The sequence below is a fragment of the Budorcas taxicolor genome, chromosome 14 (assembly GCF_023091745.1).
Source record: "Budorcas taxicolor isolate Tak-1 chromosome 14, Takin1.1, whole genome shotgun sequence".
Classification (NCBI taxonomy): Eukaryota; Metazoa; Chordata; class Mammalia; order Artiodactyla; family Bovidae; genus Budorcas; species Budorcas taxicolor.
The window spans coordinates 58,436,259-58,508,347 of NC_068923.1; the positions used below are offsets into that span (position 1 = coordinate 58,436,259).

The following is a 72,089-nucleotide window of genomic DNA, read 5'->3' on the forward strand; positions in this document are numbered from 1 at the left end:
AAACCACTGACCTCTTAATAGCCTCCTCCCTTGGGCTTTAACCCTGTCCACCACATACCTTCTCCTAAACTGGGTTGGCCAAGAAGCTCATTCAGGGTTTTTGTAACATCTTACAGAAAAACCCAAAAGAACTATTTAGCCAGTTCAATAAATAGATTGTTTATAATTGAAATGCTCACATGATTTTGAATCTCAGTTCTACTGTTTATCTGTGCCTCTAATGCCTCACCAACAAAATCTAAATTCACTGAGTGTAGGGCATAACATCTAGGTTTAGAGAAATGTGCAAAGCTTGATATTCACCTTAGTAACCACTGCCACAGTGAGCAGTTCTCCTGCCCTGATTTGCATTTTCATTAAGAGCCTGCCCTAGCTTGTCTCAGGGCCAGGCCTTTCAGAGTTGTAAACAGCAGAAAGACAGATGGACATCAGAGGGAAGTATTTTAGTTCACTGTAAGAAAAAGAATTCAAATGGGGTTAGCAAATTACTAAAACCCTTCGGATATGGACTTTATGGCCATCTGTTGGGGGATAGTAAATGAAAGTCTCATATAAAAAATGTATGTATACCGTAAGTGCGGCAACTGCAGTGGGTACTGCTACTTTGTTAACTTTTCTTATTCCATAGATGTTTTATGTCTCCAGGTATGCAATCCAGAGAGCTGAAAATTAATTGGTTAATAACAATCAAAGCAGTTCATATTTGGGCAACATACATCTTAGCAGGAAAAAATACATTTTTTAATACCAGTATTTTTATGGGTGAATTATCCAAAGTGTAATCAATGTTTGTTATATGTGTCTCAACACAGGGTGTATACCTTTTTATTGTGTTTAGGCGATGACTCTGTACATAAGCTCTTTCCTCTTGCCTAGTTATAGAATGTGTTGCTTTGAGAAGGCAGTGTTGTGCATCTGTAAATAAATTTTTAATTTTCATCCCCTGGAACCTTTGTGTCATCCTTGGGAAATGCCCAGCTATATTCCTAAAAAGTTGAATAAACAGTTAACTTTTGAGAATGAAATTTATTTTAAATGCTATTTAAGGAAATGCTCTACTGAATTATTTTATGGGACAAATAGTTACTTGCTCATTTTATATTTTTATATTGGAGTATAGCCGATTAACAACGTTGTGACAGTTCAGGTGAACAGCAAAGAGACTCAGCCATACATATACATGTATCCATTCTCCCCCAAGCTCCTCTCTCATTCCGGGTGCCACATGACTTGAGCAGAGTTCCCTTTGCTATACAGTAAGTAGGTCCTTGTTGGTTATCCATTTTAAATAGAGCATTGTGTATCTGTCCACCCCAAACTCCCTAACTGTCCCTCCCCCTATCCTTTCCCCACCCCGGCAACCATAAGTTCATTGTCTAAGTCCGTCAGTCTGTTTCTATTTTCTAAATATATTTGTATCATGCCTTTAATATATTTGTTTTGCTTTCCCTATAGCTATCCCTGTAAGTTATCTGCAAGACTATCGTGATGCTGCCCTGTCCCCTCTTCAACATTGATGATATGTGTAGACATTCTCAAATTTAAAGAGCAACCTGCGAGGACCATATTTGTAACACACATTTCTGAATTCCCAGCATCTCTGTTAATTAGCCCTGATCTTTAACTTTGGAAAGTAATCAAGAGAGATTATCTGAGCCTCTGTTATCCCAAGAGAATCATGGATGAAATTCCATTCAAAATAAGAGTAAAATCAGGAGAGAACACTGGATTGAGATTTTAATCAGCAGGCTGGAGTTCTGCTTTTCTCACATATTAATTTTGGTAAATTGCTTAGCTTCCTTGGACCTCAGCATTCTCTTTGGGAAGATGGCATTAAAAATGTCTGCCCTTCATACTTAGAGTTTATCAGGATTACTTGGAAAATAAATATGTGAGGACATTTATTTTGTAAGCACAAAGTAAGTTTCACTGCAAATCTATTCAAGTGCATGGTGTCTTCGAAATTTCTCCCAGGCAAGATTGCAGGATAAATCCTATTCACTGAAACTCTGTCATCTTCTCTTGGAAACATTGGCAGCAAAGATGAGTCATTAAGTGAAATGTTGTTATTATTACAAAGATCATAAGAGAAACAAGAATAGCGTTGACAGTACACATAATTAATATTCACACTTAGGGGAGCTTAGAACAACTCAGAATATGGGTCCCAATGTGAGCTGCCTGTCGGCAATGTTTGGTGTCTGTTCTCTCTCTATTTTCTCATCCTGGAAGTCATCCCTGGTGGATCATTCGGTAGAGAGTCTGCCTGCAATATAGGAGACCCAGGTTTGATCCCTGGGTCAGGAAGATCCCCTGGAGGAGGCCACTCCAGTATTCTTGCCTGGAGAATCCCATGGACAGAGAAGCCTGCCGGGCTACATAGTCCATGGGGTTCACACGAGTTGGACTCGACTTAGCGACTAAACCTACCTACCAAAGTATTTTTAGACTCTTGTTCCTTGAGCTCTTGGCTGGCATTCTGCCCAAGGATCCTGACTTTGATCTGATGTCTTGCTTTGTAATTCTGATTTAATTGCTCTGCCTTTAAAATATGCCGTGTTCTCAAAAGTCTGAATCCATAACTAGTTGATTAACCTGATGAATGATAAACATTGACCAAATTCCTGTTATTGAGCTGAATTGAATGTGGTATAAATGGGAGACCTTGACTTTGACATCACTGTGTCCTAATGACCTACTATATAGTTAGAACCTTCAGAACTTTTGTTCAGAGGTGAGAAGGTCTGTTTGATATGACTTAGAATTTAGATTAAGAATCATGAGTCACCAACTTTTAAAAATAGAGAACTATCTCACAAATTTCCAGCTTTCTGACTTCTCTTAAATATCAGATCATGTAGTGGCACTGGGTCCTTCATGGCAAAAATAGCAACGACTAAGAAGCAGCTGATTTCTTTAGGAGGGCAATCTGTGTTCAGTGCATCAGGGTCCCCCCCGTACCACTTCATTTATTTATGTCATCTGTGTGGCCCCTGTAGGTCCTGAGTTTGTGACCCTTGAAACATTCACGGAAATAACCTAATTAAATCCATTCTCATAACCAGTTAGTCATGGATGAAATCATGAACAGATGGTTTAAGGTGAACATATGTTGTTGATCTATTTCTCTTACTTCATTAACTGTTTTGCCAGCATTTTAAACAGTCTAATTATATGTCACAAACTATAACTGGAGCAGCAGTTTACAAGGGGATAATCTAGGGTTTGGCTGAACTTTTATTTTTAAATTTCAAATGAGAGCTGCTTTGAGGTTTGATCTGCCGTTCAAAGTAAAATTTTACCAGTTTAGTATTATAATATAGGTGAGTCTTAGGCATGCTCCAAATGCCATACTTGACACATTGTTGTGATGTCATAGGAGAAATGTCATAGGAAATGACATCATAGGAAATGACATCTTATGATATCATAAGAAAGCACCATTGATGTGAGATTTTTGCAACATACAGTTACACAGAATAAAGCACCTGCCATGAAATGTCACCATGAGTGATACATTAGAGGCAGACAAAGACCTTAGAGACATGATGTTAGTAGCACTGTGAAGTTTCCAGAGTTCTCTGAAGGCTTCACAAACTCTTTCCCTCCTTCTCCATGTCCAAGAGAAGGAAAGTTGCTATGGATAAACCTAAGATGAGGAAAAAATGGAGACATATTAATAGAAGGAGGTCATCTTAGCACAAGATTATAAAGAATATTGTTTGGGAACTAAGCTTTTCTCTTTGGGGAGGGTTCTTTTTTGGGCGGGGCTGTACAGTTGCTTTGCAACGTTGTGTTAGTTTCTGCTATACCACCAAGTACATCAGCTATACGTATACATATATCCCTCACCGTTTGGAACCCCCTCCCTCTCCCCCATCACCTTTCCAGGTCGCCGCAGAGCACCGCGCCGCAGAGCACCGCGCTGAGCTCCCTGTACTACACAGCTGCTTCCCGCCAGCTCTATGTTTTGCACATGGCAGTGCAGATACGCCAATCCACATCTCCCAACCCACCCTCACTCCCTCTTCCCCACTTCCACATGACTGCTCACCGCATCTGCATCTCTATTCCTGCCCAACAAATAGATTCATCTGTACCATTTTCCTAGATTCCACATACGTGCGTTAATATACAATGTTTGTTTCTCTTTTTATCTTTTCAATTTCTAGAGTTCCCTTTTCCTCAGATCAGAGGGTTAATATCTGGAGGCCTGGGATTAAATTGTCAGTGTACAGAAAGGTGGCCCCTGTTTGGTATACTTCAGTTAAGGCTGTCAATCAGAAGCATAAATTTTAACTACATGATTCCATATGGCCTAGAATCAGTCCCTAGGCTAGAAGGTCCTCATATAGAGGTTCAAGGTTAAAGTATTTCTATGTCTGTGCAAACAGAGGACCTTGAAAGTGTGGCTGTGGCCATGGTGGGTGACTGGTCAAAGAACTGGGGACCCTGGATTCAAAGACAGATAATACCTTGACATTACCAAATGAAGCCTTCTCGTATATCTGGCTTTGAGCCTAGTCATCAATCCACTGTCCAATTCATCATTCACTGGGCCATATAGACAGTGGTTTAGGGCCTTGGAGAGAGTCAACAGAGCAAATGTCAAGAGAGCATTCCATTTGAGAAGTAGACAAGCATCTCCTATACAACAAGTGATTCAAGTTCTCTCTTGGGACCCCTAACCTGGTGAGCTACTGAATCAATAACATACCATTTATGAAAATGATCAAAATCATCATGGATAAGCATGGTGATGAAGATTCCAAAATTTAGTCTAGCATTTCTCACTTGCCTGGAGTCAGAATGAATTTAGTGTAATTAGAAAAGGATGGATAAAAATAACAGCAGCGATAGTCACAGGGAAATGACGAATGTGTAGGGAGAGGGAAGTTACTTTTTCTTCTTGACGAATTCACAGACAAAGTACATGGTAAGATGGCACTCGGTGTCATTCCATCTCCCTGAGCTCAGCATCTCCACACAGTCCTCGTGGCCATAGGGGTCGCTGGGCTCACCCTCCTTCCAGTTGCTGTAGTTCTGCAGGGGAGTGTTATCTGTGAACACATACTGACCCTCCCTCTCAAGGTCGTTCACCCCGATGAACACCCGGAAGAAGCCACTCTTGGAGACGTAGTCAGCCAGCAGCGTGTTGGCAGCTTCGTCCTTGGGCATGGCCAGCATTCCCCCCCGGGCGCGGCAGTGGGTCAGGGATTCCCTGTAGCTCTTCTCCTCCTGCACGAGGTAGTAGAATTTCTCTTCGGTTTCCCTAATCCCTGCTATGACTTCGCAGTGAGGAAAAGAAGAACGTGATTATCTGTCTCAAACAGAGAGAAGCCAAGTATATAATATTGCTAGATTTAAATTAATTTATTCAAGATTTAACTATTCTTTTGCCTATCGTGAGTTAGGCACTGCTTCAGTGTTTTGTCCGCCTTTGTAGCTGTCTGATGGAGAACCAACTCCTGTCATTGGCCCTCCCCTGTCTTTCCTCCTTTACTTCCCACACAACGTGAAGCAGAGAGCTGTTTGGACACCGATGTGTTATACGAACTGTCACCCAGCTCATCTCAGACACTTTTCCCCCCCTCTAGTGTATGCTTTTGCCACCCTTACAGTTCCATGAGCACTCCCTTCTCTTTTCCCCTTCCATGCCTTTCATGCCTAGAAAGTCTTCTTAGTGCTTTATCTGGCAAATTCCTATCCATCCTTCAGATTTCAGTCAAAATGCTTTCTCCTATAAGAGCCTTTCCAATGCCCCTGGACAGAGACAGGTGCTGTTGCACTTTCTCCCCTGCTTCCATGGACCCCTTCACTTCATAGCACTTGGCACATTTTAGCCTAATTGTGTATCTCTTAAGCTTGTGAACATCTTAAGGCCCAAGACCATGTCCTTGTCACTCTGTAGTCTCAGTGCCTGCAACAGTGCAGGATAGTGGTAAAGGCTTATTGGACTGATACAGAAATAATACAGAATTTCATCCACTTCTGGCCAGATTCCCAGACTGTGAATATGTGCATCAATTCAGATGGTCTATACTTCACTCCTGGACTGCAAGGAGATCAAATCAGTCAATCCTAAAGGAAATCAGTCCTGAATATTCATTGGAAGGACTGATGCTGAAGCTGAAGCTCTAATACTTTGACCACCTGATGTGAAGATCTGACTCATTGGAAAAGACCCTGATGATGGGAAAGATTGAAGACAAGAGGAGAAGCAGGCCATAGAGAATGAGATGGTTGGATGATATCAATGAACCCATGGACGTGAATTTGCACAAGCTCCAGGGGATAGTGAAGGACAGGGAAGACTGGTGTGCTGCAGTCCATGGGGTCGCAAGGAATTGGACAGGACTTAGCAAACTGAACAACACATATTTCACTTCAGGTATATAAAGCAGACTGAGCTTCTGAGTAAGATTCAAGACAGAACTGGGGAGTCAGTATCATCCCAAGATCATAATACACTATATATGTTTTGGGGTTTGCAGTTCAAACACACACACATATATATGTATATATATACTTCAGGGCCTATAAGTTAAAATTTACAAATAAAACTATGAGTACTCAAATGTTAAGAACTATAGCGCTATGTTAAACCTCTGGAGTTTGGTTTATTCACTGGGGTCGAAGTCAGGTCAGAGGCAGCATTTGTACAGGTTGTAACCAGAGTTATAACTGAGGGTTAATTAATATCAAGCCTTTGCTATGCCTCTAGTATTACAAGATGAGGATGGACACAAGATAGCATTTGTGTGCCTCTACTCATGTAAATAAATATGACTGGATTATAATATTTCTGTACCATTGTACGGAAAACCTCGGATGAACTTTTTGGCCAACCCAATAAATAAAAGTACAACAAAGTGCAAGTAGTTGTAACAGCAACTAGAACAGCTCCCTGATTCATACTGTCTCAGGAGAGAGCACATAAGCCCCACTTTAAGGGTTTTACTGCTAACCATCCCAGGGAAATACGAGAGAAAACAAAAATGGCTAACATGGACTATTGCACAGTTTAGAGAAATGCATAAGGAATCAGTGAAACTTGTATTCAAATCCTTCCTCCACTGCTCATTAGCATGTATCTGTGGGCAAGGTAATCTCTCTAAACTTCACTCTAATCATGAAAATTAGTATTATTGCAAGTAATCAACAAAGCAACTACTGTTTTCATTACTATTTTTGTCTTCTAAGGTGCTGGTTTTTGGGCTCTTGTTATCTCTTTTTTCTTAAGGCCTAGCTACTCAAACTCTTCCTTTTGTCCCTTCCCCTCTCTCACTAAGATCCCCTTTCATACCGATAGGAATGCACATATGTATGTCCACAGGACCTGAAGTATACTAGAGTAAGTGGATAATCAGGATTCTAAGAGATCTATAAACTGGTGGCACTATCTCAACAATCCTTTGCCCAAACTAAGTTAGTTTCTGCTAGGGATATTGGAATTGCAGTGGTTTGTTTGTTTTTGTTTCTTTAAAAAAGAGATTATTTTATTTTAAATTTTGTATTTATTTATTTGTTTAGGTCATGTGACATTCAAGATCTTGGTTCCTCAGCCAGAGAAACAAACCATGGCCCCTGCAATGGAAGGGAAGAGCCCTAACCACTAGACGGCCAGGAAAATCCCAGAATTGCCATGTTGAAAGAGATAGATCCTTGGATAAATAGCACAAAGCAAACGAGAATAGACTCACCATTCTTAACAAACTTCATTGAAGTCTTAAGGCGGGCCACACTGATGTCTAGTTGTCCAACAACTTTTCGGTATCTTCCACAATCACAAACAGTACCTTTTAAATGACAAAGCTGTCAATTCACGTTGATGCCCATGAAGAATGGATAAGAAAGGCAACTGCTCTCTTCCTAATATTTACTGTCTTCTTCTAGTCTAGCTATGTCTTTCTGTGAATGGCGATGCTTTTCGTCTTTTATTAAAGACAAGGTTTCCAATATACAGGAATTCTGAATATATCTTTTACAATAATTTGAAGGAGTTAACAGAGAGTTCTAAACCAGTTTTTTTAAAAGAACACTAAATATGACAAACCCCTGCTCACATATTGGGAACCATTTGGCATTTTTGTTGAACACAGAATGTACCTCTACAGTCTCAGAATAAAATCTTTACAGCATTTTAAAAACATATTTCTAGTTTTCTCTTGTGTTACTGTATTGTTAGCTGGGAGAAACCATTCATGACGAAATTAATGTTAATTCTGATTATCCATTTGGAGTATGGCTTAATGTTTCAAGGACTAAGTTTAAATCTTGTGACTAGATTCACCTTATAACTTTAAGAGCAAGTTGTCCCATTTGTGGGTTAACTATGATTTTAATTTCTGCCACTAATTCCCCTTCACTCATTTACCTTTTCAATCATCTACTGATAAAGTGGCAGAGAAAAAACTGTAAGGAAAATGATGTAAAGTTCAAATGCTTCTTTTTTCCTATTTAAAGGATGCTTCATGTCAACATTTCCATTTGCTTTTTTCTCCGATGGTTGAAAAGCAAAATGAATTTTACTAGCCAAAGGGGGAAAAAAATCTGTGGCTTTATTTATCCATATTCATAGTCAAATATAAGGAATTTAAGACAGTTCTTAGAATTAGGCTTCTCTACATCTTTATGGATAAGGGCTTCCCAGGGGGCTCAGTGGTAGAGAATCCACTTGCCAATGAAGGAGATGCAAGAGATGCAGGTTTGATCCCTTGGGTTGGGAAGATCCCCTGGAGGAGGAAATGGCAACCCACTCCAGTATTCTTGCTGGAAAAATCCCATGGACAGAGAAGCTTGGCAGGCTACAGTCCATGGGGTCACGAAGAGTCTGATACGACTGAGCAACTAAGCACTCACACCTTTATGGATAGAAATAATTGAAGCTCACCAGGAATGAGCTACTTTCTTTCCCTGCATCGAGCACTGGAAAGAGTCCTCTTCTCAGTATCAGGGAGAGGCTTCCTGGCCACTGACACATGTTCTGTAACTGCCAGGACTCTCTCCATCAGGCCAGTTTGCAGGTGACGAAAATGCTTGGCCAGCATTTGGTTGAGACTCTGGTGAAAGGCTGAACCTATTGCTGGTCCTATTGCTGAGGCCCATGTGGATTTTCCTCTTGGTCTAGGGGCATGAGGGCTGCTTCCTGATGCACGAGATTTGCTACCTCAAGCAAGCGTGGCAGAGGTGGAATGAACCACCTTCCTTCCACCCGTTCCTTAGGGCCTGAAAAGTCATCACTAGAGAGAGAGCAGAATTTCATTCCTTCCTTCCTTTCCTCTGGGCCAAGGAAAAGGAGGTTAATCACACTGAACAGACTATTGTTCTTCTATTAAATATATTTATTTTTGAGACAAATAGTTTTGTAATGATGTTAAAAATTAAAAAGAAAAGCAACCTGAATATCTATCAACAGAGGAATGGATAAAGAAGATGTGGCTGATTCATTTTGCTGTACAATAGAAACTAATACAACATTGTAAAGCAACCACACTACAATAAAAATTAATTTAAAAAAGAAAAAAATGAGCACATTATACCTGCTTTGCCTTTTCCCCCAGGTATTCCAGGCAAACCCTTTTCCCCTTTGTCACCTGAAGAAAAACAATAGCCATGAAAAGAACAACTAAATAAAATAGTACTATTAATGAGTAGAATTAAATGCATAAAACATAATGAAATGTAATTATATCAGGCAGACAATATATTACATACCTAAAATAAGAAGAAAGAGGTTTTAAACTTCATTTGTAATATCTCCAAATAATACTTACTAATATTATAAAAATAATTTGGTTTTGAGTTGGCTGCACAGGTATAACTAATCAAACAAGTCATAATTTAATTAGATGGAATACAGAATTCCAGCTGAATGTATAAACATTTAATTTTGTGTCATTTATCCCATGAACATGTTTTTATAATGTGGCCTTCTAGGCACAACTAATACAATACTCTGCATATTTTTAATTTTTAAAGTTCTGTTGCTTTACATATCTGAATCAATTGATTAGCATAATGCAGTGTCTGGGTATTTATTATATTATGCCCCTAAATTCTTCCATGTGGCTTTGCCCTTGGATTTTCAAAAACATGTATTGTGCCTTTTCAATTTAATTCAACAAATACATACTATTTACTTACTCTATGAAAGACAAAACATTTTCTTGGTACTTTGAAAAGATATAAAGAGAGACAAGATTAAACTTTTGACTTGAAAGAGTTTATGCTTTTTGGAAGAGATGTGATGTATGCAAATACTGATAATATAAAGTTGTGTCAAAAATATTATTCTGAAATATCAACCTTGATAATTTTCCTTTCTGCTCTTTTCTGTATGTGACCTTTTTCTTAGTCAGAGACATCAACAAAATAAATTTGAGAATCAGAATTGTTAAAGCAGAGAGGAAAAAAAGTTGACTTTTTTCAACTTCAAAATAGGCTCTTGAAGTCCACATCAGACACAATAATTGAAAGCAAAAGCTTTTGATTTATAAGAGGAAATGTTTGGCTGAACTTTAGGGGAATCAAAAGAGAAGATTTTGATAGAAGTAAAATAGAGCTTATCCTTCAGTGGAGATCTGGAAAAAGAATAAGAAAAAATTCAGGGGGATAAATACAGGGTGATAGTCTACAGGCTAAAGAAGAGTATGAGGTTTACTCTTGTAGGACAATGATATGGCTAGGAATTGGGTAAACAACGGAGGGAACAATGTAAAGGGGAATGGAGTCAGCACTGAGGTTCTGCCTAATTCCTTCCTTTCCCAACAAAAAGGGAAAACCCAAAGGATTCCCCATATTGCCTGTCCATTAGCTATTCTGTCTTTGCTGATCACTTTTCATTAAGAGTCCTCTGTGTGTTGATCATTGATCATCCAGAAATTCATGCTGACCAGGGCACCAAGGATTTGCTGAGCATTTCCTAATTGGCCCACATGGATGCTTTTCTTTACAGCGATGCCAAACCTTCAGGAGCTCCCCAGATAAAAGGATAAAAGTTTGAGTATGCAGTGGAATGTCTCTGAACCTTGGGCTTAGATGAAATGAGACCATGGTGAAATCTATGACCATGGAATGTGATAAATATTGTAAGAGATACCATGAACAGGGATAACATACTCTGTCCAATGTTAGAGGGAGCTGGTGGAGATAGTGCTCCAGCTGGAAGAATGGAGGAAGGCTCTCCTGAGGAGATGGTGCTGGAGTTTCAGCAGGTGGAGGTGGGAGCCAGGTGGTAGACTCCGTACAGCAGAGGTGTAGTTGGGAAAGAAACATAAAAGTATGCCAAGCATCCTGATGAGGAAGATTGATCTGGACACATCAGATCTGTGTCCTGAAAACTCCTCATTTCCCTTATGTGTAAACTGGAAAAGATAAGACTAGATTTGAGACAATGTTAATGGAAGAAAGGGAATATATGTTTGCTGAGTGCCAATCATTTGTCAAGTATTGTTTGGATACTTTAGAGGTATTGTTATATGAAATCCAATCAGCTAGGTGCTATCATTATCTTTATTCTAACAATTGAAGAACTTGAGAGTCAGGAAGGCAAAATAAATGACTCAGGACATCCAACAATTCAAAAGCAGTGCTGCTATTAAAACCCAACCACTTCTGACTCCCCAGTTTGTGGTACTTTTCAAATAATTTAACCAGCAATATAATGAAGGGAAGCAAAGTCTTCAAAAAGAGCTGTAAAATGTTGAAAGTAATGTAAGTCTTATCATCACCAAAAACAATATGGACTTGAAAGATCATATGAATCTGGCTTCATATTTTAATTTAAAAATAGTTTATTTTCTTTATATGTGAATCTCTTTCAATTCAACATGAGTTGAAAACCGATTCTAGTTCTGCTATGATCCTAGTTCTGGTCTAAGTCCAATAATAAACATTTTAAAAGTATACATAAAGTATTTGCTTTAGAAAATTATAGGCTTTTGGAGAACTTTGCTGGTAGTCCAGTGGTTGGGACTCCATGCTTTCACTGCTGAGGGTGCTGGTTCAATCCCTAGTTGAAGAAGTAGGATCCCACAAGCTGTGCAGCATGACCAAAATGTTAGGTTTTTAAGGAAAACAAAGCGCACATAAGAGGCCAAGGAGATGAGACATGAGCACTATTACTCCCTAACAGAGAGAAATGAAAGAAATGCTTGGTAGGTATTCAGAGAAGGCAAAGATGACTGTGGATCAGAGTAGGAAAGGAAGGCTTCTTTGAAGCAGCAGCCTTTAACTGGATATTAACAATGTGGAGAATAGATTCTTGAATTGATACATGGATTTTTTTTCTGAGAAGATGTAAGCACGGTGACTGCTATCCAGTATTTTGACATGAATACCTTTCCTTTTTTTTTTTTTAAAGATGGGAAAGTCAAAACAGTATGGTGAAGTGAAAAACCACAGAAGTCTGAACAACCAGGGTTTGAATGCTGACTCTGCGTCTTACTAGCTAAACATGGACCAGTTACTTAATTCCTTTAAATTTCCATTTCTTCATTTTTAAAGTCAAATGATGGTGCCTAAAGTCATAAGAAGGATAAATTAGACAATGTCATGGGATTAGGTCTGTGCTTGACTTTAGAGGGTATTTAACCAATGTTTGCTTCCACGCACTAAATCAGAGCTTCAGGAAAGGAAAGCATGCCAAGTAGTTAGCCAGTTCATGGAGGATGTGAGCTCATTGTGTCTATTTCCCCAAAATGAAATCTGGTTTAAAGCCTCATATAAAAGTTAATTTTTGACCCATAAGTGAGAATACCTCTGTATTAACTGTCTTAAGGTTGAAGAATCAGAGGCTGCATTTAAACAAACAAAACACCAAAATACTTTCACTGTAAAAGGATTATTGACCTTAAATAAAAGCATCTATTTTGCTATGAGATTGAATTTACCTATACTAAATCATCCTTTCCTATTCCTGAAATGAAATATTGACATCTAGAAAGCTATCTTCTCCATTCAAGTGATAACATTAAGGTCAGCCCAGAAAGTTGAGATTAATCTGAGTCAGTGAAAAATTTAGAAGGACCAGTGACAAAATAAGGACAATAAATTTCAAAGTACAGATTAAAGATGAAATTAATCCAGGTGAGCCAGAACATGGAACCTCCATTTTCAAAAATATTCCAGGACATGCTCATAAATTTTCAAGGCATATCTCTGGAGGAGAAAAAAACTTAGCCAGTGTTGAAAACTGATGTTAAGGGAAAGTAGTAGCTAACAGAAATAAAGAGTAGAAAAGAGAGTCACATCATAGGAAATGACATATATCATTTATTTTTTCATTCTTAAAGCAATAAACATTTAGAAAGTTTCCCCATTATAGTAGACATTAGAATAAAATGATTAAAAAGCAGGATTTCCCAAATAAAACTTGTATGTATTTAAACAAATAGATCTGATATAGCTTCCATTCATTTCCTCCAGAAATTCATACCCTGTTGAATGACACAGACAAGTTAATAAGGCATAGTGGTAATAAAGTGATAGGTGTACTCTAGGTGCATAAGCATAAGATTTTGAATAAGGAATCAGCCTGAAGAAGATAAGGCTGGTTAACCCTATCCATTCCAGACTTCTGCTTCTCCAATGTTTGGAACTTCATCCATTTTGAGGCTCAGATAACATAGTACAGTTTTCGACCTTCCCCTGTCTCTGTTGTTTACCACCCTCTCTTCAAGAGCAATCTAGTCTTATTCTATGCAAGGATTAAGACTTGGCTCAAACTCATGAACTTCAACTCTCCTGGTTGGAGTCTCATCTAGATTTGACATATCTAAATCTAGGAAAGTTCAACATCTAGAATAATTCACTGAAAAATGATGGTCTTGAATTCTGGATGTGTTCATTGCAATAACTTAGTCTCCCCCTCCTCTTCTGCTCATCTCCAGGGAAATACTTGAGATCTTAACCTTACATAATGTGATTGCATCTCAGAAATCTTAAAGTCCAACATCCCATACTCTAGTTACACCTTTCCATCCCTTTACCATTTGTTAAGTGAAGCTGATATAACCAGAGGCAGATTCATGATGATTTTATCCAAAGCTTATACAATTTGAGGAGACTTTTTTAAAAAAAAATACCAAATTCCAAATTGAAAAGTACTTATAAAAATGAACACATTATAAGAAAAGAAATTAGTCTAGGTTCGATATAGGATACAGGATGCTTGGGGCTGGTGCCCTGGGATGACCCAAAGAGATGATATGGGGAGGGAGGTGGGGGGGGGGGCGGGGTTCAGGGTTGGGAACTCATGTACACCTGTGGTGGATTCATGTCAATGTATGGCAAAACCAATACAGTATTGTAAAGTAAAAGAAAAAAAAGAAAAGTAGTCAAGTGCAACATCACAAAATTCACTTAAAAATGTAACATTTTAATTAATAAATGGGTTGTGTGCACCTATAATTGTTCTTTTCATATACAATGTGCTGTGTACGTTTGGCTGCATTCATGTTCATCCACTTGACCGAGCAATATTTATTGATAGATGTCTCATTTCCCATTTAAAAATATCACCTTTGCATAACTCAAGTTTGGGGTCTGTTTCTGCACTGTTTATTTCTTTCCACTGGTCTATTTGTCTCTGCACTAAATTGACATTATCTTAACCTTTTAGCTTTATAATAAATGCTTAAATTTATTAAACATTAATTTCTAACATTTATTTGATTTAAACCTTTCACTTTTGTTTTTATTTTTCAAGATAGTCTTTGGGTATCCATGGTCCTTTTCATTTCCATATAAATTTTGAATTGGCTTATCGGATACCAAGAGAACTACTTCTGGGATGTTAATTGAGAGAAGACTGAAACTACAGATCAAATTTGGGACATCTTAACAATATTGAGTCTCCCAATCTATGAATGTAGCTTTACTTTCATCTCCTTAGATAATCTTTAATTTCTCTTATTATAATCATGTAGTGTTTGTTGTAGAGAGCGTATACATCTTTTGTTAGATTTATTTCTAGATATTTGCTATAATAAAGGGAATCTTTTTAATTCCAGTTTTTAGAATTGTTTCTAGTACTTAGAAACAAAAATTGATTTTTGTAAGTTAAATCCCTGCCTGCATGTTTAGTCATGCCCGACTCCCACCAGGCTCCTCTGTCCCTGGGATTCTTGAAGCAAGGATACTGGAGTGGGTTGTCATGCCCTCATCCAGGGGATCTTTTTCACTAGGGATTGAACTTGCATCTCCTTCAACTCCTGCATTGGCAGGCAGATTCTTACCATTGCGCTATCTTTAAAAAACAATACAAATAACTTATCTGTAGATTCTTTTGAATTTCCTGGGTATGTTACATGATTAGGAAATAATCACCCTCTTATTTCTCCATTTCCAACTATTGTGATTCTTATCTCTTATTCTGGCATTTTTGCTCTGGCTAAAACCTCTTCTATAATGTTGACTAGACTTGATGAGGGCTATACTTATCTCATTTTCATAATCAGGAGAGCAGTGTTCAATATTTCACTACCAAGTATGATTTTTAAATAAGTTTTCATTGATGCTCTTCCTTTTCATATTAAATGTTCCCCTTGATTTTCAGTTTGCTAAGATTTCGTTTTTTTTTTTTAAACATGAATGGGCATGTGTTTGACTATTTTATTCAGAATTTCCTAAGTTCTAATTGGAGGTTTTTATTTTTGAAATGAAAAATAAAAGTGGCCCATTTCCTGGGCCACTCACCTCTGGCAGACTTTGAACACCAGTTAAGTCTGAGCAACTTTCTGTTCAAGTCTCTTAGTCCTTTAATGCTGCCTCACATGTCAATCTGTAAATGAGGAAAAATGGATTAGTGTGGTCCCCTTCTTCTCCAGATCACAGCCTCTACAGTCTATTCAGTTTGGTTGCCCTCTCATGCCTTCAAATATGTTTGTTTGTTTTTGACTCACCTAGTCATTCTTAGCAGAAAGATTCTTGCAGGTGAATCTCTCATAGCCTGTAGCAGAAATCTGATTTTTGTCTTTGTCATAAATAATGTAAGTCATTTTTCTCACCTTCACAACTTGTTGTTGATGGTGTATGTAAATCAAGAATATTGTCAGACTTTGAAAATACCTCTGTAAACTCTTGTTCGTATATGAGCTGTTAGATTTGAAAGTTTTTTCCATCGATGAACTCTGCCTGGTACATGTTATACCCTGTTTCTTTTGCACAACCTACACATTTCTTGGGCTGGATGCCCTGGACATATTCCTATGATGATCTGACCTCTGCCCCTGTACTTTTCCATCATGACTTTGGATACATCTGCATAGTATGTGGTAGAAGTATTCCTGGAAGCTATTCCTACATCAGAATTATTAGCAGGAACTTAACTGTATGTGGAAGTGACTACAAACTATAGAGATAAATTCCATTAAGTCCAAATGAAATATTTCCCCTATTCAAGTTCTTCTTAACTAGCTCCCAAAATACTTGTATCTACTCCAAAAACTAATACAAGGAGAAATATGATGGAGAAAAGCTGGATCAGAAGACAGGACTCTTTTTTGGTTTTTAGGCTGTAATTGTCTTTATTTTGTCCATGAGGGAACTGAAGCACAGATAGATTAAGAAATGTACACAAGGTCAAATATATACAAGAAAGACCCTGAGTCAGGATTGAAACCCAATCATTCTGATTTCAAACCTCAAGAGCTTAAATACTCTGCTGTATGGCAGACCGAATAATCCAGATAGAAGATGTTCATACCTTAATGGATGATCAAGCTCAGGCTGGGAGCACAAAAGAAAGGAGGGGTTCAGGAAAAGCTTTATCAAGAAGTCTATTTTTCCATGGTTTCAAAGAATGAGTGGTATTTTGACTGACAGTGATGCACAAAGAGGTGTGTGGAGGTAGAAAATTGTCTGAGTAAAGGCAGAGGGCAGGAGAAGACACCTTGACATCTTTGGGAAAAGAGCAAAAGGAGACAGTACTCTTAATCCATGCATTCCAGTGGGGACAGTATCACCTCAAAGATCAAAAGTCAGTGCAGCAGGGCTGAAAAAATCTCACTCTTTTTAAATATATAAAGTAGAAATATACACAAACTACATATCATGTGGTCCATTGGTGGGAAGCTTTTGGAGATTTGCAACAATTTGAAAAAACTCACAGATAAACTGTGTAGACTAGAAATACCAAAAAAATTAAGGAAAAGGTATGTCATGAATAAATAAAATATATGCATTAAATAGATAGTAGTCTATTTTATCATTTTTATCATAAAATATATAAAAATTGATTATAGAAAGCTAATATTTATCAAAACTTCCATACACAATCACAGACCATACATGGTGCCATTCCCAGCTGTGAGAAATGCAAACAAACACAATGACTCAGTATTAAATCATAACTGCATAAATTTAACTGGAGTAAATACTGTACTAAGGTATAGTTTCGTAGCCATCTCCTACGACTATTGTATGAGTTCAAGCATTGCAAGTGTATGCTTAAAATACTCCTCTGATGCAACTCATCTCCACTGGAGCAGTTGGTAGGTTCAAGCAAATGGTGTATCCAAGTAAAAAGTGATCACTCTGCATCTTCAAACCAATAGTACAACGTCTGTATGAATCGCTAAATATCAGAACCAGTAAGAACCCGCTACCATTGCAGGGCTTTAGGAAAAGAAGATAAAGAGTGCTGAGATACTAAAGAGAAGACCACCTCTGTTTTACATAATAGTGAAGCAGGAATATGCAGGATCAAAATATGAGTGAAAATGAAAGGATGTAGATATATACACTTCAGATTCCTACTCTGTTAACAGATCTCAGACACAGAATTATTATTATTCCACTCCAATTAAAATACAATATTATACTGTTCTTGGCTATCTTGATTTTTATGAATAATTGTTTTCTACACCGAGTGTGCTTCATGGTCATGACACCCATTTTAATCGTATAAAGGATTATAACCAGTAGGTCCCAGGAGGCAGTTCTATGTACAGTTTAACTGAACGTTATGTTTGACTCTGTCCTTGAATTTCAATAGAGTTTTGCTCAAGGCTTTTTTGTAAAGACACATTGCTTACATACGGAAGAAACAGCCAAGCTCGGAAGAGAGAACTTGTATTTTAAAAGAAAGGAAAAGGGTCATTTTTGTGATACAGAACATTTCAAAATAGATCAAAGGTAGGTTCCATCTGCTTTAAATTGCTACTGGAGAATGGTAAGATACAGCTTACCCTTCTTTCCAATGGGCCCAGTCTTGCCAATATTGCCTTGATCTCCTACATCACCCAGTTCTCCCTTAACTCCTGAAAAGCAAAATGTGTCATCTTTATATCTTAAGGTTTTATCTTACTTTTAATGATATGCCTAATATATGATATTTACTGGAAGGAAATACTTAAAAGTGCATTCTTCTATCTGTGATATATAATATATATTCTTTGCTATATCACCTATTTTAATAGCATTATAATGTATGCACTAAAATTAAAGTGTGAGTGAGTATGACAGTCCTGGGTTTGATGATATTAAAATGCTTACAGATGCAATATTTCTAAAGAACTCGAGCAGAGGATGTTTAATCTAAAGGTCAGATAAGAGGCTGAGTGAAAGAATTCTTGTATTTTATTCAAATTCTATTCCTCCTGAGATCCATTTTAGCTTCACTTTCGGGTTCTATTTCCTCACTACCTTAAAACAAAATTTGACATTTTTAAAAAAGGGAGCAAATGCACAATCATAAAACCTAGTAATCAAAGGGACATCAAAGATTATTCCACCATATTTTTATTTAAAATATATACATATATAATCAAGAATTCCTGAGTTCCTACAAAATTGTTATTAATTTGGGTTTTCAATCTGTGATCATCTAAAAAATGTTTACCAGTTGTAAAGGTGTCTATATGTGAGAATAATTCTGCAGTTGATTGTACATATTTCTTCCCAATCCAGGGATCCAACTCATGCCTCTTACATTTCCTGCATTGGCACCGGCATTCCCTACATTACCACCGGCAGCACCAGGGAAGCCTATTTTCAGACTAAGAAGAGTTTAAGTCAGCATTTCTCAAATTGAAGCCGCAAAAGCCTATGAGTCTGCTTCTCTTTAAATTACTGAAGATATGAAAATCAGTGGTCCAGGGCCACCACCTTGCAGCAGTTAGGAGGAACGGTTCTAGCGTTCAGGACACACACACTTAGACATCATAATGCAGAAGCTGTATTTTGTCAAGGTTAAGTCTTGTCTTGTGATGAAAACATGCACAAAAATCCTTTGTATTACTCTCATTTTCTTTGCTTGTACCTCTCCCATAAATCCCCCACCACTTACTGGGAAATCTCGGGGAAAACTGAGTAAATCAATAGACCAGACAGTTCTTTCTGTTCTTTCTTATCTTCCTCCTCACACTCTAAACCAGAGTTGCTTGGTGTGGCTTCTGAGAAGAGACACAGCGATGAACAAAGCTGTGTTTCTAGCACTAATGGTTTCTCAGATGTTCCCAGAGACTGCTATGCTCCAGAATTCCCAGGGTGTTCCTCTTTCATCGGCCCTAACGGTGCAGCCTGAGCACTGTGTCCAAGTCTTGCTGACAAGCAATCTCATGGGAACTCTCTGGTGTGTGGAGTCGCTCAGTCGTGTCCAACTCTTTGCGACCCCATGGACTGTAGCCTACCAGGCTCCTCCTTCCATGGGATTCTCCAGGCAAGAGCACTGGAGTGGGTTGCCATTTCCTTCTCCAGGAGATCTACCCAACCCAGGGATCGAACCCAGGTCTCCCACATTCCAGGCAGACGCTTTAACCTCTGAGCCACCAGGGAACTCTCTGGTGGTGACTAAATTCACATGTGAAATATACTTCATAACTCTTTGGAGCAGAGGGTGTTATGGAAGCTGTTAAACTTCCAGGCCGAATCCTGTATAGAGAAAAGTGTCAAAGTCACATCGTGTCACCTACCTTTGGGCCCCATGCGTCCCACTTTGCCAAGCTTTCCCTCCTCTCCTGGATCTCCTTTTTCACCATCATCTCCTTTTGAAATGAAAAATGAATGAGTGGAGCAGCTCAAATAGTAACATAAGCACAGATTCCCCAGGAGAAACTGAACATGGTTAGAATTCATCTCTCAGCTCAGTGCTTGCCTTACAGTTTCAAGGCGATTATGCCCAATAGGCACACGTGAACTAGACACTCAGAGAAAGAGAAGAGATTCCCATTAACTTTTTTCTTTCACTTTTCCCTTGTTGTTGGAGGAGGTAATCAAGAGGAGGTGACTGTTGGTTGACCAGCAAGCTAGACCCTAGCTCCTCACCCTCTCCCTTGCCCGTGGAATGTACGTTCCAGCCTGTTTGCATAGCTGAAGCCATTTCAAGGAAGCAGCCTTGAGACAATAACATGTTGAAACCACCTAGGCTGAAAATATGACTGAGCCCAGTTAAGGCATCTATGTAAATAAACCTTTAAGATTCTGGTGGGTGAGTGCAGAGATCTACTTGTCTTAAGGCTGCTCAAGACTAATCTTGAGGCTTTCTTTGTTTATGACACATTCCACCTACCAATTTGGAGTGGCCTGCCTTTCTTTTTCACTCCTTGCCCTCCGTGTATGGGGACATGTTCAGATTTCACTGAGGAAACTCCCCAAATTGCAAACCAACACACATCCAACTTGGTATTTAAAGAAATATCCTTGTTGATAAAACCCTAAGAAGTTTGCTTGGCCTGACAAATCTTTATTCTTGCTGGAGAATCTGGCAAATTCTGGAAGCACGTGAATGTATATACATCCATATACATGCATATCAATGTATTATATGTATAAATATATATATTCAGTTCAGTTCAGTCACTTAGTCAAGTCCAACGCTTTGCGACCCCATGAATTGCAGCATGCCAGGCCTCCCTGTCCATCACCAACTCCCAGAGTTCACTCAAACTCATGTCCATTGAGTTAGTGATACCATCCAGCCATCTCATCCTCGGTCGTCCCCTTCTCCTCCTGCCCCCAATCCCTCCCAGCATCAGGGTCTTTTCTAATGAGTCAACTCTTTGTATGAGGTGGCCAAAGTATTGGAGTTTCAGCTTTAGCATCAGTCCTTCCAAAGAACACCCAGGACTGATCTCCTTTAGGAGGGACTGGTTGGATCTCCTTGCAGTCCAAGGGACTCTCAAGAGTCTTCTCCAACACCACAGTTCAAAAGCATCAATTCTTCGGCACTCAACTTTCTTCACAGTCCAACTCTCACATCCATACATGACCACTGGAAAAACCATAGCCTTGACTAGATGGACCTTTGTTGGCAAAGTAATATCTCTGCTTTTTAATATGCTGTCTAGGTTGGTCATAACTTTCCTTCCAAGGAGTAAGCGTCTTTTAATTTCATGGCTGCAATCACCATCTGCAGTGATTTTGGAGCCCAAAAAATAAAGTCCGCCACTATTTCCACTGTTTCCCCATCTATTTCTCATGAAGTGATGGGACCAGATGCCATGATCTTCATTTTCTGAATGTATATATATTAAGTATACATTAATTGTATAATATGTGTGTATGTGTCCATGCTCAGTTGTGTCCATCTGGAAAGCCCATATATATTTATTGCTGTCTGACTTGAGAATCACAGATGCTTGAGAATCCCAAAATCATAGGCATGAAACTAGAAGGTAAAAACAGAAAACTCGCTGGGAGTGGGGAATAGCTGCAAAGCAGGTCAGTGTGAGCAGTGACTGTTCTAGTCATAGGTGGGTCTAGCTCTAGCAGTTCACCAGTCAACGAGGACTAAATGAGTGGTTTGGTGGAAGGTGTCCTAAACTGTGACCCACGAATCCTGACTTTATGTCGTGTTAGTCACTGATAGGTCAAGCAAATTTGCAAAAGTCAATGATTGAGCTTATTGGCTTTGGTGTGAGATCAATCTGGAGTTTCTCAGCTCTAGTATTCAGTACCTGGAGAAAGTTGAATATGTGAGGCTCAATATATGAGACTCATTTTTGTCTTTTATAAATGGAACTAATAACATCTAGTAAAGAAGGCTCCTGAAAAATTTAAGTAAGATACTATGTGTAAAAGATGGGCTTCCCTGGTAGTCAACAGTAAAGAATCTGTCTGCCAGTTCAGGAAATGCAGGTTAGATCCCTGGGTTGGGAAGATCCCCTGAAGAAGGAAATGGCCACCCACTCGGGTACTCTTGCCTAGAAAATCCCATGGACAGAGGAAGCTGGCGGGCTACAGTCCATGGGGCCAAAAAAGAGTCAGACACAATTTAGCAACTAAACAACAAAAATGCAGAAAAGACTGAAACATTGCATACACCTGAAACTAACACAACATTGTTAATCAACTATACTCCAGTATATAATGAAAAAATTTAAAAAGAACCCAGAATGTAATGATGCTTAGCAGTGCTGGTGGCTTTTGTTCTTTCCTTTATACTTCAGTTTCCCCACCCTTCAAGTGGAGAAATCACCATCCTCCCCAAGTGGAGATAATCACCGTCCTCCCCAACTCTCCCAGTGTATTAGGATCAACAAGGAAGGCATGTGAATGTGCTTTGAAAATAAAAAGCACAACCCACAATATTATTAAGACCAGCTACCTGCCTTATCACCATAGCAATCTCAGGACAGGAAGGAGTCCTGGTTATCTCCAGTGGAAAGTGGTAGATAAGAGACTTCAAAAAACGAAAATGAAATTCCTGGGATTAGATTAGATTAGTGTGGGAGAGAGAATGTTGAGATATTCATTTATCCAGAAAAAGCACAATCAGCCATTCTCTAATTTTTTTTCCGAGAACAGAATGTTTAAATGAAAGCATAGCAATGTATGGAACAGGTTAGATTTCTAGATCATGGGACTGGTCAGGCACTGGAACCCTGAACACATGAAACTCTAGTATCTCCTTCAGGGGAAGGCTTTCACAAAAATATTCACAGATGATTAGTGTGATCAGGTCAGTGACGTGACGTCGATGAACTAGATGGCATTTCTCCAGCTAAAGTTATTAGTGAGTGTTTACTGAGCAATTATAATGTGTTCCAGCCCTGTGCTAATGTCCCCATCACAGCAATTATAGGACATAGACAGGATTACTGCTCCATTTTATGGATGGAAAAACTGAGACTCACTGAGATTAAGCTGTTACCCTATTGCCATAGAACTTGTGAGTGGCAGAACTAGGATTCAACAATACGTCTATCTCTGCCTCTCTCAGTTCAGTTCAGTTCAGTTGCTCAGTCGTGTCTGACTCTTTGCAACCCCATGAATTGCAGCACTCCAGGCCTCCCTGTCCATCACCAACTCCCTGAGTTCACTCAAACTCACGTCCTTCGAGTCAGTGATGCCATCCAGCCATCTCATCCTCTGTCGTCCCCTTCTCCTCCTGCTCCCAAATTCCTCTGGATCCCTACTAAAAAACAATTGTCCCTTCTACTCTAGGATTGTGCAATTCTTAGCAGACTGTGGATTTTATCAAACTTGATGCTGCACCAGATTTTTCAAGGAGAAAAGGGGAGATGCAGAAAGTGAGTTTTTGCTCCTCTTTAAGTAAGAAAGAGAGTGGGGAAAAAAACCCAGCTCAATGTCTCAGTGACTTAATTCATAGGGAATGTATCCTTGAGGTAATTTACTATAAGTGAGCTCTGGCTCTGCCACTCACGAGCTGAGGGACCTCTGGTAGCCCTTGACCTTGGACCTGGTTTCACTCATTTGTAGAATGCCACAATAATACCCTTTTCAGAGTTTTAGTATAGGTAAAATGAGAAAAGTATTTCCTTCAGGAAGCTCTCTCTAACTCTCTCAGGCTGTACTAAATTCTCCCTAAAGTACCACCTTCTATGAGTCTGTTTATCCATGCTGTGTGTTCATCTGTTTATCCTTTATACTCATCTGTGACCTGTGGGATCCCTGGGGTCTTGAGTGATTTTTCTACCACCCCCAAAACTTAGCAAAGTGCTTGACTCTGGAGCTTAATAAATATAGTTGAACTGGGTATGTTTTATGAGCCATGAAATATGTTACAAATACAGTGATAATGTTTATTGAATATTAAGCACCAAAGAGTTCCTAGTCCTGGACCTGCATACTGTCATTTGAGCTCCACAACAACCTCTGAGATGGATATCTCCCTTTTACAGAAGAGAAAATGAGGTCAAAAGGAGGTTAAATAACTTCCCAAAGTCACATCGATCATAAGTAATAAAGCCAGAATTCAAACCAGGGAAAATGCCTTCAAAACCAATGTTCTGAACAATGTGTATGATTGGGAACAAATTTCTGTTTTAACATTTCTGGGTCTGGGAATTGTTATTCCGAAACAATGAGGCTTCCTTGATGGCTCAGTGGTGAATAATCCATCTGTCAATGCAGGAGGGAGAAGGAAATGACAACCCACTCCAGTGTTCTTGCCTAGAGAATCCCAGGGACGGTGGAGCCTGGTGGGCTGCCGTCTATGGGGTCGCACAGAGCTGGACATGACTGAAGCGACTTAGCAGCACCAGCAGCAATGCAAGAGATGCAGGAGATGCTGGTTCGATTCCTGGGTTGGGAAAATCCCATGGAGAAGGAAATGGCAACCCACTCCAGTATTCTTGCCTGGAGAATCTCATGGACAGAGGAGCCTGGCAGGCTATAGTCCCTGCACTCGCAGAAGAGTTGCACGTGACTTGGTGACTAAACAATTCTGCACAATGGGACCAAAGATGCATGTCTGGCTCACCAAAAGGCAAGATCAAATGCAGGCACGTGTGTGCTTTTCTGAATCATAAAACCACACGAATAGGAATTATTAGTGCCATGATTATTCCTCCTCTTTGCCTTCTTGTAAGCTTTCCCATTCATTTTCAAGCGAGTCCTTAATGGGAGGCAGCCAGGTGACTGACTTAGTCATCTGCTGCTCCCTGGTGGTTGCTGATAGAGACCTGGGAGGGTGAAAATAGGATTATCATCCTTTCGACCTGTGTGCCTGAATCCCGGCCTGGTGGTGAGAGGGCTGCTGCTGCAATGGAGTAAACAACTTGTCCCCTTGCCTTGAGCTTGGGCCCCAGCTTCATTTGATCTTTGGGACTTGTTTTAATGAGAACAGAAGAGAAGCATAAAAGCCAGCTTTGGAAAGGATCCCCACATGGCTCACAGTTGTCTGCTTTTATCCTCTTGGCACTATTTCATTGGATTAGTAGGGCAATTTAGACTTACTTTCTTTCTTTTAAAAATAGCCACTTTACATTTAAAAATTAAATGAAAAGCTATCAACTGTAATGAACTCATTTCAATTTTACAAAAATGATATGTTTCAGCCCCCCGCCCCAGGCCACCAGCTTGCTGCGGTAATCTCAGCAGAATTCCAGCAGAGCACACAGCTAAGCAATTTTTCTTTAGGTACAATTTTTTTTTCCCCAACAAGCAAAAAGTCTTTTAAAATTAAATTCTAGTTTGAAATGAAATAGCTGAGCCTAGGTCATTACCCCCTGCTCAAAGGAAGTAATTATTAAAAATTAGAGAATTGGTTTTGGAAATGTTAAAGAAAATTCACAGGAAGTTTTGTACTTTTTCCACTACTGCCAGAATAATGTTATATACGATGGGAGTAGGGATGAGGGACATTCACAGTCCTTCTTCTGGTTTCAGGATGATTCAAGGGCATTACATTTATTCCTAATATTATGACATCAGCTCCACCTCAGATCATCAGGCATTAGATCTCAGAGATTGGGGACCCCTGGTCTAAATGGTCTTATACTCGAACTGGTACCAATTGGTTAATTAGAGCCAATAAGAGAAGATTATCTTTATATATATATATATATATATAAAGGACAAGATTAAAGATAATATTAAAGATTATTATTAAAGAAAATTAAAGATTATCTTTAATTTAAAACCAGGCATGGCTTGCTGATTCCCCCAGAGACAGCACTGGGGGATAGTGGAGTGAGATTACAGACCTATTGTGACATTTTTTATCACAGCACGCTTTCTTCATTTGAGATTCTAAGGGGCAATTTTCTTCATATTTTTTTTTTTTAATGAAAGCATAAAAAAATGAGCAGGTATGATTTCTAAAGAAACATTATTTTTCCCATCTTCACGACCAGGAGGCATGCTATCTGTGGATAAGGGGGATCCTGACCTTGGTCAACCTTGCTTAAGAACAATAAACAATATGTTTCTCCATGATTAGTAAAGAGACGGTGGTAGCACACAGGTTCTCTAAGATATTTTTCTGAGATGCTTCCCTAACATTACGTCACCTCCTTATGATGAATGTGCATGAAATAAGATCATTCTTGTAAACAGCCAACACTTTTCCTAACACATTTAAAATGTCCACAGGAACCTCCCTGCTGGTCCAGTGGTTAAGAATCTGCCTTGCAATGCAAGGCATATGGGTTCGATCCTTGGTGGGCAACTAAGATCCCACATGCCACAGAGAAACAGCCTGTACACCACAAATAGAAAATTCATGCGCCACATCGAATATCCTGCTCGCCGCAACAAAGACGTGAATGCAGACAAATAAATACATAAATACTAAAACATTCATAAAATATTGCTTGTACCTGTCCAGAGGAGGAATATGGTTACAAAAGAACCATGTTCAGGAAACTGCATGCCTTCAAGAAGAAAAGCTGTCCCAGGGAGAATCTTACATGAAAGGTAGCAGCTTTTGATCAAGGTGAAATTTTCAAGGGGCTCAGTCTTAAGAACCATAAGTCTGTTCCAGTTGAATGTAGCAATGTGACCATCATTCAGGTTTACTCCAGAAGCTTGATGCAATGGATAGAACAGGAGTTTCATAGTCTGTTATGGGCTGAATTGTATCCTTTTTCCAAAATTAAGTCTGAGCACTGAAGAACTGATGCTTTCAAATTGTGGTCTTGGAGAAGACTCTTGAGTCCCTTGGACTGCAAGGAGAGCAAAACAGTCAGTCCTAAAGGAAATCACCCCTGAATAATCATTGGAAGGACTGATGCTGAAGCTGAAGCTCTAATACTTTGGCTACCTGATGCGAAGAGCCAGTTCATTGGAAAAGACCCTTATGGTGGGAAAAACTGAAGGCAAAACAAGGGGGCAGCAGAAGATGAGACAGATAGCATCAGCAACTCAATGGACATCAGTTCAGTTCAGTTCAGTTGCTCAGTTGTGTCCGACTCTTTGCAACCCCATGAATCGCAGCACGCCAGGCCTCCCTGTCCATCACCAACTCCTGGAGTTCACTCAAACTCACGTCCATCGAGTCGGTGATGCCATCCAGCCATAACATCCTCTATCGTCCCTTTCTCCTCCTGCCCCCAATCCCTCCCAGCATCAGAGTCTTTTCCAATGAGTCAACCCTTCGCATCACGTGGCCAAAGTATTGGAGTTTCAGCTTTAGCATCAGTCCTTCCAAAGAACACCCAGGACTGATCTCCTTTAGAATGAACTGGTTGGATCTCCTTGCAGTCCAAGGGACTCTCAAGAGTCTTCTCCAACACCACAGTTTAAAAGCAACAATTCTTCGGTGCTCAGCTTTCTTCACAGTCCAACTCTCACATCCATACATGACCACTGGAAAAACCACAGCCTTGACTAGACAGACCTTTGTTGGCAAAGTAATGTCTCTGCTTTTCAATATGCTATCTAGGTTGGTCATAACTTTCCTTCCAAGGAGTAAGCGTCTTTTAATTTCATGAATGCAATCACTATCTACAGTGATTTTGGAGCCCCCCAAAATAAAGTCTGCCACTGTTTCTACTGTTTCCCCATCTATTTCCCATGAAGTGATGACATGAATTTGAGCAAACTCTGGGAGATAGTAGAGGACAGAAGAGCCTGGTGTGGTGCAGTCCATGCAGGCACAAAGAGTTGGACATGACTTAGAGACCAAACAGCAACCATAACCCCAGAATCCATGTGTTCAGGCCCTACACTAGCACTTTAGAATGGGACTAGATTTGGAGATAAGGCCTTTAAAAAGGTGGTTCACTTAAATCGCGGCTTTTAGGGCAGTCAATCCAATCTGACTGGTGTCCTTATGAGAAAAGAAACTTGAACACACAAAGGAATATGAGGGTTACTTATGCTCATCCCTGACAAGGCTATGTAAGGACACAGTGAGAAGACAGCCATCTGTAAGCCAATGAAAGGTGTCTTGGCTAAAAGAGACTAAACCTGACAACTCTTTGTCCTTGGACTTCCAGTCTCCAGAATGGTAAGACAATAAATTTCTGTTGCTCAAGCAACCCAGTTTGTGGTATTTTGTTATTGCGGCCCTAGCAAACTATTAATAAATCACAGTTATGCAGGATTTAGTTCCCTGACCAGGGATGGAACCCCGGTCCCCTGCACTGAGAGCACAGAGTCTTAGCCACTGGACCACCAGGGAAGTCCTCGTTCCTCCTTCCTATCTCCCATCTTGATGCTTATTTTTTCTCACATCCATCCTTTCTTTTTCCTTCTGTTTCTACTGCCATTATTTTACCTCTTCCTATCCTCATACACTGACCCTTGCAACTGAGCCCTAAATGGTCTCCACAGTCTTTTATTCACTGGTGATTCCAAGTGCCTAGCACTGTGTCTGTTCAATACATAGTTGTTGAAATACTGGTTTCTTTGACACTGAACTTCAGTTTTTAAAACCACCATGCAAACTTAATCTTTGTACAATCACATTTTCATTATAAAACTGCCCTATTCAAAACATTTCAGCAGTTCCTCTGTGTTTCTAGGTCAGGTCCAAACTAATTAGTCTAGTGTTTGGACTTTCACAGGCTGGCAAGAGTGGAACTTTCTGGCATTATTTTTTGACACTGACCTGTATAACCTTTTATTTCTGCCCAATGTGTCTGTTCACTGTTCATGAAAATGTCTTTCAGTGTGTGTCTCCATTGAAAGGCACATGTCTTTCTCTCTATTTGAAATTCATCTCCTAGGGAAAAGTTATAAAATAAAAGACTTATATGACTATATGAGAAATTTAAAGTTTTTATATGATAAAAGATGCCACATACATATATAAATTTTACCAACAAAAATATGATAGATAAGAAAAAAATCAAACACTAAGACATAAAAAATGATCAATATTTTATCATACAAAAAGTTTTTGCAAATCACTTTCCAAAAAAAGACAATAAATGAAATTAAAAGATTAAAAGATAATCTAAAAATATTAACAGCGAATGATGAATGAAAATGTCCAGATTCACTATTAGTCAGAAAAACATATATCTGTGTAAATATCTGTATCATATTTTACCATCAGATTTAGTAATAATTTCAAAAGATTAATTGTATCTGAAGGTGCCAGAAAGAGAAAACACTGTCATTGTTTTTGGCAACATAAATTGTTACACTTTTGGAAAATAATCTATCAATGATGATTAAAATAAAAAATCTGCACAGTCTACCTTGAAAGAAAAATGAAAGTGTTAGTTGCTCAGTCACGTCTGACTCTTGCGACCCCATGGATTATAGCCCACCAGGCTCCTCTGTCCATGGAATTCTCCAGGCAAGAATACTGGAGTGAGTTGCCATTTCCTTCTCCGGGGGATCTTCCTGACCCAGGGATCAAACCCGAGTCTCCTGCATTGTAGGCAGATTCTTCACCATTTGAACCACCAGGGATAGGAAACCTATTTTATGGGAATAACTATAAGAACAAATGTATATATGCCCGTAGTGGTAAAAACAAAAAGCCACTAACAATCTGAAAGTTTATCATCATGAGACTAATGAAAATATAAGGAATATTATGCAACTACTAAAAACAATGAAAGATCCCTGAATTAAGGAGTGAACTCCATGTTCTATTATCTAAAGAATGCCTCTTGGAAAGTCAGATGCATACGATCCAATTCAGAAGAAAGAACAAATAAACAGAACAAATACAGAGAAAAGTGTTAATATCAAGCTATTGATGATGGTTACATGGGAGAACTGGATCTGAAAAGGAAGCCATCTAAAAAGAGAGATCATTAGCTTTTTCTTTATACATCTTTATTTTATACACATTTAGACATGTCATATGTTACAACAAGCTTGAACTACTCTTGCAATTAAAAAAATAAATCGCAAATAATATAAAGGAATCTTGGCTTTTTCTCCTTTTATAAATCCTGCCCATGAGTCTTGTCTCAAATTCTAAAGTCTCTGAATTTATTGATGGAATTATTTCCTTGGAAACTCACCATCTGGTTCCCTGTTACTACTTTCTAATTGCTGCCTTGAAGTATTATTTTTAAATGCATTGTTATTTAAATTAAGAGTGTAAGTTTTTTGTGATAGAGGCAGACATTACACTTTGTTTTCAAGAGCTGTTTGGAACTTCACAATGCGCTCACTCATTCATTGCTTGAACACATAGTTGTTGAGTTTCTACCAGTTCTCAAGTTCTGGGCTGGATCCTAAGGATACAACATTGCCTCAGACAAAACATGATCTAAGACTAAAAATTTAGTAGGAAGAAGGCACTGAGCAAGGTCCTGTAAGTGTCATGAGAGTTATAAAAGGGAAATTACTGTGTATTTTGTTGGCAACTAACAATGATGTAGGGTTAAGGAGACTAGGGCCTTCCCTGATGGCTTAGCGGTAAAGAAGGAATCTGTCTGAAACGCAGGAGACACAGGAGATGCACAAGACATAGGTTCGATCTCTGGGTTGGGAAGATCCCCTGGAGAAGGAAATAGCAAATGACTCCACTATCCTTGCCTGGGAAATCCTATGGACAGAGGAGCCTGGTGGGCTACAGTCAATGGGGTTGATAAAGGATTAGGCACGACCTGGTGACTAATCTACAACAACAAAAGAGACTTGGCTTTTATTCATCTATACTGCTCTTTCCTCTGATGACAAGATAATCTATCAAATAAGAAGTAAAATGGAAGTGCTTTTTCTCTATTACTACATTAAACAATTGCAAGGTAATACTGGAATAGGTAGCCATTCCCTTCGTCAGGGGATCATCCCAACCCAGGGATCGAACCCAGATCTCCTGCATTGCAGGTAGATTCTTTATCATCTGAGCCACCTGGGAAGTCCTTAAGGAGATACTGGTAATGTACTAGGGGCTTCCCTGATGGCTCAGTGGTAAAGAATCCTCCTGCAGAGCAGGAAATGCCAGTTTGATCCCTCCATCAGGAAGATCCCCTGGAGGAGAGTAGGGTAACCCATTCCAGTATCCTTACCTGGAGAGTACCATGAACAGAGTGGCCTGGTGGGCTACAGTCCATAGGGTGGCAAAGAGTCAGACATGACTGAAGGAACTGAGCACGCATGCATATTGTATGAACTTATCTACTAATGATATCAATGTTAATAATGATATCAGCTAATGTTTATTGGGTGCTTACTATGGGCCAAGCCGGAATGTTAATATGCGTGGCCATGACGTCAACCAGTCTCTTTACTGTGTTTCATCAACTCCAGGGACCCATAAACTTCCTTTTTCCTTCACCTCACCCGTGTATAACCTAGCAAAGTAAAAGAAGTATCTCAAGAATCCTACAATCTTTCTTACTTGAAATAGAAAGCACCTACTCTTTGTTTTCAGGCTTATCTACCTTAAAAAGATTTCCTCCTTGGAACCTTCAAGTCTTTTGCAGTCACTGCATGTCTGAGTAACAAGGAGGAAAACAATAGCAACTAACATTATCCTTAATGTCAAATACAATATTAAGCTCTGTGGGACTGATTTTCTTCTGCCTGAACAAACATTCAATACTTAAACATACTCATAGCCAAGTCAGTAGAAACAAATGCAAGGAGGGTGTATCCAATCTGTCTAGACTGCGTGGTGACCCACAACACAATGCAGTGGTGAAGAACAGGGCATGGGGGATTGGCACTCACAGGCTGTGAGAACTTAGCAACCCGCATCAACTCTTTCAGCCTCGGTTTCCGCATCAGTAAATCAGAAGAGTGAAATATCTTCCACAGAGTGTTGTGGAGATGAGTAAAGTGATGATACCTGCAAGGGCCACATGGTACTGAAATGCGGTGAGTACTTGAGAAATATTATTGGGTTGGCAAAAAACATCATTGGGTTTTTCCATAAGATGTTATACAAACACTCAGATGAAAGTTTTGTTTGGTCAACCCAGTGCATTATGATAGGCGCCTAGAATTTCTAGCCACTAGAAAAATTAGAGGGATACAAATTTTGTAATTACCTATAAGGAAAAAGAATCTGAAAATATGCATATATTTATATATCATTTATATATATATATAAAACTGAATTACTTTGAAACTAACCTGAAATTAGCACAACATTGTAAATCAACTATAATTCAAATTTAAAAAAAAAATAGAATAAGAACCCCCCTCAAAAAAAATGTGAAAAAAAGGAAAAGAAATTAGAGCAATACAAAGAGAAGCCAAAGGGAAGCAATGTCCTTCTCAGCTCACACCTTGGTTGTGCTGGTTTCCCATGGCCTGAGTGATATGTATTTTTGTTTTCAGAGATCTGTGCTTCTGGTATTGAAATGTTTACAAACCCTATAGATGGAACATACAATATTTTGTCTAAAGTTCCTTCCAGCACATAATGGGGGCAGAAGCAAATTTAAAGAAAAAGAGTTTGTGTGAGTTACTCTGTTAGAAATAACTAATTACATAGTAATACTCTGTGTAAGTAATAACTCTGTTATTATATAAATGAACAGCCCAATCCATGGATATCCAAATTGTCTATGAGAAAGGCAGTCCTCCCTGCTGACTCTCACTGAAAAAACCCAAAAGTTACTGAGCAGGACCCACTGGGCCTTCCTAGGACAGGCCTTCCTCTACCTATATCCTTTGCTTTAGCTCCTCTCTGAAGTACTTAGATAACGGTATCTGATGTTCCTGAGTCTTTTTGCAGATGTGAAAACCCTCACCAAATGAAGATGTTCACTACTTGATGACCATGAGCACATAGTCCCCAGGCCTCCTGGAGCCTAGAGACTATAAAATTAATCCCTGTTACACCACCATGTTACCTCACCATCAGCCAATCAGAGACTGGTACACAAGCAGGTCAAGTACCCTGTGGACCCCACCACCAACACACCTCACCCAGCTTTCAAAAATGCTTTGCTGAAACCCTTCTGGGAGCACGAGGCTTTTTGGGTCATGAGGAACCTCAACTCCTTGCATGGCCCTGCAGGAAATATTTCTCTGCTTCCAAACTCCGACGTTTCAGTTTGTTTGGCTGCACTGTGGGTCGGGTGCACGAACTTGGTTAACGAAAAGATAATAACTAAGAGTAAAGACTGTAGGTCCTGTGATTAGTTTCTATAGAGAGGAAACGCCTAAAAATTATTTAGGATCTCTGTCTTCAACTGCCTATTGCATGTTTACATCTGGATGTTCACAGGCAACTCAAAGAGAGTTTGGAACTCAGTATAATCTGCCAATTTTCTTTTGAAATATACACCCCCTTCACCCTCTCCCAACAGCTCTAATGTATGCTTTCTTTTTAATTTATGTTCCACCAGGACCTTCTCACATCCTTCAATCTATTGTTACCCCTTCCAAGAGATTTATCTGCCTGAAAAACAAGATGTCATTTACATTATTCTCCTACTCAAAAACTTCCATTGGCTCCTTAGGTTTAAACTATCATTTCATTGGTCAGACCTGATAAATATCACTACTTCTACAGAACAGCTGTGAAAACTTAAAAGAAAAAGAGGAGAGAGAGAAGAAAAAAAAAAACAAAACCCAAAGTACAATGAAAATTAGATTAACAAAGCATAATGAAGCATATGAATATTTACATAGAAGTCATTGGAGCTAGGATAGGGAAAATAATTCTGTCTTTTACTTTATTAAAATATCAATCTTATTTACCTAAATGGAGGTAGAATAACACTTAACTCCCCCTCCACTGGATACCACTTCTCTCAGACTAGGTCTCTGATGACCAGAAAATTGAGTCAATCATTTTGTTACATTGTGATTTTTTTTTGACAGAGCAGAGTACGGCATCCTAACCTCCCACCCCTACTCATATTTCTAATTTCAAAAAGTAAGACAGAAAGAGGTGGAGAAGGATGGGCAATGGAATGAAGCATTTTCGTAGATTCTGTTCCCAGTAAAATAAAAAAAATTTTCAGGAATATGCAGAAACACCTTGGCTGCCATGAATGCTGGACACTTTAGTTTTGCACATGCTCATTTGTTGAGAGTTAAAATATTAGTCAGTCAGAAAGAGGGAGCAGAAAAATGTGCCATTTTTGTATGGTTGAGCAACACCGGAATAACACCAACATGGTAGTACTGCTCCCCGTGATCATCAGAAGAGGATGATACAGATCTAGATATTGTCGGCTGAAAAAATACGTACAACCTAAAACCTGAGTTATGCTTTATTCAGCGGAAATTTTTAGTACTTCAAGTCCAAGAGGAAGGTATATCTCAAGTAAGTTTGAGAGAACTGCTTCGAGAAGTGAGCAGGGAGCTAGGATATATAAGAGCTTTGCAACAAAGGGCAGTTAGTTGGAACAAAAGATTACTGTTAGTTTAAAAAAAAAAACTAGATATCCCATGGAATTCAATGTGTTTTTTTTTTTTTAATGTATGGGTGGATGCAAGAGTCTGGGCTCACTGAAATAGTTTCTTTGATGTGTACCTCAGTTATCTGGGCCAGTATCCTGTGTTTTCACCTCCTGGATTTTCTCAGGGCTCATGTAGGGAGTGGCTACAGTCTGATCGCTACTGTTTGCTATGCTAAATCACTTCAGTTGTGTCTCACTCTTTGTGACCCTATGGACCAGAGCCTGCCAGTCTCCTCTGTGTATTGGATTCTCCAGGCATGATTACTGGAGTGGGTTGCCATGCCCTCCTCCAGGGGATCTTCTGGATCCAAAGTTCGATTCCATGTCTCTTACGTCTCCTGCATTGGCAGGCAGGTTCTTTACCACTAGTGCCTCCTGGAAAGCCCCCTGATGGCTGCAAGATGAAAGGCATTCTTCATTTCCTTTCTGAGTTTCCTCAGGGCTCACTGGTTGACCCTCGGAAGTGGCTGCTATCACTGATGACTATGACATCTTCTGTTTACTGATATGGCAGGCAATATTTTATTTCTCAATATATATACATATATATGTTTTTATATATATATACACACGTACATATATATGTACATATGTACGTATATATATGTGTACGTATATACGTACGTATATATATATGTTAAGTGTGTGTGTGTGCTCAGTCATGTCTGGCATTTTTTTGCAACCCTAAGGACTACAGACTACCTGTTCCTCTGTCCACAGGATTTTCCAGGCAAGAACAGTGGAGTGGGTTGCCTTTTCCTACTCTGGGGGATCCTCCCAATCCAGGGACTGAACCTGAGTCTCTTGCATTTCCTGCATTGGCAAGTATATTCTTTACCACTGTGCTGCCTGGGAATATATATTAATAAGAGTGGCCCATTTTAACGAAAGTATAATGTCCCCGTAGGAGTACTCTCATCTAGGAAAGCAGGTCATATCCCTCGCCTTTGCACACTCTGTGTGAGCTTTCTTTCAGTGTGTTTGGTCTCTGTCTATGGTCCAGCACTGGCTTTGCCCCGAGATCATTGCTCACATTGTCCAGCCTTGCTCCCTAAGGGCTAGGGCAGCACTGATAAAAATAGATCGAGAGACCCTCCTTTTTGGTATATCAAAGCCTCCCAGTCTCCGGGGACTTTCATGTTGGTCTGTTGCACATTGTCACACTTGCTGCCTCACTCCATCTCCCAACTTCCTATTGGACATATGGGCCTCTTCCTTTTGGTTGTCTGGTCATATGGTCACTCAGCATGTGGTCTGATGAAAGAGAGATGACTTTGTCATAGCTCTGAATAACAAAATCTTTTTCTAGATATCTGTTCATCTCAGGCCAGGCAGAATGAGAAAAGGGATATTTCCACCCATGTCAGTAAAGAAAGGATGTTACAGTCAACAGCGATTGCAAGTCACCACTGATGGTGAGCCCTGAGGGAACTCAGGAAGGAAAGAATACCTGCCATTTAGCAGCCACCAGACTTCAGCCAATACTCAAACCAGATTGATTACATTCTTTGCCGCCAAAGATGGAAAAGCTCTAAATAGTCAGCAAAAACAAGACTGGGAGCAGACTGTGGTTCAGATCATGAACTCCTTATTGGCAAATTCAGACTTAAATTGAAGAAAGCAGGGAAAACCAATAAACCATTCAGGTATGACCTAAATCAAACCCCTTATGACTATACAGTAGAAGTGAGAAATAGATTCAAGGGATTAGATCTGATAGAGTGCCCGAAGAACTATGTACACTGTACAGGCAGTGATCAAGACCATCCCCAAGGAAAAGAAATGCAAAAAGGCAAATTCTTATCTGAGGAGGCCTTACAAATAGCTGTGAAAAGAAGAGAAGCTAAAGGCAAAAGAGAAAAGGAAAGATATACCCATTTGAATGCAGAGTTCCAAAGAATAGCCAGGAGAGATAAGAAAGCCTTCCTCAGTGATCAATGCAAAGAAATAGAGGAAAACAATAGAATGGGAAAGACTAGAGATCTCTTCAAGAAAATTAGAGATACCAAGGGAACACTTTAAGCAAAGATGGGCACAATAAAGGACCAAAATGGTATGGACCTAACAAAAGCAGAAGATATTAAGAAGAGGTAGCAAAAATACACAGAACTATACCAAAGAAGATCTTCATGACCCAGATAACCATGACAGTGTGATCACTCACCTAGAGCCAGACATCTTGGAATGTGAAGTCAAGTGGGCTTTAGGAAGCATCACTGTGAACAAAGCTAGTGGAAGGGATGGAATTCCAGTTGAGCTATTTCAAATCCTAAAAGATGATGCTGTGAAAGTGCTGCACTCAATATGCCAACAAATCTGGAGAACTCAGCAGTGTCCACAGGACTGGAAAAGGTCAGTTTTCATTCCAATCCCCAAGAAGGGCAATGCCAAAGAACGTTCAAATTATTGCACAATTGCACTCATCTCACTCGCTAGCAAAGCAATGCTCAAAATTCTCTAAGCCAGGCTTCAACAGTACATGAACTGTGAACTTCCAGATGGTCAAGATGGATTTAGAAAAGACAGAAGAACCAGAGATAAAATTGGCAACATCCACTGGATCATTAAAAAAGCAAGAGAGTTCCAGAAAAACATCTACTTCTGTTTTTATGACTTTGCCAAAGCCTTTGACTGTGTGGATCACAATAAATTGTGGAAAATTCTGAAAGAGATTGGAATACCAGGCCACCTAACCTTCCTCTTGAGAAATCTGTAAACAGGTCAGGAAGCAACAGTTAGAACTGGACATGGAACAACAGACTGGCTCCAAATCAGGAAAGGAGTACATCAAGGCTGTATATTGTCACCCTGCTTATTTCACTTATATGCAGAGTACATCATGAGAAACGCTGGGCTGGAGGAAGCATAAGCTGGAATCAAGAATCCCAGGAGAAATATCAATAACCTCAGATATGCAGATGACACTATCCTTATGGCAGAAAGCAAAGAAGAACTAAAGAGCCTCTTGATGTAAATGAAAGAGGAGAATGAAAAAGTTGGCTTAAAACTCAACATTCAGAAAACTAAGATCATGGCATCTGGCCCCAGTAGGCTTTGGGTGTTGGTGTTGGACAGGGAAGACTGGCCTGCTGCAGTTCATGGGGTCCCAAAGAGTCAGACACGACTGAGCAACTGAATTGAACTCAACTGTGACTACAGCCACTCCTTAAGAAAACTCACCTCAGGATGAGTTTTAACTCCAGATATGAAAACAAAGAACACTGGCCCCAGGTAGCTGAGATGCATATCAAAGGAACAGTTTCTGAAGAGATAAATTCCTTAACTTGAGATATCTGGTTTTCCTTTAATTAACAATAGTCTTTTGATGTTCAGACTACCTGCCCTTCCTTGCAAAACTTCTATATAACCTGACTGCCCCCATCACCTCCTCAGAGCAGTTCTTTAAAGGTTACTTGAGATGCTCCCTCCCTGGCTTGAGGTCCTAAAAATTCCCACCGAATAAAACATAGCTCTCAACTTTTACATTGTGAATACTTTTTAAGTCAACAAGAACACACCATGTAAATTATTTTTTTTTACTGCAAGTAATATTGTAATGTCTTATATGTACACCCATCCTTGGTGATATGTCAAATAAATGACCTTCAAAAGGATCATAAGCTTTAGTTTCCTTTTCTTTAAATAGAGATAATGATTCCTATAGCATGTCAGTGGAGCCAAAGCAAAATAATGGATAAAACTTTGTGAATTCTAAAAACTCATATTCATATAATTCATTTCACAGATATAAGTATTTTCAAGAGACTTGAAATAATGTTTTTAATCAAGAATAGCCATGATAAAAAATTTGAACAATTAAATTATTCAGATGCTACTTCACTTGAGTCTCTGAGTGTCAGATTTTAACCACATATATTTATAACTCTTTCATAAAAGAGTAGATAAAACTGTAAAGTATAATTTAAAGAATTCTAGAAAATTATAGAATGTTGCAGATCAAATACCAGTACAAAAATCAGACAGACTGGTTATCAGTTGGAATATCCTGTAAAGATGTGAAGGTATCAAATAAAACCATTTCTAACAGAATTAGAAAGTGCCCAGAAGTAGAATTTCATAAGTACAAATAAAAAATTAGATATATATGGATAATGACCTAAGACCAACAGAAGTGCCTGCCCAGGGTGCAGACTGTGGCTATAGGACAATGGTTCTTATAGGCAAAAAAAAAAGAAGAAAAATCCAGGAATATCATTCTCACTCTCCCTTGGATTTTGCTAATCTATGATTTCCTAATACTTAAAGAGTCCTTGATAGTGTGTTAGGGATAGTGCTAAGTGCTTTATGTGGCTTAACTCATTTCTCCTCATCACAGTCCTATGAAGCAGTCATGCCATTATCAACCCATCTTACAGATAAAAGACTGAGGCTTAGCTTTTTATGTCTTTATTCATTTAATCCTACTACATTCCTAGGGAGTATTTACACTATTATTCCTATTTAATTGATAAGAAGCCCCAGGTTCAGTTGGAGAGTTAGGAAAAAGAAGCCACATTAACAAAGAGAAATGGTGGACTCAAGTTTGTGAACTTCTGATAAATAAAAGTTTACTTCGCAGTGAGACTAAAATAGGCAAGAAATGGCAGTAAGCAGCAGCAGTGGGTCCTTTTCCCTGGTAGATTTCTGTCTGTAGAACCAAAGTTACCACCTATGAGCCTTTGTTTAGGGATGTGGGGAGAGGCTTATGGTGACTAGTAACAGCAGTGGTTCGGTTCAGTTCAGTTCAATCACTCAGTTGTGTCTGACTCTTTGTGACCCCATGAACTGCAGCATGCCAGGCCTTCCTGTCCATCACCAGCTCCTGGAGTTTACTCAAACTCATGTCCATTGAGTCGGTGTTGCCATCCAACCATCTCATCCTCTGTTGTCCCCTTCTCCTTCAGCCTTCAATCTTTCCCAGCATCAGGGTCTCTTCAAGAGAGTCAGTTCTTTGCATCAGGTGGCCAAAGTATTGGAGTTTCAGCTTCAGCATCAGTCCCACCAATGAACACCCAGGACTGATCTCCTTTAGGATGGACTGGTTGGATCTCCTTGCAGTCAGTCCAAGGGACTCTCAAGGGTCTTCTCCAACACCACAGTTCAAAACCATCAATTCTTCAGCATTCAGCTTTCTTTATAGTCCAACTCTCACATCCATACATGACTACTGGAAAAACCATAGTTTTGACTATATGGACCTTTGTTGGCAAAGTAATGTCTCTGCTTTTTAATATGCTGTCTAGGTTGGTCATAACTTTCCTTCCAAGGAGTAAGCGTCTTTTGATTTCATGGCTGCAGTCACCATCTGCAGTAATTTTGGAGCCCCCCAAAATAAAGTCTGCCACTGTTTCCACAGTTTCCCCATTTATTTCCCATGAAGTGATGGGACCAGGTGCCATGATCTTAGTTTTCTGAATGTTGAGCTGTTGAAGTTCATGAAAAAAAAATGATAGCTAAGCTCTATGCTAAACATGTCTTAATTTTCAGATTAAGAATTTGAGATTGGCAATATAATTATCTCCATTTAGAAAACAGGGACACCGAGGCTGATGAATGTTGTTTGCTGTTGTTTGCCACCCCATGGACTGTAGCCTGCCAGGCTCCTCTGTTTATGTGATTTCCCAGGCAAGAATACTGGAGTGGGTTGTCATTTCTTTCTCCAGGGGCTTTTCCTGACCCAGTAATCAAATCTGTCCTGCATTGGCAGGCAGGTTCTTTACCACTGAGTCACCAGGGAACTCCAGATACGAAAGTGACAGAGGTCAAATTCAAAAACCATATATTCTATCTTCAAAGTGCATGATCTTTATCAACATGTGAGTTTCTATTACTACAGTCCCTAGGAATGATTGATATATAGCCAAATTATTATGTAGGCAAGTTGTAGGAAAAAATGGCATAGGTCATGCATAAAACTTTATTAAATGAAACAATTTTTTTTTGTCATTACCTACCGACTCATCTTTGTCCACACTTTGATTGACTAAAGTTTTATTCTTCCCGTCCTGACCTAACCTTGAACTCTTTTCTTGACATCTATTCAAAGGGAAAAGGAGAGGGGAAAGAATGGTTCAGAACACCCATATACTGGAATATAAAGTTGAAATAGCCAAGCCACTTAAAATTTTGGTCCGTCCTCATGCATAGCATACATATTAACACTCTTAATGAAAGACTCCAGTGAATTAATATAATTAATATAAAGGTTTTAGGAAAATACCTACTTGCTTAACCTCTCTGATAAAGTCACCAGAAAGAACTCAGCAGTTTAATCTGTATCAAGGTGACCGAGCTAAAACAATTCTGTACCATGTTTATACATTGACCTCCTTTTCTAATGTTAATTTATAACTCCAAGGGAAGGATCATTTCATGCCTAATGAGGATGACAAAACGTGAGGACAATGATATAACATGGTGAAATGGAACAATGTTTACTGGTTGGGAATCTGGAAGATGACTATTAGCTCTGCCATCAATGAGCAACTGTGTGACCTAGAACAAGTTATTTTATGTCTCTGGGCTTCAGTTTTCACAAATGTGAAAACAATGGGGGTTAAATTAAGTAATCTGGAATTACTTTAAAAGGTACAGTTACTTTAAAAGGTAGTTACACTTCCAGTCAGAGTGTGAAAGTGACCCAGATACTGCTGGGCATACTGGCCATCTGTTTGGAAACTGAAAACATTCTTGAAAAATAACTCGTGTGTCAATTGCTGGGATCCAGGGCCATGTTCAGAAAAATAGTGATTGGCCAGATGAAGTCCAAATCCTAGAGGTAAGGGGTTTGCTGAGAAAAGAGTTATCCCAAAGAAAGAGGTTTACATACTGGCAAAGCCATGTGATCTCATAGTGTCCGGCACTCAAAGATTAGTTCTCTCATCCACCCACGCATGGGTTCCATAGGGATGGATAGGATTTTTAAGCCAAAACTTAAGTATAATAGCTATTTCATCCTGTAAAATCCTCTGATGTCGGTTGGGACTCCTCCAGCTGATTAGATGGTTTAGCCCTATGACTGGAGCGTGGAGTCCAATTGGGATTGAACTGAGTTCCAACCCACCACCTTCCAACTGTGTGACCTTAGGCTAGTGACTTAATAGTTCTGAATCTCAGTTTCTTCATCTCTCAGATGAGAATTGTGTCTCCTCTCTCAAAGTCTATTGAGAGAGTTTAACTTAAAAATGGCTGGAAAGCATTCAAGCAGCACCTGGCCAGTGGCATCTGCTCAATGTACGCTAGTATTACTATTGCCACAGTGACTGAGATGGCCATTACAGTCAAACTGAAGATGAGAGAGCCTTTCTTGGCTGCATGAGTTCATCACAGGCCACAAGTGTGGAGTGATGATCATTACTTGTAGAGTTGCAGTGTCCTCAGAAGCAAAGGGAAGCCTTCCTTACCGAGTGCAGAGTCACTGAGTTAGTGGTCAGGCCAGGCCAACACAGGGGCACCAGGGGAGCTGCGCACTGCTATGCTTACAGTGGCCACTGGTGGGAAAGTTCTTTAAGCACTGAAGGGGTGAAATGACAGCACCTTCTAAAACCAGTTTGGTTTTTTTTTAAAGCATTGCACAACTTATGGGGGTATCTGCAGAATATCTCTGGAAAGTATTTACAAGGAACTGTCAGGGGATCTTGGAAAATTTGGGTTCATTCATTGGGTCAAAAGGGAAGCCCCAGTGACTCAGTGGTAAAGAATCTGCCTGCCAATGCAGGAGACACACAAGAGGCTCAGGTTCAATCCCTGGATCGGGAAGATCCTCTAGAGTAGGAAATGGCAACCCACTCCAAAATTCTTGACTGGGAAATCCCATGGACAGAGGAGCCTGACAGGCTACAGTTCAAAGGGTTGCAAATGAGTTGAACATGACTTAGCCACTACAAAACAATTGCATCAAAATTATTTATTGAGCCATCACTGTGTGTCAGGAATTCTTCTAGGGTCTCTGCATTCATGAAACTTGCATTGTAGGACTGATACTATGTATATAAATAGCAATCAGTCTGTGAAAATAATAAAATGTCTTGGAAACTATGGCAGAGAGTGCAGGGGTCTTCAGGCAGGGCCCTACTGTGCAGATGGCACTGGAGCTAAAACCGAAAATGAGAAGGAACTCTCCTTGGGAAGATTTGGGGCAAGTTTGGGTCAGACAAAAGGAACATCAGTGCAAAGATCCTGGGTTGGGAATGAGAGACAAAGCAAGGAAGGCTGCAGCAAACAAGTGGGCAAGTAGTTTGAGGTGGGAGAAGTTGGGAGAAGCCAGATGGATCTCAAAGGACCTCTGAGTCCACATAGACACACATACACACAAATGTCAATGAAAGAAAGGCCTCCTAAGCTAAAAGCCAAAATAAGCAGTAGGGTAAAATACCATTCTAAATATCATTTCTAAACAGACAAATGAAGTGATGGAGTTCATTACCAGAGAGGCGAGTCATCACACTGAGCATGTAGTACAGTACAATGCTGGCCTGTGAGGCTGCATAAACTCCATGTTCTGAGGCAGTGTCCTATTCATTTCTTATCAAAAAGGGGTCAGTGGGCTGTATTTTCAAACATTATTCTAATAGAAACTAGTAGACGTCCCAGAATGACCATGCACCCATACCAGAAGGTCAGGGGTCAAGCTCAAATTGCATGACTATAACATCTAAGTGGAAGACCTTGGAAACTCAACTTGACCTCATTGAGAGTATTTCCTTATCTTTAGGTTTAAAATAATTGCTACCACATAGGGCAATTATAGGGCTTCCCTCATAGCTCAGTCAGTAAAGAGTCTGCCTGCAATACAGGAGACCCAGGTTCGATTCCTGGGTTGGGAAGATCCCCTGGAGAAGGAAATGGCAACTCACTCCAGTATTCTTGCCTGGAGAAATCCATGGACAGAGGAGCCTGGCAGCTACAGTCTATGGGGTCGCAAGAGTTGGACATGACTGAGCGACTAAACACAGGCACACAGGACAACTGTAAAAATTAAAAAAGATAGTGAAGGACAAGGAAGCCTGGCATGCTACAGTCCATGGCGTCAAAAAGAGTCAGTCAGGACTTACTTATCACCCAAATATTTCTTAGTGGTGTTACGTTTCTTTTTTTAACATTTCTTATTAAAATTTCTTGTCATTGCTGTTTTGAAGTAAAACCACTAGAGGTCAGAATTTCACATAAATTGTTTAAGGAAACCACCAACGTTGGAGGAAAAAAGAATGTTTTTCTACTAAGCAGCATAAAATAATAAATTTAAGGTGCAGAAAGAAAAATAAAAATGGCTTTCAACAAATAATTTTTGATGACTAGAGAAATACTCATTCTCAAAACTGCTGTTCAATGGACTTAGCTGAGTAGGAAGAAGAGGAAAAAAATAAAAAACAAAACAGAATTTGTTAAGTATCTATTCATGACGCCGATACAGTTTAAGGTTCACACTGATTATCTGATGTTATTCTTAAAACATGTCTGCCATGAAGCTCATTTTGCAAATACAGAAACTAAAGTATAGACAGATGTGATACCATCCTCAATGAAGATCAAGCAGGTACAATCCAATGTTTTCCACTAAGTCAAGTTTGTGAAATAGTGCAAGAAAAAATGGTGTCTCTGTGTTAAACAACATACTATATGACAGATTAGCATTAACAATTTCCCGTTTGCCATTCTATATATTTTTCTTTAATTCCAAGTCTCCTAAAAGAATCTAGGGAAAGTTCCTTTTATTGTCTGGTTTTCAGAGTATTTAGAAGTTTCTGAGCACAGTGCTGATAAATATGGTATTGAGATGATTAGCCATGAAGAAAAACATAGACCAGCTTGCTTTTAGGAAAAACATTTTGAACAAGAGCAATAATCTAGTTCTTTAAAATGTTTACTTAGCCATCAAACCTTTCTTTTTTATCATTTTGTAGAGATAAATATATAAATCAGCCTTATTCAGGGGTGGGGAGGGCCATCATCATGTTCATAACAGGATGAGGTAGGGTGGATGCCAGTCTATATCTTGAGGAAAGACAAAAATCATTTTTGTGTTTTGGGGTATCCACAATGTCTAGCACAGGGGAAAGAGCAGAGGGAGGGCAGTGATGAATAGGCTCTTGATGCTATACGTGTTGTGCACATAGAGGCAATTTGCAAAGAAAAAAATGAGTTACGTGGGTCCTGACCCCAAGAGTTTTTAATCTAACACCAGTTTGAAATGTAGGTACAAGCTTTTTCCTTAGCTTGAAGCCTTTAGCATTGTACATGATGCCTGGGTTCCCTGGTGGCTCAGACGGTAAAGCGTCTGCCTACTATGCAGCAAACCCGGGTCAATCTCTGGGTCGGGAAGATGCCCTGCAGAAGGAAATGGCACCCCACTCCAGTACTCTTGCCTGGAAAATCCCATGGACAGAGGAGCCTGGTAGGCTGCAAAGAGTCAGACACGACTGAGCGACTTCACTTCACTGATGTCTGGGACTTAGTAGGTATTCAGTATGCTCCAGAATGTTGGAATCACTTTAATAAGAAACGTGGAATCCATTTGATGCCAGGTCCCTGGGCTCTAGGGGAAGAAATTGTACCAAGTCCATAACAGACTTAGTTCTGGAATCCAGAGTTCTTAAGGGGTCCTTTCCAAGTCTTTCTTCCCTGGGAGCACTCACTTCTTCCTTCTGTCACATTCTTACTTGTAATCATCTCATAATTTCTACACACACTCAGGAAGAGAGTTAAAGGGGTTTCCACTGTTTGGAATCTTAAGAGAGTTGCTAATGGGAAGGGAAAAGTTTTGTGTTAAATTAAAAAATGAGAGTTGGAAGATTCATGTGGACACTATGCTGGTATTCAACACATATTAATTGCTCTCTGCTTTCCCTCCTAAATTATTTACCATTTCATTGCTCATGACACTGATATATATATATATATATATATATATATATATATATATGAAAAAGGTAAAAGTGTTAGCTGCTCAGCTGTGTCTGACTATTTGCAATCCCATGGACTGTAGCCCACTACGCTCCTCTGTCCATGGAATTCAACTGGAGTGAGTTGCCATGCCCTTCTCCAAGGGATCCTCCCAACCCAGGAATCGAACCCAGGTCTCCTGCATTGCAGGCAGATTCTTTACCATCTGAGGCATCAGGAAAGCATATATATATATATATATATATATATATATATATATATGCATCTCTTGTACATAAAATAGTGCTTAGCACATTCAGTATATGTTGGCTGAGTTGAAATGACTAGAATCATTGAATTGGAGTACACTGTTTTTTAGACATTATTTTGACAATACTTTGTCCATTCTTCCTCCAGTTTGAAAGTTGCAGTTTCTCTGTAAGGAAAACTGCTTAACAGTTCTATTCTCAAATGGATTCTTCCTTTGAAGGGACAGCAAAATTTTAATTTTTTAGCATTTTCCATGAACACCCTAGAATCATACAAAGTTTCCTCTATTCTGTGAAAAGTCCAGTAATGGTTTTAAGTTAATACTTTGTTTCTGACTGAAACTTTCTTTTCTAAACATTGACCCTGGCATTATTCATTTATTCACCCAAGAAATTATTTGGAAGCCCCAAGGTCTCATTGTTCTTCCTTGCATTTATTTTATGGTATCAAAGGTTAAAACTTAGATTGCAATCTTAGGAGGAAGTTAATTCACTGATTAAGAAAAATGCATTTTAAGCAATACACATTTAAATCACTGACAAGCACAGGGCAATGTTTTTCTGTTGTGTGTGTGTTTAAGACCCTTTTTCCAACTTAAAATTTTAAGCAGCTGCAATTCTTCCACCCTCTCTCTAGCCTGGAGAAACAGCATGAATTACTAATGAAGAAGCACTGATCTGTACTGCAGTGACCACTTCCAGAACAAAAGGGTCAGAGCTGAAACCAAGAAAACAGGAGCATTTTTTTAATCAACCAGTTGCTTGAAGTGCATTTGGACCTTGGCCCTACTTGAAAAAAAAAAAAATTTCAATATTCTATCATCCTTCTGCTGAAGGCTCTTAGCCCTAAAGTCTCCACTTGCAAATAAAGAAATGCTTATTTCTATACCACCTCCAATCCTTTATTTGTTTTATTTTTATTTATTTATTTTTTTGGAGGGGGTTATTTGGTTTTGAAGAACATAGAAGTATAATTATAAACTGACTGATCTTTCAACATTTACAATAAATGCTATTTGGAAAAAGCAGGCTACAAGAAAAAGGGGAAACATGTCTGATGTTTGTTATGCAACTACTATGTTCCAGACATTAAATATTTTTTGCAAATATTACTTTATTTAATCATTACCCCAGTGGTGAATGGAGAGGATGATAACACTTTCCCCCACCCCTAATATGAAAGAGCTTAGGTTCAGAGAGTTAAACCTTTTGTTAAAGAGCATGTAGCTAGAAAGAAATGAAACAGAAATTTTTAGCCCGGTCCATGCCTCACTAAAGTAATTTTTTCTGTTATCCAACACCGCTCAAAATGGACCACACACTTTATGACTGTAGAAAAATATGATTGATAGGGGGCACAAGTTTAAAAGACATGGAAGAAATAAAAACAATATGCTGAGATGACAGTGCCATTTTCCTTTTTTGGCATCTTTTTTTTCTTACTGCCACCTCCAATTCTTGATGGACCCCTCTTCATTGGAACCCAGAAGTCTATTAATTTATGAAATGTATGAAAGAATTAAAGTTTACTGAGCTTTTGTCTAGTAGCTTTACCAGAATCAGTATGAGAAAACAGTTGGAGTAAAAACAGTCCAAGAATAGAGATGTTATTAACAAAAGGAATCCTGACAGTCAACGTTGAGTCTGTGTATCCCCCCCCCCCCCCCCCCCCCCCCCCCCGGGAGCTGCATGGAAGGCGGAATAGCGCCCTGTCCCAGGTGAATTCTATCACATCCCTGTCCCAGGCTTCCACTCCCTCCCCAGGTTCTCTTACTTAACATCAGGGAAGTACCAGGACATTGATTTTCCTAAAATTGAAGAAAAGTAGAACTCTAGGGGGGAGAGTAGAGAAAGTGGGAGCTAAAGTGGCACTGAGCGAGGAAGTAAGAGAGCTTACGTATTAGACGGGAAAATTTCACTTTTTTTCTTTCCTCACCTTTGGGTCCTGGTGAAATGGTGTGTGTGGCACAGACTTCAGTCTTAGGACGACTGTCGAGGTCCAGACCCAGACTCTGAATTTGCAAAAGAAAGAGCACCAGGAGAATGCACTGGTTTCTTCGAACTCGGGCTCCAAAGCCACCCATTGCTGCGGTTTCCTCAAAAAAGGGCTGCCCCAAAGTGCCAAATAGACAGTTCGATTTTTAATGAAAACTTCTTCTTTGGGGAAGAAAGGGAAATATCTGGAACACACATTCCAAAAAGGGCTGTAAAGACAGGAAGGAAGCATATCTTAGGTTGTTTATTTTCTCAGTGTTCCAAATGAGCTGTACATTTTCCAGACTGTTTACTTTCAAGTGACAAGAGTTTATTGAAAATTATCTCTGAACTAAACACTCAAGTGTGCAGGTCAGTAGAAACACTCCAGAGAATAGAACAGATACACCTTTGGCTTAGTACATGAATGGATAATTTAATGCCCAAATTGCACTTAAATGTTGGGGTTCCAGAAAGACTGAGCCAGAGATTTTGTGAATTACCTACATATTATATAATCATTGTGCATGGCTTTGAGATTTTTAACAAGGAAATATTCATTACCTGCTTCTGGTGGCAGTTGAACACTAATACACTTACTGCTCTCCATAAGCTTATTTCCTTCTCTTGCTACAAAGAATTATCTTGGGGTTAAACCCCAAAGGAAAGAACACCACTTACTGCAAAGCAATTAGGCAAGAAGTATCAAGAATGTTAAAAATATATATAGCCTTTGCCCTAGTAACTGGCCTTCTGGTACACTGTCTTAAAGAAATACTGTGAAATGTGGACAAAGCTTTGTTTAAAAGATGTGGCCAAAGGGGGAAGGGACATCAATTGCCTAATGATATATTGTTGTTGCTTAGTAGCTAAGTCATGTTTGACTCTTTTGTAACCCCATGGACTGTAGTCCTCCAGGATCCTCTGTCCATGGGATTTCCCAGGAAAGAATACTGGGGTGAGTCGCCATTTCCTTCTCCAGGGGATCTTCCTGACTCAGGGATCAAACTTGTGTCTCCTGCATTGGCAGGCAGATTCTTTACCACTGAGTCAATGATATGTTGCTGCTGCTGCTAAGTCGCTTCAGTTGTGTCCGACTCTGTGCGACCGCACAGCCGGCAGCCCACCAGGTTCCCCTGTCCCTGGGATTCTCCAGGCAAGAATAGTGGAGTGGGTTGCCAATTCCTTCTCCAATGCATGAAAGTGAAAAGTGAAAGTGAAGTCGCTCAGGTGTCCAACTCCTAGCAACCCCATGGATTGCAGCCTACCAGGCTCCTCTGTCCATGGGATTTTCCAGGCAAGAGTACTAGAGCGGGATGCCATAGCCTTCTAAGCAATGATATGTTAAGGGTTGCCAAATCATAGCACATAAAAATGCATGAGTGTGCAACATGACAATTTTATTAAAAGAAGGAAATGGCAACCCACTCCAGTATTCTTGCCTGGGAAATCTGATGGACACAGGAGCCTGATGGGTTGCAGTCCATACAGTCACAAAGAATCAGATACAACTGAGCAACTAAACAACAATTCTGGAGGCTAGAAATCTGAGTTCAAGGCATTGGCAAAGCATGTATCTTCTGAAGACACCAAGAGAGGATCAGATCCAGGCTCTCTCAGAGCCCCTGGTAGTGCCTCAAGGCACTACAGTATGAGGTCTTGGGGGTAAGACTTCAACATAGGATTTTTTTTTTTTGGCCTGAGGAGACTCAATTCAATGCATAACAAAATACTAGTAGTATGACTAGACTTATCTTTTCATAAGTCTTACAAGGAAATGGAGGGAAAGGAACTGGCATTGTTTGAATAGTCATTATGTGCAAAGATAGCCTTGGTTTCTTAACTTGCTTATTTTCTTTAAACCTGAAGATAGCCCTGTGGAATAGATAGTAATTCCCTTGTTTTGCAGCTCAGAAAAGTCAAGCAGTTTTCCCAAGGCCTCTGTGATGGTTGCTTTTAGGAGTCGATGGGATCATGGGGGCCAGACCCTTGGCTATACATTTTCTGGGCATGTCTGTGAGAATGTTTCCAGGTGAGCTTAGCATTTGAACTGGTAGACTGAGTAAAGCAGTTTGGCCTCCCCCAAAGAGGGGCTCTCATCCAATTCTTTGAGTGCCTGAGCACAACAAAAAGACAGAGAAAGGAAGAATCTGCTCTCTGCCTGAGTGCCAGAACTGGGACGGGTGTTGGCCTACACTTGGGCTAGAACTTACAGCATCATTTATGCTGATTCCAGGGCCTTTGGACTGGGACAGGTATTTATATGATTGTCTTCCTCAATTCTTAAGGTCTTTGGGCTTAGCCTGAAGCTATGCCACTAGCTTTCCTGGGTCTCCAGCTTGCAAAAGGCAGATCATGAGACTTCACATCCTTCACAATCGTGTAAGCCAGTTTCATCTAATAGATCTCTTTCTTGAGGTATAGATATGCATATCTATAGATATAGGCATATACAGAGGTATATGCTGAAAAATGTACAGAGTGAAGCAGGGCAAAGTCTAATAGTTTTGCCAAGAAAACGTATTGGTCATAGCAAACGCCCTCTTCCAACAACACAATAGAAGACCCTACAAACGGACATCACCAGATGGTCAATACCGAAATCAGATTGATTATATTCTTTGCAGCCAAAGATGGAGAAGCTCTATACAGTCAGCAAAAACAAGACTGGGAGCAGACTGTGGCTCAGATCATGAAGTCCTCATTGCCAAATTCAGACTTAAATTGAAGAAAGTAGGGAAAACCACTAGACCATTCAGGGATGACCTAAATCAATCCCTTATGATTATACAGTGGAGGTGAGAAATAGATTCAAGGGATTAGATCTGATAGACAGAGTACCTGAAGAACTATGGATGGAGGTTCACGACATTGTACAGGAGACAGGGATCAAGACCATCCTGAAGGAAAAGAAATGCAAAACAGCAAAATGCTTGTCTGAGGAGGCCTTACAAATAGCTGTGAAAAGAAGAGAAGCTAAAGCCAAAGGAGAAAAGGAAAGATATACCCATTTGAATGCAGAGTTCCAAACAGTAGCAAGGAGAGACAAGAAAGCCTTCCTCAGTGATCAATGCAAAGAAATAGAGGAAAACAATAGAATGGGAAAGACTAGAGATTTCTTTAAGAAAATTAGAGATATCAAGGGAACATTCCATGCAAAAATGGTCTCAATAAAGGACAGAAATGGTATGGACCTAACAGAAGCAGAAGATACTAAGAAGAGGTGGCAAGAATACACAGAAGAACTGTACAAAAAAGATCCTCACGACCAAGATAATCACAATGGTGTGATCACTCACCTAGAGCCAGACATCCTGGAATGTGAAGTCAAGTGGGCCTTAGAAAGCATCACTATGAACAAAGCTAGTGGAGGTGATGGAATTCCAGTTGAGCTATTTCAAATCCTGAAAGATGATGCTGTGAAAGTGCTGCACTCAATATGCCAGCAAATCTGGAAAACTCAGCAGTGTCCACAGATCTAGAAAAGGTCAGTTTTCATTCCAATCCCAAAGAAAGGCAATGCCAAAGAACACTCAAACTACCGCACAATTACACTCATCTCACACACTAGTAAAATAATGCTCAAAATTCTCCAAGCCAGGCTTGAATGGTATGTGAACTGTGAACTTCCAGATTTTCAAGCTGGTTTCAGAAAAAGCAAAGGAACCAGAGATTAAATTGCCAACATCCGTTGGAATATCAAAAAAGCAAGAGAGTTCCATAAAACCATCTACTTCTGCTTTGTTGACTATGACAAATCCTTTGACTATGTGGATCACAATAAACTGTGGAAAATTCTGAAAGAGATGGGCATACCAGACCACCTGACCTGCCTCCTGAGAAATCTGCATGCAGGTCAGGAAGCAACAGTTAGAACTGGACATGGAACAACAGACTGATTCGAAATAGAGAAAGGAGTATGTCAAGGCTGTATATTGTCACCCTGCTTATTTAACTTACATGCAGAATACATCATGAGAAATGCTGGACTGGATGAAGCACAAGCTGGAATCAAGAATGTCAGGAGAGATATCAATAACCTCAGATATGCAGATGACACCACCCTTATGGCAGAAAGCAGAAAAGAACTAAAGAGCCTCTTGATGAAAGTGAAAAAGGAGACTGAAAAAGTTGGCTTAAAACTCAACATTCAGAAAACAAAGATCATGGCATCTGGTCCCATCACTTCATGGCAAATAGATGGGGAAACAGTGAGAGACTTTTTGGGGTAGGGCTCCATTGCAGATGGTGACTGCGTTCATGAAATGAAAAGATGCTTGCTCCTTGGAAGAAAAGTTATGACCAACCTAGACAGCATATTAAAAAGCACAGACATTACTTTGCCAACAAAGGTCCATCTAGTCAAGGCTATGCTTTTTCCAGTAGTCATTAATGAATGTGAGAGTTGGACTATAAAGAATGTTGAGCGCTGAAGAATTGATGCTTTTGAATTGTGGTGTTGGAGAAGACTCTTGGGAGTCCTTTGGACGGCAAGAAGATCCAACCAGTCCATCCTAAAGGAAATCAGCCCTGAATAGTCATTGTAAGGACTGATGCTGAAGCCAAAACTCCAATACTTTGGCCACTTGATGAGAAGAACTGACTCATTTGAAAAGAACCTGATGCTCAGAAAGATTGAAGGCTGGAGAAGGGGATGACAGAGGATGAGATGGTTAGATGGCATCACTGACTCAATGGACATGAGTTTGAGTAAACTCCGGGAGTTGGTGATGGACAGGGAGGCCTGGCGTGCTGCAGTCCATGGGGTTGCAAAGAGTCAGACATGACTGAGTGACTGAACTGAACTGATGTATAGGGGCTTCCCAGGTGGCTCAATGGTAAAGAATCCATCTGCCAAGCAGGAGACATGGGTTCAGTCCCTGTGTTGGGAAGAGCCCCTGAAGGAGGAAATGGTCTGGAGAAATTCCACGTACAGAGGAGCTTGGCAGGCTACAATCCATGGGGTCACAAAGAGTTGGACTTAGCAACTAAAACAACAACAATACAGATATATACAGACAGATACAGATATAAACACAAAGATACAGATAAGACATAGATAGATAAAGATATATCCTGTTGGTTCTATTTCTCTGGAGAACCTTAATAGTCCCCATTGAAAAGGGTACAAAAGAAATTCAAATACAAATTATGTCTAAAAATTCTTGCTTTAAAATGCTATTTTCATTTCATAAAGCTGAATATTCTCAAGATTTGAAAGTGCATTCATTTTCATACATGCTTAAAATGTCCAAAGTGGATGCATTTGTCAAGTTAACTGTGATAGGAAAATGGAATTAATAGAATGACATTAGAAGCCTCAAATTTCACATCTGTCACAACCAGATGTATGACACAGAGAAAATCACTCAACTGCAATTGCCTCAAGACATATAAAGTGAGTGTGGACTTGATATTTAATGTACTTTCTGAATGCTATGATTCTTTGAAAATAGGTGTTCTTTAAGCTATTTAGACTATTCTAAATCTATTTCACTTATTTCATTTCTTTTTTAAGCACTGCCTGGCACACAATGAAAATGCATTCATTACATCTATATACAGAGATCCACTGGTAACCGTTTAAAGCAATAGTCCTTAGTATTTTTCCTTGAATGCCCTATTCCTGCTTCTTTCCAACATTTTTTTTTAAACTCACCAGTGCATATCTTTCCATATTTATGAATAGACTATCATATCAAAATGAATTATTTCCGATTATTCATCACACATCCTATATATAAAATGTGATTTAGTCAATCAATGCCCTATTGTTGGGAATTGAAACTTTCTGACATTATAATATTGTGATAAACATCTTTAAAGCTCAAACTGTGTTCTTATTCTTTTTGATCTTATAGAAGATGAATGTACTTGACTCGGTAACTCACTGAATGGTGAGAATAAGAGGCAAAGAGAAATTTTTTAAAAATAATTCATATATTGGCATCACATTGTTCTGTTCTTTCTCATGGAGACTATGGTCTCCAGATTGATTTCTTTCTAATCTGGCTTGGAAATTATAGTTCCCTTTTCCCCTCACTGATAAATATGGGAGATTATAAATAGATGGATATTCAAAGAAGAGGACTTTCATAGACTAGAGAGGACTGCTCTACTTTTAGCTATGATTTACCAAGAAATGTGATCTTAAAAAACACTTTTCAGTTTTAATCTGGATGACAAGAAAAACACTATTGCCACTAAGAAAGCCTGGTTATGGAAAAAATAATTCTGAAAGGAAAATAATGAGGCTGGGTAAGTTTAAAGGTCAGGGAAATAACAGGATGGAGATCACAAGGCAGGCATTTTGGAATGCAGGTTATGATTCCAGGAGAAAGTCTAGAATTTGAGATTTCAATTGGAGAGTGAAAAGAATGGAGATTATAGATAAAAGCGGAATTTTAATTGAGAAAAGAAGTTCAAGAGTATGAATGCCAAGAGATTCTAAGTTCAGGGGATCAGAAGGTGAAATGAGGGTTAGCAAATAGATCACAGAGAGAGCAAAATGTCAAGGAAACCAAAGGACAAGAAAGTTTAGGTGTATAATTGGTCCCAATGAATGCATGGAAGCATAAGATGAAGGCTGAGATAACCCATGGGATTTTGAAGTCAATAATTTATAAATAGCACCTTATGAATGAAAGAGATCACTTGGTAGAGAGATTTCATCAAGATGAGAGAAAAGGAATGACAAGGAGTCCTACGACCACTGAGAAAGTCATTATTGAAAAGTCACAATCAAGAAAACTATAATAACACAACTTTATTGACATACAATTCTCCTGCTTACTTACCCTCAGCATCTAAAAACATGCTGTATTAGTTCTCCTTAAGAGTTTTAAACAGTGCTTAAAGCAGAGTGCTGTTAAAAATTAAATGGTGTGATGAGTGAGAAATGGAATCTAGAATAATTTACTATGAAATTTGTCAATGAAGAAAAAAAAATAATGTAAAGAAGGTACTAATGAAACCACATTTGTGAGCCCATTTCAACCACATTGAAAGTTGTGAGCCTGTCACTATTGTTTAAAAATTTTGTACAGATTCCCCGATAACCCAGTAAATATGGAATGAATGAATGACAGAAATTTTAAAAGGGGAGAAAGGATTGAATAAATGAAAGGAAGTCATCAGATGATGTTAAACGTATTTCTTGTGAAAAATATCTGTTGCTTGCTTGAAAAATATTGAGATATAAGAAGTAATTCTCCATTATTTAGAAAATTAAGTCAGGAGTTGAAGTACAAGTCAACTCTGCCTTTTCTTTAAAACATTATTCTGAAATAAATAATAAATCAATCAAGTTTTCAGTTCGTATAAAATTAGAAGAGGTTAGGTGGAGCTAGTGGTAAAGAATCCACCTACCACTGCAGGAGAAACAAGGGATGCGAGTTCAATCCTTGAGTCAGAAAGATCTCCTGGAAGATGACATGGCAACTTACTCCAATATTCTTGTCTGGAAAACTCCATGGACAGAGGAGCCTGGCAATCTATAGTCCACAGGGCCGCAAAGAGTTGAACAAGACCAAGCGTATGTGTGTGCGCGCCTGTGCACGCACACACACACACACACACACACACACACACACACACACACAATAATAAATCTAAAAAGACAAGAATTAATGACTCATTTATGAAATTGTCCTGTGATTCCACATTTTCCTTAATTTTTCATCTTCCATTTCCCAAGGCATTTGAAATTGTAGGTGTAAGATTTGTTCTTGTCCAAAATGATATACCACTGAAGTGAATAACAAGTGGTATTTCACTCCCTTCCCTTTCTTCTACTCATTTTTCATGGTGAATGGTGACCCCATAAAAAATATGTGCACATTTCAATGTCCCAACCCTGTGAATGTGATCTTAGTTGGCAAAAGGGGCTTTGCAGATGTAATTAAGCTAAGGACCTCAAGATGAATTATCTGGATTATCCACGTGTTGTGTTAGTCATGTCCAAATCTTTGTGACCTCATAGACTGTAGCCCACCAGGCTCCTCTGTCCATGGAATTCTCCAGGCAAGAATTCTGGAGTGGGTTGCCATTTCCTTCTCCAAGGGATCTTTCCAACCCAAGGAGGGAACCCAGGTCTCCTGCATTGCAGGCAGATTCTTTACTGTCTGAGCCACCAGGGAAGCAAACTATCTGGATTGTCTGGGTGGTCCTTAAATCCAATAACAAATGTCTTTATAAGAGACACTCAGAGGAGACACAGGGACAAAAGGAGAAGGTAAGGTCACATGAGGACAGAGGCAGAGGTTGAAGTTATGCAGCCACCAGCTCAGGAACCCCCGCAGCTACCAAAAACTAAAAGAATCTAGGAACCACTGTTCGCCTAGAGCCTTCAGAAGGAGCTCAGGCCTGCCGAGCCTCAATTTCATACTTCTGACCTTCATATTTGTGAGATAAGAAATTTGTGTTATTTTAAGACACCAACTCTGTGTTAGCTCGTTACAGCAGGCCTAGGAAGCTACGATACCATTCTTGTGATATTCATTCCCAGTTACTGGGAAGGAATGACATACTATATATTTACTTGGTGCCTGACAGAGAATGTGTAACATCTGTTCTTGTGCATTTTAATTATTGTGCATCCAGTTTAGATGCTGTCGGGAGGGAAATGAAAAGCAGAATATGAAACAAGCATATCCCAAGGCCGAAGCGTTTTACTAGTTAAAACAGGAGAACAACAAAATGACAACCTCACCCCCTGAAGGAATTTCCTGACCAGCTCACATAACTCAACTCTGGACTTGGTTTGGTCTTTGTCCATTCCCATATAAGCATCTTATTGGCTTAAAATTCTCTTGTAAGTTAATTTAATTGTTTGAAGTTTGTAAAAAATAGAAGTTAATAGAATGGCTTTCAAAATGACATATTTAGAAAGCAAAATGCTAACAGACATTCATAAATTTTTTTAAATATTTTAAGTCTCATATTTATAGAAGCATATTTTTTAAAAAGTCAAATTGTTTTAATAGGTTTATGAGATAAAACACAAGCCCACTGCTATTCCTGCCCTATTTATTCTTGCTCCTGTGAGGACATTATTATAGTCATTTCTTCTTCTTTTATCTCTTCTCTATTTTTAAGCAAAAAATTTATACTGATATTCTTGAGTTTTATTTTTTCAATTAAATTGATTTAATTGGAAAGTGGAGATTTCTTTCTCTTTCATCCCTAGTTCTACATCTTCTTCCACATATGTTTCATTTATTTCTTTTTATAATTTAATATTATCATTTAATACAATATTCAGTGTGTTATCATGACTGTAACAATTATTCATAGCTGAATCACATAGTGCAGTATGATGACATTTTGTTTCCTGAACTAATTTTGTTTTCATAATATTTAATAATGGTGTTGTTTTCTTTCACATGGCTTTCTATGTACAAACCCTATAATAACTACTCATTCTTTGAGATTTGTCAGTTCTGTGTAAAGTGTAAAATGTTCAACTAGTTTCCACTACTTTTCTTAGAAATACTTCTTCCTCTGCTTTTCTTAGAAATGCCTCAAGTTAATTGTACCATCTGGACTGAAAATTATTTAGGCTTGAGGTAGAGATTTCATTTGGGGACTTTTCTTCACTGTCTAAGAACCACTTTTTTCCTGTATCCACATTTTTTTTTTCTTCGTTTTATCCTTCACCTTGTGTTGTATTTTCCTGAAAGAGAATGAAGCTGTAGATACACTTTTCAGATGCTGCAAGTCTGAAAATGTAATAATTCTATCTCCAAATTATGTTGTATTTTGGCTGGGTATAGAATTCTGGGTTGGAAGTAATTTCACCATGACATGTAAAAACATCATTCTACTTTCTTCTAGCTTCCAGTATTGCTATTAAGAAGCTTGATGTCATTCAAGTTATCCACTCTTTGTACAGAATATTGTTTTCATTTTAGAAGCATTTCTTTAGACTTTATCTACTGAGATTTCAGTAGTATGTCCTTAATTTGAGCCTTTCTGCGTTCACTGCTCTTCGTTATCTGTAGTCACTTTCTATTGCTTCTTCTCTTCTGTAGTATCTACCGTAATAGATTATTATTACTATCTGTATTCCATTATTGCTATTTTGGCGACATTCTGGAGGAAATAGATCATAAATATGTAGATTCAAGCTGCCATATGGACTCAGATACTCCAAAGATTACCTTATCATATAGTTTCAAGCAACTCCTTCAGGCAGGTGTCCTAAGATGAGACTCAATTTGAGCATATTCTTTCCCCTAAAAATTAGTCTTGGGGAGGATATGGCTACAGGAAGAGAGTAGAGCATCCTTTTCACATAACATGCATGAAACTAAGCAAAATTATTAAAAATAAACTATTTCATAGTTCTAAAATTTGACCAAAGCAGATAATAAGTGTAGAAATATTTATTCTTGAAAAACTGTCATAGCTTTGTATAAGAACAATGAACGTACAAGTCCTTCATGTGTGATGCCAATTCCATCTTTCCTCCATATAAGATTGTGAGCACAGTAGTTTTATCAGTAAAAGGAAGTCCCCCAAATCCAGCAACTTTGCTGCCACAGACAGACTTAATACGGAGCAATGTATGTGAAACCATACTTATACATTAATGTAACCAACTAATGAATACAGAAATAAATCTTCACACTGATTGTTAGCAAAGTACCAAGGCAATTCAGTGAGGAAAGCGATAGTATTTTTTAGCAAATGATGCTGTAGGGAAAATTGAATTGCTACACAAAAAGAACTTAGAACCGCATCTCACATTGTACTCAAAAATTAACTCAAAATGGATCAAAAACTGCGATATAAGGGACAAAACTATAAAACTTATAGAAGAAAACATAAAATAAGATCTTTGTGACCTTGAGTTAGGCAAAAATTTCTTAGATATTACACCAAAGCCATGGCCCACAAAAAATTGATAATTGTATTACTTTCAAATTTAAAACATTTGTACTTAAGCACACATATACATCATTAAGAATCAATAGACAAGTCACAGATTGGAAGAAAGTATTTGCAAACCATATATTCAATAAAGGACTTGTAAAAACCTGAATAATAAAATGCAACTGACTAAATAAAAAAGCATGAGCTAAATAACTGAACAAACATCATCACTGACTCGATGGACATGAGTTTGAGCAAACTCTAGGAGACGGTGATGGAGAGGGAAGCCTGGCATGCTGCAGACCATGGGGTCACAAAGAGTAAGACACAGCTGAGTGACTGAACTGAACTGACATTTCTACAAAGACAGTAAATAGCTAATACAGGTGTGGAAAGATGCCCAATGTCATTACTCCTTAAGTTCCAATGAGATACCATTAGCCACAGATTAGACTAGTCGTAATAATAAACCAAGTGATAGTTAAGTGTTGGCTAGGATGTAATAAACTGGAACCCTCATTCTTTATTGGTAGGGATGTAAAATGGTACAGTCACTTTGGAAAACAGTTTGGCGGATTCTTTAAAAGTTAAATATAAACTTAAAATATAAGCTAGCAATTCAACTCTTGGACAGATTTCCAACAGAAATTAAAATATATGTCCACACGAATACTTGTACATGAATGTTCATAAGTGTTATTGATAATAATCAAAAATTGGAAACAAGACAAATGTCCATCAAGCAGTGGACAGATTTTGTCCATCAAGTAGTGTATGCATATAATGGATCAATAATGTCAGGAACAAACTACTGATACATGTAACAACGTAGATGATGGTGCCTCTCCAAATGATCCTTAAGGAGAAGAAACCAGGGGCTTCCCTGGTGGCTCAATGGTAAAGAGCCTGCCTACTAATGCAGGAGACATGGGTTTTATCCTTGGGTCTGGAAGATCCCTGGTAAAGGGAATGGCAACCCATTCCAGTATTCATGCTTGAGAAATTCCGCAGAGGAGCCTGGTGGGTTACAGTTCATGATGTCGCAAAGGGTTGGACATGAATTAGTGACTGAGCATGCAAGCAGAGGAAACCAGACAAAAATTCCTACATATTATATTATTCCTTTTACATGAAATTTCTAGGATTGGCAAGATTTTCAAGATAGAAAGCAGATGAGTAGTTGCCTGAGGCCGGGGGTGGAAGCAGGAATTGATTTCACATGGGCACAATGGAACTTTGGGAAGTGATGGCTCTGTTATAAAATTGTATCACAGTTACAGTTGCACAACTATATAAATACACTAAAAATTCCAACTCTTCACTTACAATTGGCTAATAGTATGGTATATAATTTATACCTCCCTAAAGCTTAAAAAAAAATCACACAGAAATGAAAAACAACTAATGTTAAAATTACCTTCCAAACTCTTGAAATGTTTTAATTCTCAAGAAGTGTTTGTAAGCCTAGAATACATCAATTAGAAAAATTTGCCTCTGCCTCCACTTTGGAAATCAGTTCTGGTAGATTCACTAAGTCATCAATCTTAAAACTGCTGCCGTGTTAGCACCTAAAGAGTGTCTTTATGTGAGGCTTTTTCAATCAAAGCAATCAATAAAAAACAGTAACCAGAGAAAAGAAAAAACTTAATATATTACAAAGTACTAAATTCTATTATTTAAATAAATCTGAGTATAAACTTAATTACAAAAATTAATTACACTAAAGAGCATGAGTATCCCCAACCATTTACTTAGAGATCAATACCTTCTTCTGGTTCTAATGTGTCTCAAGGCAAGTTTCTGATTTTCATTATTTTGTTCTGTGATTAATTATACCCAGCAATTTCTTGAATAATATTGGATGAATTAGAATGGATAACTATATGGGCACATAATGATAGGGGTCTGAGCTTTAATGATAGATATGTGTGACACAAATGCATTTATTCACCTACTGATTCAACAACTGTGTATTATTTATCAGATACTATAGTATAATATCTGGAATTATTTATCAGATATTATAGTTTAATATCTGTGCCCATAAGGCACAGAGTTTTCCTTAGGGAATTCATTATCTTTTGAGGAAGGCAGAGAAGTTTAAAAATACTTGCCAGTGTAAGTTATTTCTTAATTTTTTTTCCCATTCTGATAGGGACAAACACCAGGTATCCAGTTGTCATGGAGACTTAGATGAGAGGGATTTGACTTAAGTTTGGTAGATTAGAGAAGTTTCCTTTAGTTGATGTTTCCTAAGCAGGTTTTGGAAACCTTATTGGAATTAGACAAATAAAGCTGCTGCTGCTGCTAAGTCGCTTCAGTCGTGCCCGACTCTTAGCGACCCCATGGACTGCAGCCCACCAGGCTCCTCCATCCCTGGGATTTTCCAGGCAAGAGTACTGGAGTGGGGTGCCATTGCCTTCTCCTCAAATAAAGCTGAGACGGGATAAAATGAAAACAGCTTGCATAGACAGAGTAGTATATGCCAAGACTTGGTTGAGAGAGAGAAAGATATGTGTGGGGAACTGAAAGCAGTTGATTGAGGCTAGAGTTTGGAACTTGATTGGATGGATGAGGCCCAAGCTGAAGGTAAGGACTAGATCCGAAGGACATTTTAGGTATTGCTTAGGAGTTTGGAAAAGATACTAAAGGCAGTGGATGTGCAAGAAAGATTTTAAGAAAGGGGATGTTGCTGCTGGATCTGAGAATCAGAATATGAGAGATATGTCAGATGTAGACCTTCATTAATAGAAACCAAGAAACAATGGTTTATTTGCTTAACAAGATAGGAGATGGGTTTTTCAGTTTGCTTGTTGTTGTTATTGTTTCCCGCCCACTCCCCCCCACCCCCCCGCCCACTCCCCCCCACCCCCCCGCCCCCTGCCAAATACTAAGAAATCTGAAAGCAGAGAATCCTAATCTTACTAATCACATAGTAGAACCATGCTATCATCAGGGACCAAGACTTCTACTTTCTGGCTTCACTGTATTTTCATGTGGCTTTTCTCCTCATAGTCACAAAAAAGCTGCCATAATTTCAAACATTGCACCTACATTCTAGGCAGGATGAAGGGAAAGATTGTAGACCAGGGGCTGAGATAATTAGACAGCTCGATAGTCATCTTTTCAAAGAATTATCCCGGAGAACTTCTGTGGCGAAATCCTCTTACAGTTCATTGGCCAGGATTATGTCCCCATGCTATCAGCAAGGGAGGATAAGAGATCAAATAGTTTGATTAGGTAGATCAGGGCTTTGGAAGCAAGAATGGATATAAAGTGAAGCAAATGGATTTTAAAAAGAAAGTGAAAGTAACAAGACATACTGCTTGGAAATGGAGGGCAAGGGAGAGGAAGGGGTCAGAGAAATTCCCAGGTTACTGGTTTGAACAATTAGAAGTGATGTCATTTACTGAGACAAGAAATGCAAATTTCAAGAAGAGATGACATTAAATTTTGAGTATGTTAGTTCAACATCCTTGTGGAATATTCAAGGTGAGGTATTGCATGGTCCAAAAGAAATCTCAGCCAGAGGTACAGATTTGAAAGTCATCCACATATAGGTTGTAATTAAAGTCATCAGAGTGGATGAGGTCAGATAGTCAATGTAGAATAAAGGAAGAATCAATAGAATTTGGTAGCTTGTCAAATCCATATTAAAGAAGAAGGTTCAGATTTTATAACTAAGAGATTCTTTCCTTCTTTTGGCAGTCTGAAAGGGAAATTAATACTTTATGCACTTCTTTTTCCTTTTTGACAAGGCTTTTTTTTTTTTTTTGTAGTTAGCTCAAATACATGATCTCTTTTTAAATTGCTTTATGCTCTCTAGGAAAACTAGATGATTAGACTGAATATTTCTAACAGAAACTGTGTTAAACAAGAATGGTGACTTGACATTTAAAAAGCCTGGACCCAACTTTCAATTTTATTACAGATTTTGTCTCTGGAAAGATGATCTCTTGTGCCACATCATATTTCTCAAATGTGGAGACCAAGATCCATGCCCTGCTTATGGAGATGGGTCAAACAAAGGTTCATTGTACCTGAGTTCCCTGGAGACAGGCACTAAACAGATACAGGCTGAATTACTAAAGGGCATCTTTGCCTCTCTCATCACTGTGTATAGAGGTCAGGGATGAACGTTCTGCAGGGTAATTGCTGTTGACCACTTCTTTTGCCCTTTGCTTCTGAGAAGCCACAGCAACAAGCTCTCCATACAGACTAAAGAGCATCTGGTTGACCTGCTCTATTTGGCTTGACATTCAATAGAGAGAAGTCAAGAGAGACCATCAGGCATTTGTTGAACTGATGAATTCCAGAATATCACCCATTCCTGGGAAAAATATTTCCTGCATTATAGAGATAAATATTTACTTCAGCTCTGCTGGGAAACATGTGCCTAATAAATGATATGTTCCTTTTTTAATGGTCTGTTTATATTTCAGAGATTTTACATTATGAAATTTGGTCACTTACATCATATACAATTTTCAGCACATATTTTCATGAAATACTTCTGAGAAGGTCTAAATTTAGTGGTCAAGCAAATATCTTTCCTTTTCTAAGTTCCCATAAATGAACTCCAAATGTCTGTCTCATAACAGGCGTAGATACAGAAGTCTTTTACCCCTATTACTTTGTATTCCACAGGATTGAAAAATCTCATAAGGACATGTCACAATATATACAACACCAGGGAAAGATGTTGCTTGAAAGTGAGCATTTTGTTGCTATAATATTTTTTTAATTTAAATGTATTTATTTTAACTAGAGGCTAATTACTTTACAATATTGTATTGGTTTTGCCATACATCAGCATGAATCCGCCACGGGTGTACACGTGTTCCCAATCCTGAACCCCCCCAACCTCCCTCCCCATACCATCCCTCTGGGTCATCCCAGTGCACCAGCCCCAAGCATCCTGTATCCTGCATTGTTGCTATAATATTTTCAAACAAGTTAATTTCAGGCAGACCAAATCAGAGAAAACAGCAGTCAGAATTTAGGGACTCCCAGAAATAATGCTGTGTGTGCTTCCTTGACACCATGGGAATATGTACATAGGTTAATGTGTTATGATATCTGGGCCACACCATTGAACTCAACTCAATTTTGGTTTTGTTTCAATACTTCAACCCCAGGTCTATGGTATTTCTGTTAAGTGGCTCCTTGTCTGTCGCATGCTGCTTCTATGAATATGTTTAGTACATTTAGTTTAAAATACAAGCGTTGTCATATGACTTGTTGGCCATCTATTGCTAGGGAAGAGTTTCCCTGACCAAAAAAAGTCACATTCACAAGTTGCATTCTTAAACTATTTCAAGTCAATCAACTAAATTGAGACTGAAGGAAAGACTATACACCATTGTGTAAGTTCAAGTGTGTGCAATCCATCACATGAGGGAGTTTAATCTCATGTTATACTACCTGCAGTCCTGCTGCTGCTGCTGCTGCTGCTGCTGCTGCTGCTGCTGCTGCTGCTGCTGAGTCGCTTCAGTCGTGTCCGACTCTGTGCGACCCCATAGACAGCAGCCCACCAGGCTCCTCTGTCCCTGGGATTCTCCAGGCAAGAACACTGGAGTGGGTTGCCATTTCCTTCTCCAATGCATGAAAGTGAAAGCGAAAGTGAAGTCGCTCAATCGTGCCCAATTCTTAGCGACCCCATGGACTGCAGCCCACCAGGCTTCTCCATCCATGGGATTTTCCAGGCAGGAGTACTGGCCCTGCTGCCCTGTGTGGTTGGCAATTACTGCACTTTGCAAGTAGGGAACTGACTTTAGAAGGGTTGAGTAACTTACCTAAGGTTTCAGGGGAAAGTGGTGGAGGCAGGGTTCTGACTGTTGACTGCAAAACACCTGCTGAGAACAACTGCTTTTTTTCTTTAGTCCCTATGTCATACCTGACTCTTCTGCAGCCTGTGGACTGCAGCCTGCTAGGGTCCTCTTTCCATGGGATTCTCCAGGCAAGAATACCCAAGTGCTGAGGATAAAAGAGGGTGAGTATTTTTGAGCACATCAAACAACTTAAACTTGAGTATAAGGGACTCATCTTCTTCAAAATTCTCTAGCCAATAACATACTAGGAATTTCCCCTTTGTCACCTTCTCTCCAGCATTTCCTTCTCTATATTTTCCTCTAGAAATTTACCTTTGAGAGACTGCCCTGTGTTTGTCCAGTAGTTAAGACTCTGTTATCCCAATAGAGGGGGGCCTGAGTTCCCCTAAGCTACAACTAAGACCTCGTGCAACCAGATAAATAAAAATAAATTAGTTAAAAAGAAATTTGCCTCCGATCTTCTCTGCTTGGTTCTATGTATCCTCACTCTCCCTCCTTCTTGGGCTGCCAAAGTTTCTCCAAAACCATTTTTTTGTTGCATTTTGCAGATATTTTTTGCTTTCTCACTGTGTGCCTTCCTCTAAATTCTCCCAATAATCTAAAATAAAATATCCTTTTTAAAGATACATACCACCACCAGCAACATTTTTTTCAATTAAATTAAAATTGATAGAAAATACACCAGGATGACAACATTGCCATATTTATTTTTCTCTCCTCTGAAAATGAAATAGACACAAAAATAACATCAACTGACCTTGGGAGAGAGCACTGGCTTGATTTGCTGTTTGTAATTTGTTCCACAGATATTATATTAAACAGAGAATCTTATTAACTCTGTGAGTAAACAAGACTCAGAGAGACTTTAGGAGACATAATAAATTTGTTTAACCAATAAGTACCTCAACCAGAACTCGAGTTCAGATCTTAGAAATTAAGGTCCAAATGATAGCCTTGGAGCTTTAGAAATTTAATGATATAATGCCTTGAATAATGGAAAGACTTGTTTTGTTTTGTTTTTTAACTTAAAATACTCACCTGGCAGAGAAGACTTGTAAGGAGCTCTCAGGATTACACCTAGTTGCATGTGTTCTTAGTCATGCCTGATTCATTGCAGCCCCATGGACTGTAGCCTGCCAGGCTCCTCTGTCCATGGGATTTCCCAGGCTAAAATACTGCAGTTGGTTACCATTTCTTTCTCCAGGGTATCTTTCTGACTCAGAGCTTGAACCTGCATCTCCTGTGTCTCCTGCCTTACAGGCAGATTTTTTACCACTGAGCCACTGGGGATGCCCAGAATTATAACTAAGTGACATTAATATGACCTCTATGAGAGATCAGTATATGCACAGACCTGTTGCTACTATTTCCATAATTTGTCTGACTTCTGACTTCTATTTAAAAACTGCATCCATTTTGCTAGGTCTAAGCTAAAACTGTGGAATGTTGCTAGGAATATGTTGGCTTAAGCCAAGCCAAATGAACTTTGGCTAAGAATGAGAAACTTCAATTGTTTCGATAATGTGGATGGAAATAATCATAGCAACATTGCCATCCTGGTATATTTCCCATCAGCTCTTCAAAGAATGACAAAGTTACCCCAGAAAGGTCTTTATTTTGGGGAGTACTGAATACTTTTGTTATCTCTTTTGATGCTTAGAACACTAAAATAATACTGTTATCTTTCCCATTTGACATGTGACAAAACTGAGGCACAGAGTATTTAAGTGACTTGCTTAATATCACTTAGCCATTGAGGTGCAGAGATGGGATTCAAGTGCAGGATCTAAAAGCTGTACTTGGGCTGAGCCAGAGCATTTCCTGCTCTGCCACTGGATTCAGAACCTGTACCTTTACAGTTTGCCATATTGCTTCCATATATTGAGCAATGTACACGTTATACGTTAGAGAAACTGACAACTTATATAATGTAATCATGGTCTAAAAGGAGGGTTATTTTGCCGCTTCTACTATTACTATCTTTTTTTTTTTTTTTTCTGGTCAGGCTGGAGAATAAATATCACTGTTTTATCTACTATGATGTCAGTCCCTCAGTCGAGTCTGACTCTGTGACCCCATGGACTTCAGCATGCCAGGGCTCCCTGTCCTCCACTATCTCTCAGAGTTTTCTCAAGTTCATGTCCATTGAATGTATTATCTACTGTACATTCATCTATTTATTCAAGCATTGTGAATCTTCAAATGAACATTTATTTCACTCCATCTGTGTGCCAGGCACTTTTGCTTGTGATCAAGGCCCAGACTTTCTGAGTTGGATTCTTTAATTGATGTTGTAAAACATGGACAACAGTTTCATTAGGCTCATGATCTCTATCTTCCTCTTAAAAATCTGATTTTATAAGTGGAGTAACAAAGGCTCAGGAAGGTCAAGAGGCTTGCTTTCAGCCAGATGGGTAGGTGGGACATAACAAGGATTTGAATTCAGATCTGATTTGCTATCTAGGTACTTTTCTCACTACATCACTAAAAAGGAAAAATGTTTCAGTAATCCAAGTACCACTTAAAACAGTAATCTGGAAAGAGCAATGAATGAGTTACATTACTTATAATTTATGCTATGGATGTGAGAGTTGGACTATAAAGAAAGCTGAGTACTGAAGAACTGATGCTTTTGAACTGTGGTGTTGGAGAAGACTTTTGAGTGTCTCTTGGACTGCAAGGAGATCCAACCAGTCCATCCTAAAGGAGATCAGTCCTGGGTGTTCATTGGAAAGACTGATGTTGAAACTGAAACTCCAATACTTTGGCCACCTGATGTGCAGAACTAACTCATTGGAAAGACCCTGATGCTGGGAAAGATTGAGGGCAGGAGGAGAAGGGGACGACAGAGGATGAGATGGTTGGATGGCATCACCAACTCAATGGACATGAGTTCGGGTAAACTCCGGGAGCTGGTGATGGATAGGGAGACCTGGAGTGCTGCAGTCAGTGGAGTTGCAGAGTCAGACACGACTGAGCAATTGAACTGAACTGAACTGTGCTTTTATTTCTACTTCATTTTTAATAATTAATTAAACTCTAGATTTCATTACAGACTCTTGTCATCCATAAGTAAATGAAAAAAATTTTAAAAATCTTGCAGCCCTTATCCCTCCAACTTGAAAATGGGTTTCAGTCTACAGCTTTAAAGGACATGGGTATTTCTCTCAAACACTTAAGCTTTGGAAAAAGGATGGAAGTAAGATTTATTCATTTTGAAAAAGCAATTAGCTCTCACTCTTGCTCTGTTTCATCTTTAGCCCAACTACTTACTGATACTTTAACCTTTCTTGTTGGTAGTGGGACTCAGAATATTTTAGATATATGAAAAATTAATTTGCTTAACTGAATCACTGTAAGAGTGATGGAAAGATCACAGCTACCTGACCAACATAGGCAGCAAGCTCCTGACTTGGTCCTGTTATTCCCATTTTATAAGCAAGTCAGTAAATCCAGGATAGAACCACTCAGATATGCTTCCATAGTGGCAAAGGATTGCTTGGTATCTAGTGACCTGGATACGAACTGATTTATTGTCTTTTTATCTCAAAAAAAATTTATTTGCCACATGGGTTTTAGAATCATACAACAATTTTTTTTTTCATTGTCTTAAAAAGTATAAGCTGTTGTATTAGAGTAAAATAAATTATTACACCAAAAATTATAAAATGTTTTTCCGGAGGAATAACACAGACATCCAGACATTTAATCAGACTATGTGTGTGCTAAGTTGCTCAGTCATATCCAACTCTTTGCAACCCCATGGACTATAGACTGCCAGGCTCCTCTGTCTGTGAGGATTCTCCAGGCAAGAATACTAGAGTGGGTTGCCATGCCCTCCTCCAGGGGAACTTCCCAACCAAGGACTGAACCCTGAACCCAGGTCTCCCACTTTGCAGGTGGATTCTTTACCATCTGAGCCACCAGTGCGTCTATATTCCTTCTTGCATCCTCTATCTCATGATTTCTAAACTCCTCTTGAATAGAAAACCTCTTTACTAACTTCTGAAGAAATCGTATCACTTTAAGGCTGCCATAAAATGATTTTAAGAGATAATGGTGAGTTTATTTTTATTTTTTTTATTTTAATTTTTACTTTATTTTGCTTTACAATACTGTATTGGTTTTGCCATACATTGACACAAATCTGCCATGGGTGTACATGAGTTCCCAATCCTGAACCCCCCTCTCACCTCCGTTCCCATACCATCTCTCTGGATCATCCCCGTGCACCAGCCCCAAGCATCCTGTATCCTGTATCGAACATAGACTGGCGATTCATTTCTTACCTGGTAGTACACATGTTTCAATGCCATTCTCCCAAATCATCCTGCCCTCTCCCTCTCCCACAGAGTCCAAAGGTCCGTTCTATACATCTGTGTCTCTTTTGCTGTCTCGCATACAGGATCATCATTACCATCTTTTAAATTCCATATATATGTATTAGTATACTGTATTGGTGTTTTTCTTTCTGACTTCTTTCTGACTCTGTATAATAGGCTCCTGTTTCATCCACCTCATTAGAACTGATTCAAATGTATTCTTTTTAATGGCTGAGTAATACTCCATTGTGTATATGTACCACAGCTTTCTTATCCATTCATCTGCTGATGGACATCTAGGTTGTTTCCATGTCCTGGCTACTATAAACAGTGATGCGATGAACACTGGGGTACATGTGTCTCTTTCAATTCTGGTTTCCTCAGTGTGTATGCCCAGCAGTGGGATTGCTGGGTCATAAGGCAGTTCTATTTGCAATTTTTTAAGGAATCTCCACACTGTTCTCCATAGTGGCTGTACTAGTTTGCATTCCCAATGGTGAGTTTATAATTAAATCAGTACTTCATAGGCCAAGTAAACTTTCTTATTTTTTCTTGACATCCAGTAAAATATTAAAAAGAAAATCAGTTATGCTCTGATTACTGTAGAAATTCTTAGAAATTATGTGACAAGAGATTTGAAATAGAATGCTTTCCTTTTAGTAATCCACCAAAATACAATAGCTAAGACTTACAAAGTGCTGGGGAACATTCACTTTTAGAAGTGCTTTACATGTATGAACTAGATGCTCACAAAAAGCCAAGTAGATATGCACTATTCTTACCAAGAAGCAGGTACTTAGAAGTTAAGTGGCTTGCCCAAGGTTTCATGGCTAGTAATCATCATTTGAACTATGAGTACAGGCAGTTTCAGAGTTGCAACTTCAGCCTTGAAAGCCAGTTTGTCTCTTCAAGCAAAAGCTAATTCAACCACACTGACAGTGTATTTCTGAAAAATGGAGGAAACTGAATTTTTAGATAATTGAATTTTCGGATCATTGATGGAGACAGACAGGAGTGCTAGAAGTTATAGCATGGTTCTTTTCCAGATGCAATCAATGCTGAGATGGCTTTTTGCTTCTTCTTTAGGGCCAGTTATACAGCTCCTATAATTGGTGTTAAAAGAAAATTCCTTTGATTCGTCAAGAATTTATGAGTAGTGACTCTGCCTAAGCACTGGAGACAGTACAGTAAGACTTAGCCTTTGAACTTAAGAATATCTCTTTGCTAAAAAACCAATTTAGAAAAACAAGCCAAACTTAAAAAATTCGATTATGCTGTTCTTGTGGCTTAGTAAATAAGGATGTTTTTTAAAATTATCTCTTTTTTGATGATTGAGTATAGAGCATTAGGAATTACCATGTGGAATGATGACTTATTCCACAATAGACAGGTTTATGTATGGAGATAGATTAAATTTGCTCCAACTCTAGAATTTATCTTGAAAATCATATTTTGCTAACATCTATGAGATAAGCTTGTTTTCCCGACATGCTTTTTAAATAAGAGGGTAATTCAGACTTTCCACTTATTTGCATTATTGCTGAGAGCTGTGTTTTATTAATTGGATTTTCACTGTAATTGGCATGACACCTTTGACATTGGACTTTCAAGGCCATCTGTTTTCTCCTATTAGTTTTTAGTTTTTCTTTATACTATGTAATCACATTCCTATAGAAAAATGTAGAAAACTAGAGCGCTTTAGTTCAGAAATAAAACAATACCTCTTGGGGGGGGGTTTATGTTTAAAAGAGTAAATATATATCCTTATTTGCACATTTTTCAGAGAAGAAACATCTCCATTCCAGCTGATGGTGGGGGTGGGTTGTTGAAAAACCTGCATCTGAATATTACATGTATATTAGTCCTCTAAAAAGACAAAGGTAGATATGCCACTATTAAGAGCTGGAAAGTGAAAGTCCAAATTTCACTTTGAACTTTAGTCTCTCTACCTTTGTGCTTCCTGATCCCTATAATTCAAATGAAGCTTCCTTGCTGGTGCATCAGCGCAAGAAAGACTCTCTTAACTTGATCTGGAAGGCTACGGGCTGGATGTGGCACAGCATATGTTGTAACATACTCTTGGTTACTGAGCACACACAGAGGCTCGAGACAGCTGGCCGTGGCCACACTTCTGGCTTGGAGTCACGCCCTGAGCTTCCACAGCTGAAACGAGTCCATGCTTCTCTAGCTGCCTGATCCATTGCCCATGTGGTAATAGAGCTGAAGTGGTAAACCAGTTTCACCAAGGCTCAGATGGAACCAAGATGTTTACCTTGTACACTGCTCCATCTACTCTTTTATTTGAAAGTGGTTGCTTCTTTGTGATAATGATGTACTGTCTCTTTCGAGAAGGTACCCATTAATAATGTGTGTATATATTCCTCCCCAAACACATTTTTGAGTAGAGTCCAAAGTAGAAGAACCAGATTACTTAGAACTAAGTCAGCTAAGCTAAGGTTTCCTAAGGGAATGCTCTTCCCAAGATCTCATCACGTTCTTCGCTGAATTCTTGACATGCAAGTTCATGCTGGTTACTTCCCATGAAAGCTAAAGGTGGGGAAGAAAATTCTATGGTTCAGTGTGTGATAAAGCCATTGGCTAACTCATAAGGCCATAACAAGACAGTCTATGGCTCAAGATCAGGTCTAAATGAAATAAAATTTATTTCTAAATAAGTGACAACATTCATAACCTTCTCCAGGGGATCTTCCCAATCCAGGGATAGAACTTGGGTGTCCTGTTTGCAGGCAGATTCTTTACCATCTGAGCCACCAGGGAAGCCCCAGATAAAGGAGAAGAGGGTGGCAGAGGATGAGATGGCTAGATAGCATCACCAATTCAATGGACATGAATTTGAGCACACTCTGGGAGGCCCTATGCTATAGTGGTTCAGGTGGTAAAGAATCGGCCTGCAATGCAGGAGACCCAGGTTTGATCCCTGGGTCAGGAAGGTCTCCTGAAGAAGGGAATGGCAACCCACTCCAGTATTCTTTCCTGGAGAATCCCATGGACAGAGGAGCCTGGCTGTCTATGGGTTGCAAAGAGTCGGACATGACTAAGTGAGGTTGCAAAGAGTTGTACTCTTCACTTGGAGTGACTTTCATTTCACTAAGAGGACAAAGGAGCCCGGAGTGCTACAGTCCATGAGGTTGCAAAGAGTCCGATTTGACTTAGCAACTGAACAACAAAACCACAATAAAACAGATACAATACCACACAAAACTAAGGAAGTCTAATTGTAAAATTACAATTGTTTGAAAATCAAGGCATCTTTCATGTTTAGAAGAATTCCAACATCTCTAGCTTCAATATAGAGACTGGATGTATTGAGTGAATAGTTTAAACTGTCTATTGTTTCTTTAAGTGGTACCATTAAAAGGATGGGTTGGCCAATATAAAATATGGGCAAAGCAACTGTTGAAATAAGATGAGGCTAATATTTAATCTGAATGATAAATTTATGTCAAGAAT

General features: G+C 39.0%; 1 protein-coding gene across 1 annotated transcript; it reads right to left on the bottom strand.

Moving 5' to 3' along the window:
• Window positions 1-4,896: 4,896 nt before the first annotated feature.
• COLEC10 (collectin subfamily member 10) lies at window positions 4,897-47,700 on the bottom strand. The gene is made up of 6 exons (XM_052652009.1): window positions 47,553-47,700; window positions 19,917-19,988; window positions 18,192-18,263; window positions 9,543-9,596; window positions 7,704-7,799; window positions 4,897-5,288 (listed from the first exon to the last, which is right to left on the bottom strand). The coding sequence occupies exons 1-6, from the start codon at window positions 47,698-47,700 to the stop codon at window positions 4,897-4,899; spliced, it is 834 nt and encodes a 277-aa protein (XP_052507969.1).
• Between the last annotated feature and the right edge of the window lie 24,389 nt (window positions 47,701-72,089).

Bases quoted from the DNA above. Each gene is read 5' to 3' on its own strand.
- COLEC10 (XM_052652009.1), bottom strand. From the start codon at position 47,700: ATGGGTGGCTTTGGAGCCCGAGTTCGAAGAAACCAGTGCATTCTCCTG. The intron at 19,989-47,552 runs GTGAGGAAAGAA...TCATTTCAAAAG, and splicing joins CATTTCACCAGGACCCAAAG to GAGATGATGGTGAAAAAGGA. The intron at 18,264-19,916 runs GTAGGTGACACG...TTTGCTTTTCAG, and splicing joins GGGACGCATGGGGCCCAAAG to GAGTTAAGGGAGAACTGGGT.